At 43.4% G+C, this 72,089-nt stretch overlaps 2 pseudogenes; both read right to left on the bottom strand.

Moving 5' to 3' along the window:
- Positions 1-35,840: 35,840 nt before the first annotated feature.
- LOC126485363 (5S ribosomal RNA) lies at positions 35,841-35,958 on the bottom strand (annotated as a pseudogene).
- A 1,623-nt stretch (positions 35,959-37,581) lies between these two features.
- Positions 37,582-37,699, bottom strand: LOC126485274 (5S ribosomal RNA; annotated as a pseudogene).
- Between the last annotated feature and the right edge of the window lie 34,390 nt (positions 37,700-72,089).

The raw sequence follows: 72,089 nt of genomic DNA, 5'->3' as shown, positions 1-72,089 counted from the left end.
GGGTCTGATTCTAATAAGTATACCCAAATATAAAACAATAATATTCGCGAAGTTGTACTGTGACTGCTAAAATGTTAATATTGAAAGGTTGGAAGAAAGGAAGGAAAATAGGGTTTTACGTCCCGTCAACATCGAGATCATTAAAGACGGAGCACAAGCTCAGATGGTGCCAAGGATAGGAAATCGGCCGCGCCCTTTCAAAGGATGCGTACTGACATTCGCCTGGAGCGGTTTAGCGAAATCTCGGAGAACTTGAATCTGGAAGGCTGGGCGCGGGTTCGAACCGTCGTCCTCCAGATTGTGAGTCCATTGTGCTAATTAATAGGTAGATAGCGCTGTAAAAGGGTACGTATTTTCATTTGCGGTTGGAATTGAAAGCATATCTGTCATAAAAATCTGCAGGCAAGTCTTCAGAATGAAGCTTGAAAATAACTACGATTCGTCTCGCTGTAACAGCTATATAACACCACATTAATCTAAATGTGAAGGTTGAAGTGGTACAAAATCAGTCACGGCTTTTGCACCAACAACTTGTGTCTGTGTAACTCAGCCTAAAATATTTCCAATCCCCTCTGTTCATCTGTTCGAAGAGGCACCCGGCTGCTTGGCTGGTGAGGCACGGGGAAGTGTCCCCAAAGGGAGAGTGATTTTGTTCCGTCTGCTTCTGAAAAGTAAGACTTAGGTTTCCACATCTTCGATATTTACGTGATTTTGATTGGTTGGACTATAGATATTCTGTTCCACGACCAGTAAAAAGATACCTTACAAGAAGCTGGTCCACCCCTTACTGACTTCAGGTGGTTAGCCAGGGTAGACTCTACATCTACATCTACATCTACATTTATACTCCGCAAGGCACCCAACGGTGTGTGGCGGAGGGCACTTTACGTGCCACTGTCATTACCTCCCTTTTCTGTTCCAGTCGCGTATGGTTCGCGGGAAGAACGACTGCCGGAAAGCCTCCGTGCGTCCTCGAATCTCTCTAATTTTACATTCGTGATCTCCTCGGGAGGTATAAATAGGGGGAAGCAATATATTCGATACCCCATCCGTAAGCGCACCCTCTCGATACCTGGACAGCAAGCTACACCGCGATGCAGAGCGCCTCTCTTGCAGAGTCTGCCACTTGAGTTTGCTAAACATCTCCGTAACGCTATCACGCTTACCAAATACCCCTGTGACGAAACGCGCCACTCTTCTTTGGACCTTCTCTATCTCCTCCGTCAACCAGACCTGGTACGGATCCCCACTGATGAGCAATACTCAAGTATAGGTCGAACGAGTGTTTTGTAAGCCACCTCCTTTGTTGATGGACTACATTTTCTAAGGACTCTCCCAATGAATCTCAACCTGGTACCCGCCTTACCAACAGTTAATTTTATATGATCATTCCACTTCAAATCGTTCCGCACGCATACTCCCAGATATTTTACAGAAGTAACTGCTACCAGTGTTTGTTCCTCTCTCATATAATCATACAATGAAGGATCCTTCTTTCTATGTATTCGCAATACATTACATTTGTCTATGTTAAGGGTCAGTTGCCACTCCCTGCACCAAGTGCCTATCCGCTGAGATCTTCCTGCATTTCGCTGCAATTTTCTAATGCTGCAACTTCTCTGCGTACTACAGCATCATCCGCGAAAAGCCACATGGAACTTCCGACACTATCTACTAGGTCATTTATATATATTGTGAAAAGCAATGGTCCCATAACACTCCCCTGTGGCACGCCAGAGGTTACCTTAACGTCTGTAGACGTCTCTCCATTGAAAACAACATGCTGTGTTCTGTTTGCTAAAAACTCTTCAATCCAGCCACACAGCTGGTCTGATACTTTGTTTATCAGGCGACAGTGCGGAACTGTATCGAACGCCTTCCGGAAGTCAAGGAAAATTGCATCTACCTGGGAGCCTGTATCTAATATTTTCTGGGTCTCATGAACAAATAAAGCGAGTTGGGTCTCACACGATCGCTGTTTCCGGAATCCATGTTGATTCCTACAGAGTAGATTCTGGGTTTCCAGAAACGACATGATATGCGAGCAAAAAACATGTTCTAAAATTCTACAACACATCGACGTCAGAGATATAGGTCTATAGTTTTGCGCTTCTGCTCGACGACCCTTCTTGAAGACTGGGACTACCTGTGCTCTTTTCCAATCATTTGGAACCTTCCGTTCCTCTAGAGACTTGCGGTACATGGCTGTGAGAAGGGGGGCAAGCTCTTTCGCGTACTCTGTGTAGAATCGAATGGGTATCCCGTCAGGTCCTGTGGACTTTCCTCTGTTGAGTAATTCCAGTTGCTTTTCTATTCCTTGGACACTTAACTGTCAAGAAAAAGATTCTATACGTTGTGCCGTTTATAATTAGCACTGAAGTTAGCCAATGAGGCAACTGCGCGAAAATTCAAACGGTCCGCCAGACCCGGTGTCACCGAACGCGCTCTTCCTTTAGTTTCCTAACACGGAACAAGAGAGCGATGCAAAAATTTGACGTGGGACGGTAGAAGGGATCGAACCAGAGCCAAAGACTGAGCAATCTAGTGCGCTATCATCTACGCGACGAGAACTGCCGACGCTCCATAACTTATCTCGCGGGCCACATAAATCTGCGCGCTCAACGGCCTGATTGGTTAATTTAGTCATAATTAACTCGGACATGGCGCAACGTATCGTCTTCTTAACAATTATTTCTCAGTACAACCTACCCTACAACGCCCTTACAAGCTTTTCAGGCTGTTTCTGACCATCCAGTATATTTGTACATTTATGGCGTGTGTTGATGTAAAATAATCCAACTTTTCAATCGAAATGTAGGACGATTTCATGTCTCGGCACGCTTGGTCTTACGGAATAATTTTAGTGGAGGTGATTAGGTAGGTACATAGGGCAGCAAACCTTTTTTTCCCTGACACATTTCTGCGCGACCAAGGTACTCGGAACCATTTCCACGCGATCTTCCGCTCTCTGCTTGTGGGTGGTTTGACGTGGCTCTTTTTCAGCAGCAGCCGGATCACCAGTATTGATAACGCGAGCACGTCAGTACTCTGTGTAGCGGTACACGAGGAAAACCCCTGACAGAAGCGACGCCTTCGGCTGTGTACGGTACCGGAAATCGCCACCATCGTGACTAACCGAGGTGTCGAAAGGTGAGAGCAGTGGCTAAAGAGTATCTTTACAGAGCCAATAGACGGCAGAGTAACAGCAAATCTTTTACATAGCCGCAACGAAATACACTTACCTTGTTTTTAACTTAACAATATGACAGAACGGATGCCAAGGGCGGCAATGAATCTTGATGGGCTGCGAACTACCCTCAACGGAAAATTGCTCTTTCTTTTACAACCAAGCGAGATCGTGTAGGGACTGCACTCCTATTCGGGAATTCAAATCTTAGTGTTGTGACCCTGCTTTTGGTTCTTCGTGATGTCGTCAATGACTTGCAAGTGCATGCTGGAATTGTGCTTTGATCAAGATGCATTTCTTTCCCGTCATTAAAAAATCTCGTTTGTTTCGGTAAAACTTACACTTTAAGTATAGAAGAAATCAGTAATAGGGAAGGCGAATGGAAGGCATAATTTCTTTCGAGGTTCCAGGAAATAGGAGTGTGCGGAAAGAAATCTGTGTTCCACACGCTGGTGCGATGAATTCTAGACTCCGACATTTGAACTACTCACCAAACAACCACGGCATCAGACATCAAATGTATTCACAGAAGCGTTGCTACGATCGTAACAGCTCTGTATAACCTATTCGAAAGCGTAACATATATGCTAACGGTATTTCAGAATAAAAACTACATTTGTACGAGATCCTGTTGGATATGCTCTCTCAGGTTTGATCAGCGTGAATGATTATGGTGTGTTCTCGGATATACTCCCGATTCAACATCTCGGCTGAACACTAGGTAGCACACCATTAATCGGATCGGAGACATTTAGACAGCCGGTATTCTAGGAAGAGTGACCAATAGTACTGCTCACTGCATTATACATCTCGCGTAGGGTTGATCAAAATAAGATAAGCGAGAATGTTGTTGTTGTTGTTATTGTTGTTGTGGTCTTCAGACATGAGACTGGTTTCATGCAGCTCTCCATGCTACTCTATCCTGTGCAAGCTTCTTCATCTCCCAGTACCTACTGCAGCCTACAACCTTCTGAATCTGCTTAGTGTATTCATCTCTTGGTCTCCCTCTACGATTTTTACCCTCCACGCTGCCCTCCAGTACTAAATTGGTGATCCTTTGATGCCTCAGAACATGTCCTACCAACCGATCCCTTCTTCTAGTCAGGTTGTGCCACAAACTCCTCTTCTCCCCAATTCTATTCAATACCTCCTCATTAGTTTGTGATCTACCCATCTAATCTTCAGCATTCTTCTGTAGCACCACATTTCGAAAGCTTCTATTCTCTTCTTGTCTAAACTATATATCGTCCACGTTTCACTTCTATACATGGCTACACTGCATACAAATGCTTTCAGAATCGACTTCCTAACACTTAAACCAATACTCGATGTTAACAAATTTCTTTTCTTCAGAAACGCTTTCCTTGCCATTGCCAGTCTACATTTTATATTCTCTCTACTTCGACCATCATCAGTTATTTTGCTCCCCAAATAGCAAAACTCCTTTACTACTTTAAGCGTCTCATTTCCTAATCTAATTCCCTCAGCATCAACCGACTTAATTCGACTGCATTCCATTATCCTTGTTTTGCTTTTGTTGATGTTCATCTTATACCCTCCTTTCAAGACACTGTCCATTCCGTTCAACTGCTCTTCCAAGTCCTTTGCTGTTTCTGACAGAATTACAATGTCATTGGCGAACCTCAAAGTTTTTATTTCTTCTCCATGGATTTTAATACCTACTCCGAACTTTTCTTTTGTTTCCTTTACTGCTTGCTCAATATACAGATTGAATAACATCAGGGAGAAGCTACTACCCTGTCTCACACCCTTCCCAACCAAGCGAGATTAGGGAGCGTAATGAGGCATGCGGGTTGTCATTTTTCCCCAGCTCCGTACCAGATAGAATAGGACTGAAAACCGTTAATACTAAGTAGTCTATCCCACACACTGTAAAGTGGATGCACAGAGCGTCTAGAAAAAAGGTTCCAATATTTACGGAGGATGGTGCATGCAACAAGGGAAGAAAAAACTTGCTATAAACATTGGTCGTAACTCATATCTTTGGAGTTACGGTCTACCACCACTACTGCCAATGATCACAATGTCTGTGAACTAGTCTTCACAACATGTGGTCCATGTGAACAGGGTACTAAACGTCTTTGCAGGTGGTGTACAGCGTCGTGGATATGTGGCAATCTAAAGGTTGCATGCCTGTAGGCTGCTTCCAGCTGCTTGTGCGCAGCAGGATATCATATCTGTCACCTGCTGTATTGAATACTAGGCCTCCAACCAGTACAAATTACAGCAATGTTCTACCATAAGAACGCTACGGATACACCGGATGAAAATAACATGCTTGACCAATACACTACACACTGTAGTACGCAGTGTTCTTGTGCTGGTGATTGCTTCATACCAATGCAGACACACTGTGCAGCATAAACGTCTAGTAGGTAGCCTGTTTCTTCGTTTGTTTAGTGCCAAACTGCTTGATTTGCAAGATATGCTCCTCGTATGCCTGTAGACAATGTAAGTAGGCTGTTTAGATTTTCATGTTGGTAATGCCACGTAGCGCTCTGTATGAAAATCACTGACTGTACTGTGTGCAGTCTGTGGCTGTTTTGCATTGTTGGAATATTTGCTATTGTAGTGATGGGCAGTTGGATGTGAACAGCGCGTAGCGTTGCGCGGCTGGAGGTGAGCCGCCAGCAGTGGTGGATGTGGGGAGAGAGATGGCAGAATTTTGAAAGCGGACGATCTGGATGTGTGTCCATCAGAAAGAGTAAATTTGTAATACTGGATATCATTAACTGATATATATAATGACTTTTCAGCATTATTAAGGTAAATACATTGTTTTTTCTCTATCAAAATCTTTCATTTGCTAACTATGCCTATCAGTAGTTAGTGCCTTCAGTAGCTAGAATCTTTTATTTAGATGGCAGTATTGGCGCTCGCTGTATTGCAGTATTTCGAGTAACGAAGATTTTTGTGAGGTAAGTGATTCATGAAAGGTATAGGTTATTGTTAGTCAGGGTCATTCTTTTACATAGTGATTATTGAAAGTCAGATTGTGTTGCGCTAAAAATGTTGAGTTTCAGTTTAGTGTTGATCAGAATAAGTAGAGAGGGAAATGTCTTAGTACGTTCAGTTCTGCTCAGCTGTTTGAAAATCAAATAACATAGAGGTTTACCAGTACAGTAATTCATTAATTTTTCTAAGGGGATTTTTCAACAATAACTCCCAAGATACGAGGTTTACGACCAATGTTGATAGGAACTTCTGCCTTTCCTTGATGCATACTACAACCTCTGTAAATATTGGAACCACCAGACAGGTTGTAACGGATGCAAGAGCAGATATTTCTATTGGTGACTGAGAACGATGTACTGAACAACATTCCATTAGCATTTACTTCATTTGCAGATTAATAATTATAGCTATTAGGAGTAGTCCGTTTTTAGGTTGGCTATTACCTCCAAGTACATGTGGCAAGAGCTAGCCATTAACGCTTATTTTTCCCAGAGCAGCAGTTGAAGTGCTGAAGAGTGGACACGTGGACGTAAAACGGGTAGTCTACATTGACATATTTAGTTCACTTAGTGGTGCAACTACTACCGTGCAGAAAAGATCATGTAGTAAAGTTTGTGACATGTTTGTGGGAAGAATATATGAAGAATCATTCCCAACTCGCGCGCTGTTGTAGATATTCGTTCTTTTCAGCCAAAAATCCCAGCAGATTGGAAGCGGAGCAGAGGAAATACCAATTGGTAATGTATAAGAGGGGATTTCCAGTTCCAGCATTCTCCTGATGACCAAAGGAAACCTCCTGAAAGCTAGGGGATTCTAAATATTGGAAATACTTTATTTCCGGGGCAGTGTTGTCCATAGTTCCAGACAAAATTTAAAATTTTGTGTTCGTGTTTGTGTATACGTTTGTTTACGTACAAATGAAAATGTACATTGGAAAAAAGTGAGTAATTATTTTAAAAATAATCGCCATAACTGCGAACACATTTGTCCGACTGTGAGACAAGATGGTCAGTGCCTTCATGGACAATTGTTTGCGATTCCTTGCAGAACCATGATTGTACCCAGACATACATCTCTACATCCAAAGCAAATGGAGGACCATGAATTTCTTTCTTCAGAGTACCCGGTTTCCCTTTTCTAGGAACAGTAACTGTACTTATATGTTCCTACTTAGAGTACATTACTGAACCTTGATACAAATTATTTGCTTCGATTTGTGAAACTACTTATTAGTAGCACTTTGCGGTATGTGAACCTATCTGAAAATCACAGGAGATAATTTTCCCCGAACTTCAGTATTAGAAACAATAAAAATTGAATGTTAAAAAAATGGCTCTGAACACTATGGGACTTAACTTCTGAGGTCATCAGTCCCCTAGAACTTAGAACTACTTAAACCTAACTAACCTAAGGACATCGCAAACACCCATGCCCGAGGCAGGATTCGAACCTGCGACCGTAGCGGTCGCGCGGTTCCAAACTGTAGCGCTTAGAACCGCTGGGCCACTCCGGCCGGCAAATAGAATGTGAGATGACGTGTAAGTTCCAAGTAATTGAACTACAGCCAATCTGGGGAAATTTTCCGAGAGAACGACTAAGACCCGTATCATTTCTTGACTTACAAAGGGTCCTTCAGAGTTATTAAAAAAAATTTAATTCCTCGAAGACTGTATACATTTGGTAATCCCACAGCTCAGGATTATTATCTCAGTAAGCGACAAACAACGGTTGCCAGGAAATGCCAATAGACGTGGGTATTTCTCAAGCAACTGGGCAATTCCTTGAGATATTTAGAGCAGTGCTGTTATCTCAAGAAGTAACGAACAACCGTTGTTGGCAACAGCCCACGACCGAATCTTATCTCTCTCTCATGAAACATAAAAATGCATTTTCTGATAGTCACAGTCCCATCCTCAGATGAGTGAATTTGGGTAATCCCATGTACCGTGGAATATCGCCTCGGCGCAAGCTACGTACACTAGACTGTGAGAAAATTCACAGCGAAGAAGAGCTATATGAAAAAAATAGGTCTTTTTTCAGTGATTGTAACCACTTCTTAACAAAGAAATAAACAGCTGACAAGATGCCTAAGAAATCTACGGATGCCTTGAAGTGGTACCTCGCGCTAAGATAAACATCTGAAAAACAACGGTTGCTTGCAACATATCACCAACTGCCATCACTGACGTGTTTCTCCGAAAGAGATTATAATCACTTTCTTCTGATCGTAACACATGCCTACTGAGAGATAACCAGGCGTGCTCTGAAAAGGTCACCCCACCCTAGGACGTGCCGAAGCGAATTCCTAGCTGCGGCGTGGAGAAACGCATTGACGCGCGAGCAGAGACTCTTTGGCAGGAATGCGACCAGAAATAGCTTGTCTCCGTCACAGCTTATCACCGGTTATCGACATTTCCGGCTCCACCGCCCGAGCAAACTCGCCATGTCCACAGGCGAGAAGGCCTTTTATCTGCGTCCGCAGCTTCCTGGAAGCAGTCCGTGAATCATGTGCGCAGGATGTGCAGTACACAGTTCTGACAAATAATATAAACACCTAATAAACGTGGCCACATTAGATCTCCAGTATTTCCAAAATCCTCAAATGTATCGAAGCTTACAAATCCAGAACAACTTTCAGGAACATTATCTACGATTGCTCCCAATCAAATTTTTATCCTCCAATCCAGGGCGCAGTGGCTTGGGAATATACAATTTCGGATGCTGTGGAGAAAAAGGAAGATGTTATTTCATCCTTACGTCCATTACACCAGTATTGGCCATTTCCAGCAAAATGGGTCAGGGAAACATCATTGTGGTACACTGTGCCACAGAATGAACAATGTCACCTGAAATCATCAGTCACATTTACTTCCAGTGTACTGAAGTGTTACCTTCCTCTGCTGTCTCCGAAATAGTGAATGTTTTCAGAGAGACCGTACAACTGAAGTGAATTAAATTAAATGGCAAACAACAACCGCCACGACAGAGCAACACTTCATTTGATGTGATAAGTGATCCTGTTATAGCACGGGATTCGTGCTTCGAAAAGAAAGCACATATGTTCAGTGCAGAGTGCTATTTGAGAATGCTAGAACTTTTCTCACCATCGATTAAAAATAGTACTGCGGGACCTGTGTCTATTTGGTAGCAAAGGTTGACGATATTTCTTAGGAGACCAGTGACCGAATCATTCTAGCGTAGTTTGTGCAAATATTACTGCAAGATACCTTAAATGACCGGTAATGTATCTCAGGACCGCTTTGGATTTTTTTATCAAAGGCAAATTAATGACCGAGCATGGCTGGTCCCGGCGAAGGTTCGAGTCCTCCCTGGGGCATGGGTGTGTGTGTGTTTGTCCTTAGGATAATTTAGGTTAAGTAGTGTGTAAGCTTAGGGACTGATGACCTTAGCAGTTAAGCCCCATAAGATTTCACACACATTTGAACATGACCGAACACGGTGTGTTTTCAGTCATTACGTCTCCCAATAGTTCGTTGCCGACTTCGCTGTTTCAGCCGCTGAACATTCTGAAAAATAGTTAATGAAACATATGCTTGTCAAAATTCATGGTAAGCAAAGTATTCTATAAATTGTCACAGTAGACTTGCTCTCTCTCTCTCTCTCTCTCTCTCTCTCTCTCTTCTCTCTCTCTCTCTCTCTCTCTCTCTCTCTCACACACACACACACACACACACACACACACACACAAATTATAATATTAATTAAAGCAAGAAGAAAAATATACGTACACAGACAGACACGTACGGAATAACTCAACTCTGCAGTGCAAATGACGGAACACAAGATTGCAGTGCAATTACATTTCATTGTTTTAGCAAACGAGAATCGCATGTCTCTGAGCGTTTAGAAGGTTTTGATTTGAAATTCATATTGTTGGTATCTTTCATAGGATATACACTTTTTATAATATGGATTTAAACGAACTTTGTGTATACTTAAGGCCAGATTCTCATTAAAACGACCAAAAATAGGCGAAGTTTGAGACAGTGAAAAGACATACAAAGGCTCTGTTAGGGGATTATGACTGATCATACTTTGAACACCCATAGTAATGGTTTGAACAAGGGCTGGCACAAAAATCAGTATTGGGTCCATTACTTTTCTAATTATTTGTTAATGATGTGTCGACTGTTACCTCCCATTGCAGATATCATTTATACGCTGATGACTTCAGTTACACCTAAGCCCTAGCGCAACAGATAGCCGCACAGCTATCCAGACTTACTTACTTTATCAGAATGGGCGCAGAACACAGGTTTTAAACTTAATCCATCTAAAACGAAGCAATCATAGTCGCTCACAAAAGACGTATTACTCGTCAGTTCAGAGAAATTCTTCCATCCTTAATCTTAAACAGCAAGGAAATTACCTTTTCTTTTCTGCAAAGAATACGGGTATAAGTCTGGACCATCACCTAGACTGGACGCGGTACATAACTGCAGTCTGTAAGAAGGTGTCAGCATGACTTCATTCATTACAGAAAAAGAGTCCTCTCGAGTTTTTTCTTTTTAAAAAAAAAATTTTAAATCATTAATACTCTCAGTCCTTGATTATGGTGATCCTAGTCTCCAAAGACTGTCGTATAAGAGCTCACATCGGCTAGAAATGGCGATGAATGCTTGCGTCCGATACATTTGTTATGTACGCTATTTGGACCATATCACTCCTGCCTACGAACAATTGTCATGGCTACGTGCCGATAATCATAGAGAGTACCATACCCTGTGTTTTCTGTGTCGTCTTCTCAATTATTGCACTTCTTTCTATTTTTCTTGAACCCATTACACTACTCTCTGAACAATACGGCAGAAATACTCATTCTCAACAAAGTAAAATCCTGTCCGTACCACTACACAATACTACAATGCTCTCTGAATCATTTTCTGTATCTAGAAACGGACTTTGGAACAGTCTTCTTCAAAATATTAAAGAATCTGAAATCTTTCAGGCTTCAAAGACAGCTAATGGCTCACCTTCTATCACAGTGGCTATCATTTCTTGCAGCTCACTCTCGTCAACGCTCCCTCCCCCACCACTTTGCCTCCCCTTGTCTACAAAGTTTTCTATTGAAATTCTCTTCTTTCCTAGAAACTGCTGTCACTTTCGTTTCAATCCTCTCCTCTTTCATTATGCGTTCCACTTCTCTAATGGTAAACAAGGATTCAAAAGTGCTAAACCAATCAATATGATTCTTAATGTCCTTAATTTATTGTTATTATTATTATTATTATTATTATTATTATTATTATTATTGAAAAATTTTACTTTTGTTAATAATACAAATTATTATTATCGAGTTTTTTACAAAATAACTAATTAATACCATTTTTAATTCCTCCATTATTTTATTATCATTAATGGTGTTAGTATTATTGTTATTATTGTTGCAAATTACTAATTTTATTATAACTTGCAAATTATTAATATTATTGCGAGTGTTATGTAGTATTTTTTCTATGTGCTATCTCTGGTCAGATGTGAGAGGGGGTCTCAAGATCTTAATCTGATCAGGCTAAACAAGTAATAAATAGATAAACGAACAAGTAAATAACGCCTTGGAAGACTGCTCTTTGATACTGATGAAGCAGTGCAGGAGGAGGTGAGGTTGTGGCTCTCTTTGAGAGAAACGGGTTCGTTGCCAGGGCGACTATATTGAGAAATAAGTATGCGGACATAAAGAATAAAGGAGTAGAATGTTAGTAAAGTTCGTCTTATTTAAGAATTTTTAAGATTTTCCACATAAAAAATTCGGAGGCATTACTTTTCAGCAGGTCCTCACACTTATTCCCGCATACATTTGCCCCTGCAGGATGCACAGTGCCGAGACCCCGCTCAACGAGCTGTTAGTGATTATAGAATGAAACTAACTTTGTAGCAGATGTTGAGCTTTTGTGGTCCTGTGAGACAAGTAATAATGACTGACTAGTCTAGGACACTAGATTCGTCTCATGTAGTTGACGTCTCCATAAAATGTTCCGCCAGTCATCGAGATACAAGTTTTTCGTCTCTTCCCTAAACAGCTTGAGGGAAGTGCCATAAGTTCTTGCAAAAAAGATCTGATCCGAATTCCTTCCCTACCTGATCCCAAACTGAGCTTGTCTTTCGCATCTAATGACCCCACTGTCGGGAACAAGTTAAACTCCACTCTCCCTTCATTCAGAGTAATGTTCTGGTCGCAGCAGGCGTATACATAAGCACTTACACCGTGTTATCAGTGCTAAACCTCTGTTCCAACACTGAGCTCCAATTGCTTAGCTACTTAATCACCAAATGACGTCATGCGGCAGGGAAAACGACAGGAAGAGCTCAGAAACAAATACATCATAAGCTGATAAACAATCTTCAATAGTCGTTCCAGTGAAATACTACTGTACGTCAACTCTCTTTCTTAATGAATTCAATGTGCTGCATGTCACGTACAGTCTTTTTTTACTTCTACGTTTCCTGAAAAATATACAGAATTAGCAGGAGTACCTGGTACCGACCTGATTAAAGGACCCCAGAAGTTGTGCGCGTTGCAAGAAAGTAGCGTATCGTCACTTACCCATCGCAGAAGGAACAGTTGTTCACTAAATTCTGCCTCAATAAAATACGCAAAAAATTTAAATAAATCAAAAGAAATACTCATCGAAGTACTCACGTAATCTAATTTCACGGCGCCATTTGTAGAATACGTGTTCCAATATTGACATACCTTGTCCTGAAGTAAAAATGGCTCTGAGCACTATGGGACTTAACATCTATGGTCATCAGTCCCCTAGAACTTAGAACTACTTAAACCTAACTAACCTAAGGACAGCACACAACACCCAGCCATCACGAGGCAGAAAAAATCCCTGACCCCGCCGGGAATCGAACCCGGGAACCCGGGCGTGGGAAGCGAGAACGCTACCGCACGACCACGAGATGCGGGCCCTGAAGTAAAAACTTTGTTTTACACAGTTTACAATGCAGTTCGGAAAATATTTGCCATTATGGTACAAATGATTTTGAACAGTTATATTATTACATTTTCTACATCAAGAGATTTTTTTCTAAACTAATGTCGCTCCATCCCAAACCAATATTCAGGTTGTAGGCCCCAGTGCCGAAACGTTGGAAAGACTTTTTTTATCCTGCTATTTTTCCCCCCTCTTCGAAGTGGCGTTTATCATGTTCAGAAAGGTGTAGCATGGTCAGTGTTATTTTTTTTGTTTATTTCCAAACTGTCCCATTTCTCTGCAGCCAACAAAATCACTGCTCTGTGCCACGTGCTCTGTCTAGTGTAGAGTTCTGACACTTCATTGTCACTACGTAGGAATTGGTTAGACTTCTAGCCGGTTTGACGTTTAGTTTTGTGCGGTTTTTTGATTGCGGGTAATATGGTCACGTTTGAAGAAGAAATACAAGACACATCAAGCAGACATACTAGAAAGAGGCCACTTAATCCGTCAGAATGGAAGAGATGTAAATTGTGGATACTGGTGGTGACGGTAGTCAGCGAGCACTGGTTAGTGAACACTACGGACGCGTTGCCAAACAGGGAAATTGCTGGGAGAAGATCAGCAACGCTTTCATGGACTGCTTTACGATCAACAACCTAATTGTGAACATTAACAGTTTCATTATCAGTGGTGAAGGCGATTTAACTTTCGACTATGGACAACGTTTGTTCTGGAAACCATTACGAACGGCCCCTAAAAACAGGAGGTTTTTTATAATTATTTATTTTACTTTTCTTGTATGAGTGTTGCTTTTTGACCAGCGCTCCAGGGTCCATATGACTTTTCATTATAATTTTACCCACCCTCCAGTGTCGTTCAGGTTTCTCTGCGTCAACTAAATTCAAGAGCGACAGAGTACTGCCCCTAGAAATGGTTCAAAAGGCTCTAAACACTATGAGACTTTACATCTGAAGTCATCAGTCCCCTAGACTTAGAACTACTTAAACCTAACTAACCTAAGGACATCACACACATCCATACCCGAGGCAGGATTCGAACCTGCGACCGTAGCAGCAGCGCGGTCCCGGACTGAAACGCCTAGAACCGCTCTGCCACAGCGGCCGGCTACTACCCCTAGAAGAGAGGCCTTTTTATGATTGGGGCGCTTATGACCTCAATGGTTTGTGGCGGGGCAGAAAAATATAAAAGACACGCGATGATTAGTAGTGAAAACTTTCGGTGAAATGCTTTGTGTCTTCAAGCTGTGGGGGTAATAACAAATACGTTGAGCTATCTTTGGCAGTTAACATATGGACTTTGGAAGGATGGATGATGTGAATCAGCTTTTCAGTAAATTAGAAATACCTGATGGATGTTACGGTAAATCGTTTCTGTTTTCAGTCCAAGTAAATGCTGTTCCATCTAAATTTACTCTTTGTACGAAATTTTTCACTTTCGTGCGTCATTTTCAGCCTATTTTTCTTAAGCCCAATAAATTACGAAGTGCTTGATGTGATGAAAACTGTTTTCTTTTTTACTGTAAACGACAGCCGGCCGCGGTGGCCGAGCGCTTCTAGGCGCCTCAATCCGGAACCGCGCGACTGCTACGGTCGCAGGTTCGAATCGTGCCTCGGGCATGGATGTGTGTGACGTCCTTAGGTTAGTTAGGTTTAAGTAGTTCTAAGTTCTATGGGACTGATGACCTCAGATGTTAAGTCCCATAGCGCTCACAGCCATTTGAACCATTTTTTTGTAAACGACAATAGTTTGCTTGTTTTTAATTACAATGCACAGAGAAATAAATATAGGGCCACGTTCCAGAAAGCAGGCTACACTAATGTAAATTAAAAATATTATTTCGATTTTGTTTTTCCTACCAATGTTCATATCTTTGAGGTGTGACACTTCGAAAATATACTCGATTTCTGACGTGACAGTGACAGTGTTCTCGGAAAGGGCGGAAATGGCTACGTGTCTCTTGGAGCTGAAACGGAAGCACCTGACTCAGTCAACACCAGCGTTCAAAGTACGACACACAAATCCTGTCCGCATTAAGCAGATGGTATTACGCCCATCCTGTGGACACTCATCAGTCATTCAGGCGGCACTCTTAATGGGCGGGAAGTGACGCTAATTACAGCTCTAACAGCGACCGGTCTGCTCGATCTGGAACGGCACAGCAGGGAAGCACGTCATCGATCCACGCAATCGGAAGACGCGAACTACAGCAGTTATTATATCCGTTTTAGCCCACTATAGCACCACCAGAGTAACCAGTAGCTTGAATTATAAAACATTTTCACATCCTCCATGTGATCTATTACTAGATCCTCCAAAAGAGATCGGAGATTCGGCGCAGACGCTAGTGCTGTGTTGCAGCCTACTTCTGTGAGACAGACGCTTCACCGCAGCTGTGTGGATGCTTGCCAGCGTCACAATACAGTGTTGTTTTATTCCAAGGCTGACTGTGGTGAAAGGATGAGACTGATATTAGGATGAACAGTGTCTGATTTTACTAACTGAAAATTACCAATTCTTTTCAGTTTTCTCGTGCCGTGGTAAATTAATCTGCTAGTTTTAATATTGAAACTTCCTCGCATGTTCGAGTCTCGGTCCGGGACACTCTTTTAATCTGCCAGGATGTTTCATATCAGCGCACACTCCGCTGCAGAGTGAAAATTTCTTTCCAGTTTTAATATTCTTATGCTAGACAGAAAACAGATGCAAACACAAGGATAATGCTAGTTGAACAACGTCGTCGATACGTTGCGGCCAGTCAGGGTGTGGTTCCTGGAAGACTTTCCAAGCTTGTTTAGGCGAAAGCCCGTCTAAGTTTCCCCTTGCTGTGTGACGTACATGGTGCATGAGAGATACAGCACGAATTGTTCGTCATTTTGATTTTGTAGCTCTTGACGTAGCCGTGTTTGCATACAAAGTTACTGGCTATCAGATGCACATGTAATGTATACAACTATTTTTTTAAATAAACATGTTCAACACCTTTGCGTCATCGTCAGTGTGTACTATTTATTTAGCCCTGTACAAAGTAAACATGTTTTAAGTGATAATTATTCTAACGAAATTGCCTTTATTTTTGTACATTGTTGAGTAATGTAATGAGCATAATCCAACAATGTAGCAAAATTAAGGCAACGATAACAACAGACAAAAACAGTTTTTACGTCTAATTTCGTTAGAATAATTATTACTTAAAACAAGTTTACGTCATACAGAAATGAATAAAGAGTACCCGCTGACGACGGCGCAGAGGTTTTGAATCGTGTTTTCTTGAAGTTTACCCGTCGGATCGAATATACCATCTTTGTGCGTGCATTCGGTGTAATATTAATTCCTGTTCTGATGTTTCGGCTGTCAGTCTTACTGCCACAAAAGATGTGTCACCTGCACGATTTTTAACTCACTTAACACGATAAATATTGTGCAGTAACCGCGCATGCGGTGAAGAAACCTGGTGGACATAACACTGTTGGTAACAAGAGCGTCAATCACGGATTAAACAGTATGCGTCTAAGAGTAAATAAAGCAAGCGCACAATCAGCAAATCCACACTGGTTACAAAGTATGTGGTTTATCATTAGTGAAAGCATATGTTGGAATCCCAGGCTGTGAAGACTCGGAGCACTACTTTCTTTGTGAGCGCAAACATCAAATGATGGGTTTCCGAGATTTGTTGAGTGGAAAACCTTTGACTCGGATGAGCAGTTTGTCTGCTAATTGTATTTTCACAGCTTCCTTGACTACTGAATCCCAGCAGGATGAGGCTCTTTGGGTTTATATAACAAACAGTTTTTTGCACTACAAGTGGACCTGAAATCCAGTAAAAGAAATGCGTAATAGGGATTATACAAGAATCCTTCCCCACTATGAAAATGATCTACTGTTGCAGTAGACAAAGAAGCAAGCAAAATAGCCGAATAGGGGTCTCCAAATTCCTTAATCCTGTGGTCGAGCACGAGAAACGACCTTCTACCTGAAGATCAATTTCTTGCTGCCGTTCTGATTCTAGTTACCACGATACTAACTCATCCATACTTGAGAGGTGCACTGTTACTCTTAGCGAGGAGAATGTCCCACTGTGAGCCAAGGAAGAAAACATATAGTTTTATGTGGATGACCCTACCCTCCATGGTTTCCCAGCGAACAATGCCGTATCACTTTAATCTGTTTTATTTAAGAGCCTCACACAGAAAACTCAGTTCAGCATAATTAAAGCATCCAGGGAACATAACAGGCAGTTCCGAGCTTGCACCATCCTTCGTCTAAAGTTCTCCCAAACGGTGTCATAAAGTGCTGGTGTGCTTTCGGGTGCCCTGCGGAGTTGTTACTTCCATTTCATGCACAATATTTCGACGACCAACCCAGGCATCTTCTTCACGTGCTGCGAATTTTGCTGTTACGGGTACTCACTGCCTGGACTCCAACCATACGAACAAGCACCTGGAGATGACGGCTGGGTCGGTAGTTGAAACACACTGAGGCGACAAAAGTGATGGGATAGCGATATGCGCATGTCCAGATGGCGGTAGTATCGCCTACACAAGGTATAAAAGAGCAGTGCATTGGTGGAGCTGTTATTTGTACTCAGGAGATTCATGTGAAAAGGTTTCAGAGGTTATTATGGCTTCGCAACAAGAATTAATAGACTTTGGAAGCGGAATGGTAGTTGGAGCTAGACGCATGGGACAAAATGGTTCAAATGGCTCTGAGCACTATGGGACTTAACATCTTAGGTCATCAGTCCCCTAGAACTTAGAACTAGTTAAACCTAACTAACCTAAGGACATCACACACATCCATGCCCGAGGCAGGATTCGAACCTGCGACCGTAGCAGTTGCGCGGTTCCGGACTGCGCGCCTAGAACCGCGAGACCACCGCGGTCGGCCGCATGGGACATTCCATTTGGATAATCATAATAGAATTCAACTTATCTTAAAAGAAAGATTAAGGAAAGGCAAACCTACATTTCTAGCATTTGTAGACTTAGAGAAAGCTTTTGACAATGTTAACTGGAATACTCTCAAATTTTGAAGGTGGCAAGGGTAAAATACAGGGAGCGAAAGGCTATTTACAATTTGTACACAAACCAGATGCAAGTTATAAGGGTCGAGGGGCACGAAAGGGAAGCAGTGGTTGGGAAGGGAGTGAGACAGGGTTGTAGCCTCTCCCCGATGCTATTCAATCTGAATATTGAGCAAGCAGTAAAGGAAACAAAAAAGAAAAGTTCGGAGTCGGTATTAAAATCCAGCGAGAAGAAATAAAAAGTTTGAGGTTCGCCGATGACATTGTAATTCTGTCACAGACAGCAAAGGACTTGGAAGAGCTGTTGAACGGAATGGACAGTGTCTTGAAAGGAGGGTATAAGATGAACATCAGCAAAAGCAAAACGAGGATAATGGAATGTAGTCGAATAAAATCGGGTGATGCAGACGGAATTAGATTAGGAAATGAGACACTTAAAGTAGTTAAGGAGTTTTGCTATTTGGGGAGCAAAATAACTGATGATGGTCGAAGTAGAGAGGACATAAAATGTAGACTGGCAACGGCAAGGAAAGCGTTTCTGAAGAAGAGAAATCTGTTAACATCGAGTATTGACTAAAGTGTCAGGAAGTCGTTTCTGAAAGTATTTGTATGCAGAATGAGATTTTCACTTTTCAGCGGAGTGTGCGCTGATATGAAACTTCCTGGCAGATTAAAACTGTGTGCCGGACCGAGACTCGAACTCGGGACCTTGCCTTTCGCGGGCAAGTGCTCTACCAGCTGAGCTACCCTGCTTGGATAGCTCAGTTGGTAGAGCACTTGCCCGCGAAAGGCAAGGTCCCGAGTTCAAGTCTCGGTCCAGCACACAGTTTTAATCTGCCAGGAAGTTTCAGTATTCGTATGAAATGTAGCCATGTATGGAAGTGAAACATGGACGTTAAATAGTTTAGACAAGAAGAGAATAGAAGCTTTCGAAAGGTGGAGCTACAGAAGAATGCTGAAGATTAGATGGGTAGGTCACATAACTAATAAGGAGGTGGTGGTGGTAGTCAGTGTTTAACGTCCCGTCGACAACGAGGTCATTAGAGACGGAGCGCAAGCTCGGGTTAGGGAAGGATTGGGAAGGAAATCGGCGGTGCCCTTTCAAAGGAACCATCTCGGCATTCGCCTGAAACGATTTAGGGAAATCACGGAAAACCTAAATCAGGATGACCGGAGACGGGATTGAACCGTCGTCCTCCCGAATGCGAGTCCAGTGTGCTAACCACTGCGCCACCTCGCTCGGTAAAGGAGGTATTGAATAGAATTGGGGAGAAGAGGAGTTTGTGGCACAACTTGACTAGAAGAAGGGATCGGTTGGTAGGACATGTTCTGAGGCATCAAGGGATCACCAATTTAGTACTGGAGGGCAGGGTAGAGGGTAAAAATCGTAGAGGGAGACCAAGAGATGAATACACTAAGCAGAGTCAGAAGGATGTAGGCTGCAGTAGGTACTGGGAGATGAAGAAGCTTGCACAGGATAGAGCTGCATGGAGAGCTGCATCAAACCAGTCTCAGGACTGAAGACCACAACAACAACAACAACAATAGGGTATTGCGCCCAATATGGAAAAAATACGTCAGCAGAACGGCTTGAGGATCACTATTAATCAGTTGTGCCGAGGAAACTTGAGATATCAAGGGTATTATGAACTCTCCGACGAACCCAGGCATCATTCATATATTGGCATTGGGCGACTTTGCGGACAAATTCAAGCAAGAAGCTACCGCATGCAAATCTGTTTTGAATGTTCATGTAATGCTACTGACTCTGGAGCACCCGTCTGGGTACCAGACTTGACGTCTTGCAGAAAGACATACCGCATAGCCCGACGTGTTTTAAATAGGAGCGGAGACACGACGATGTTCCCCGTTAAGCAAGATGGCCATCAGCTGCCCGTGAATTCTTTTCTGACACCAATATCAGCCACTATCGATGAAACCGTAGGAGGTTTAAAAAGAGATATATGTGCATTCATAGCGTGTAGGCTTTCACGGCCGGCGTCTTCAGTAATTAAAACTTCTGGGCTAAGAGGAGTCGTAGACTTACCTCAGATGATGTTGCCCGCAGCTGGCAACGAAACGTCAGGGAGAAGTATTTCTATTATTGGACCACGGCCTCTTAGCCCGGAAGTTTTAATTACTGAGATATATGTGCAATTTTCATCACTTCTTTCTTGTAAATAATTTCTGTTCACCAAAGAGTAGGTCAGAAAGCTTCATTGGACTATTCTTCCTCGTACATCCTAGAGCCCAGATCATCCACTTTCTGACTTCCATCTGTTTGCTCCAATGAAGGAAGCACTCCACGTAGATGATTGGAAGATTACTGATGCAGCAAGACGTTGGCCTTGCGATGCCATGGAGAAGGAGAGGTTCGTTTGCATTGTTGTAACGATGAACACATTCAAGCCGTTTCTTCAGTTTCCTGAGGGTGTGAGCTTTGCTGGGTCCTCTGCTTCAGCTGAACCGATCATTGATTGTAAATGGTTATGTTCGGCTACTTCGAGAACTATGCAATTCGGGTTTGATCGTTACACAACAAGAAAGGACATAAAACGAAATAACCCTTTCAGAGCCCCAGGTGACCGTCGCCACGGCTCAGGATTCGACTCTGAACTTTTTCTTCGGATGAGAGGTGGTGTGCGCCACTCAGTGGATCGCTGTTTTGTTTCCGGTTCGAAATGATGAACCCGTGTTTCATCGCCTGTGACGATGCTCGACAAAGAACTGTTACGATCAGCCTCGTAAAGTACAAGTAATTCCGCACAGACGGTCCTTCGGTGCACTTTGTGGTCTTTCGTTGAGCGGCGAGGAACCCATCAGGCACACACCTTTGAGTACCCAAACTGGTGGACGAGAGCATTACACTGTCAACAGAGACGTCCAGATGAGCAGCGAGGTGTTTGCTCGTGATCCGTCGATCAACTCGAATAATAGAGTCCGCACGTTCCGACATTGCACATGTCACAGCTGTGTGCGGCCGGCTCTCCAAACTCTACCGAAATTTCCATCTTCCTGTTGTAATATCAACGACGCTATGTTCTAGCCACGAGATGTTAAAATGAACTAAGTGCACAAACCTCAACAAGTATTATCGAAACTACGTATAAAAAGACTGTATCGTGTAAAAATGACGATAATTATTTCATTATTTCTGTAATAATTTAATTTCTGTGTGAATTAAAACTATTATCAGAGAATTACATTCATAGACAACGACAATTGCAATTTTTTTGTTATCTGTGATAATAGTGGTTCAGTTGTTCTTCCTGTGCTAACGGATGAACTGTTCAGACGTGAGACGTGTGAGGTCTGTAAAGAGAAAACCTGTAACTATATATTGTTAATGATTATTTGATAAATAGTGTCGCTATTGTCTAGACGTGAATTTCTATTTATTTCAATTGTAATCCAATCTAATTAATGTTTTTAAGTGTTAATTTTCAGCTCCTCAATTAGGAGCTCAGCCATTAGCGCTAGTAACTTACAGCGGAGTTTACTAGTAGCTGGTATAAAAAATATGTCGGTGTTTATCATTGAAAATGATTTTAAATGCTAAAGAATAGAGATAAAAGCTTAAAGAGTTTTATCTAAATATATTACCTTGTTAACATAAATCGAGAATAACAATAGACAAATTGACTATCGCCTGTCTACCGCCACTTAGCAACAATATCTCCGCGGCAGTTTTGAATCGAGAATTTTAACAAACATAAATGTTGTTAGAAATAAATGAATGGAAATAAATGTGCACTGGTGGTCTCGAATCTACTTTAAAAGACAGAATTCAAGTTGTATTGAATCTTTAAAAATAGTGTTCACAGCACGTTACGTAGTATCAATTTCTTATTTGCTGATCTATGAAGCCTAATTATTTCTGACGATTTACATGAAAAATTTTAATAGGAGGCATATGTCAGTGTTGTGCGCGGGTAGTATTTTGTGACTAAATGTTCCTTTTGCTAGAGAAAAGTGCTTCCATGTTAAGCAACAGTTGTGTAAAATCTGATAAATGATATGCAATTTAGTGCCACTCACACGACTTTACAGACAACATTCATTTCTACGCAACGCCAAGTGGAAACTTCTTTAGCAGAGTGACAAATATTAGCCGGGATAATCATTTTTGAGATCAAACGAATTGTTACGCTGACAACAGGTAACTGGTTTTATATTTTTTTGATCTACCTGAAATATCATTTATACACTCTTGGAAATGGAAAAAAGAACACATTGACACTGGTGTGTCAGACCCACCATACTTGCTCCGGACACTGCAAGAGGGCTGTACAAGCAATGATCACGCGCACGGCACAGCGGACACACCAGGAACCGCGGTGTTGGCCGTCGAATGGCGCTAGCTGCGCAGCATTTGTGCACCGCCGCCGTCAGTGTCAGCCAGTTTGCCGTGGCATACGGAGCTCCATCGCAGTCTTTAACACTGGTAGCATGCCGCGACAGCGTGGACGTGAACCGTATGTGCAGTTGACGGACTTTGAGCGAGGGCGTATAGTGGGCATGCGGGAGGCCGGGTGGACGTACCGCCGAATTGCTCAACACGTGGTGCGTGAGGTCTCCACAGTACATCGATGTTGTCGCCAGTGGTCGGCGGAAGGTGGACGTGCCCGTCGACCTGGGACCGGACCGCAGCGACGCACGGATGCACGCCAAGACCGTAGGATCCTACGCAGTGCCGTAGGGGACGGCACCGCCACTTCCCAGCAAATTAGTGACACTGTTGCTCCTGGGGTATCGGCGAGGACCATTCTCAACCGTCTCCATGAAGCTGGGCTACGGTCCCGCACACCGTTAGGCCGTCTTCCGCTCACGCCCCAACATCGTGCAGCCCGCCTCCAGTGGTGTCGCGAAAGGTGTGAATGGAGGGACGAATGGAGACGTGTCGTCTTCAGCGATGAGAGTCGCTTCTGCCTTGGTGCCAATGATGGTCGTATGCGTGTTTGGCGCCGTGCAGGTGAGCGCCACAATCAGGACTGCATACGACCGAGGCACACAGGGCCAACACCCGGCATAATGGTGTGGGGAGCGATCTCCTACACTGGCCGTACACCACTGGTGATCGTCGAGGGGACACTGAATAGTGCACGGTACATCCAAACCGTCATCGAACCCATCGTTCTACCATTCCTAGACCGGCAAGGGAACTTGCTGTTCCAACAGGACAATGCACGTCCGCATGTATCCCGTGCCACCCAACGTGCTCTAGAAGGTGTAAGTCAACTACCCTGGCCAGCAAGATCTCCGGATCTGTCCCCCATTGAGCATGTTTGGGACTGGATGAAGCGTCGTCTCACGCGGTCTGCACGTCCAGCACGAACGCTGGTCCAACTGAGGCGCCAGGTGGAAATGGCATGGCAAGCCGTTCCACAGGACTACATCCAGCATCTCTACGATCGTCCCCATGGGAGAATAGTAGCCTGCATTGCTGCGAAAGGTGGATATACACTGTACTAGTGCCGACATTGTGCATGCTCTGTTGCCTGTGTCTATGTGCCTGTGGTTCTGTCAGTGTGATCATGTGATGTATCTGACCCCAGGAATGTGTCAATAAAGTTTACCCTTCCTGGGACAATGAATTCACGGTGTTCTTATTTCAATTTCCAGGAGTGTATGTAATTAAAGTCACAAAATACTATAAACCGGTTCCGCCACACTGTCCATCTTCCAACTTCGCAAAAACAGCAGTTGGAGGGACTAACTGTATGCGGTTGCCAACATGATGGGAGAGAAATGTCAAAAATTTTCAAGAATGCGGGGAGAAGGCAGCAACCTTCCCCCTCTCGGCGTACACGAAGCTACTTTAATCTTCACGAAGTTGGTTCTGAACCATGCTATCTACGATTGGTGGGTTCAGTTGCGCCCTGTGCTAGGCAAACCGAGAGAAACTCATTGGGTGAATCAGAGTTTTGGAGCGAGAAACAGAGGCCTTAGCCAACGCTCCCTGTAGCGGCAGTGGAGTGGTCCTCAACACCCAGCCACATTAAGTCTGATTTACCAGACTCGGTGGCAGGATAGATGCCAACCGCTGCCCCCATGGTGCCGCTCAGAAACACATAAAAGGTGGTAGTATTGGGAGAAGCGTACGGAATAGGTTCCTAGGTATGTGGGCGGCTAAAAGACTTCTTAAGTAATAGAACCTAGTACGTATCCCTTGAGGGCGAGTGTTCACCAGAGACGAGGGTATCGTCAGCATTGCCTCGAGGAAGTGTGGTAGGACAGCTGTTATTTTCTGTATACATGAATGATCTGGCAGACAGGGTCAACAGCTGCCTACGGCTGTTTCTGCTGATGATGCCGTGGTGCTTGGGAAGGTGTAGTCGTTGAGTGACTGTAGGAGGATACAAGATGACTTAGATCAAATTTGTAGGTGGTGTGATGATTGGCAACTAGCTCTAAATGTAGAAAAATTGAAGTTATTGTGGATAAGTGGGAAACACAAATCCATAATGTTGGAATAAAGAATTATTAGTGTGCTGCCTGACTCAGTCACGTCTATTAAATACCTAGGAGTAACGTTTCAAAACAATATGAAGTGGAATGCGCATATAACAACTGTAATGGGGAAGGCGAATAGTCAATTTTGGTATATTTGGAGAATTTTGGGAAGGCGTGGTCACCTGTGAAGGAGACTGCATATAGGACACTATTTCGACCCATTGTTGAGTACTGTTCGAATGTTTGGGATACGAAGCAGATCGGATTAAAAAAAGACATCGCAGCAATTCAGAAGTGGGATGCTAGATTTTTTACTGGTAGGTTCGGACAACACGCAGGTATTACGGAGATATTTCGGGAGCGCAAATGGGAATTGCCGCGCGGAGTGGCCGTGCGGTTTGAGGCGCCACGTCGCGAATTGCGCGGTCCCACCCGACGGAGGTTCGAGTCCTCCCTCAGGCATGGGCGTGTGTGTTGTTCTTAGTGTAAGTTAGTTTAAGCAGTGTATAAGTCTAGGGACCGGTGACCTCAGCAGTTTGGTCCCTTAGGAATTCTCAAACATTTGAACATCAAATGGGAATCAGTGGAGGGAAGGCCACGCGTTCTTTTCGAGGACCAGTATTGAGAAAATTTAGAGAACTAGCAATTGAGGCTGACTGCAGAATGATTCGACTGCCACCAAAGTACATTTCGCCCAAATACCACGAAGATAAGAGAAATTAGGGTACGTACGGCAGCATATAGACAGTCGTTTCCCTCTCCCTATTCGTAAGTGGAACAGAAAAGGAAATGACTAGTAGCGGTACAAGGTATCCTCCGCCAAACATCATCATCATATGGTGGCCTGAGGCGTATGTATGTAGATATCGATTCGGTGTTCGGACTGACGTCAAATCTAGGTCACCTACAAAGGAAGGGGAGGGGGTGGGGGTGGAGAGAGAGGCGTAGTTGGCACAGTGAGATTTACCGATGGGTTTCTCTGTCGCTAGAATAGGATCCAGCAGGATGCAGAGTTTCTCTTCCAACACCAACAACGAAAAATGGGGAAATATGCTGTCCCTGTAAAAGTACTGTCACAAACAGTAACAGCAACGATCTGGGTCAACTTTGACGTCGTAAATTACAAAATAGGAAGCCATTCTTTGTTCTCACCGTTGTATTTTACGTAGAACCACGATTGTGAATACGTAACTGTAGAGTCTGGCTATGCAAGCATGGAAATTTTTGTTTCAGTCATCTACGTCTACTTCAGGGCTACCAGTCTTCCTGATTTATATCTTTTTTCATTAGTGGAGGATCTTCCCCTTCCTGTCTTACCTTTCTGAACTACCTGTGTTTTGCGTTCCTACCTGTGCTCGTAGAGGGAGACCAAGAGATGAATACACTAAGCAGATTCAGAAGGATGTAGGTTGCAGTAGGTACTGGGAGATGAAAAAGCTTGCACAGGATAGAGTAGCATGGAGAGCTGCATCAAACCAGTCTCAGGACTGAAGACCACAACAACAAAACAAACACCTGTGCTCCAAAGAACCATGTAAGCTTCGTACAATGTAAACCAGTCCAAATTAGCAAATTTTACTTTTTTCATTTACTCGATGACTAGTTTCGGACAGAGAGCCACCACTTTTTACCATGTTACGACGATTTTAAAATGCGTCTCGGCCCGAAACCAGACATCGAGTGAATAAAAAAAGTTAAATTTGCAACTTTTGACTGGTTTTTCATTGTACTGATTAACAGAAGTTGCTGAACCACAGATTTGTTCTTGACAACAGAAAAATGGTTCAAATGGCTCTGAGCACTATGGAACTTAACATCTGAGGTCATCAGTTCCCTAGACTTAGAACTACTTAAATCTAACTAATCTTAGGACATCACAAACATCCATGCCCGAGGCAGGATTCGAACCTGCGACCGTAGCAACAGCGCGGTTCCGGACTGAAGCGCCTAGAACCGCTCGGCCACAGCGGCCGGCTCTTGACAACAGGTACGGTTAGCCTGTAAATATTCTCCATTTGCCGCCTGGAACGTTCTCAACAAGTTGTCTGGCCACAAGTCTAGCTTCGAGGGCAGGCCCTCAGGCAACAAGCTGGAAAATATCCTGCGTTTAACAAGGATTCTAATTTCTAGAACTCCTTGCCATTTTCGAGACCATTTAACTTTTCATGCTTCTTTATCCTGCGAGAGTATGAGGAGAAATTTGGAATTTTATGTGTGTAAAAGTATAAACAATTTACTTAAAATATTTTTGGTGGGAGGAGGTCATAAACCCCCTGAGCTTCCGACCGCACACCCCTCCCCTGTGTCTCCCCGTATACTCGCACCTTCGCACCTAGTACGTCCGAAGATAGTTGTACCCACTTGGAACTCTGACACATCGGCTTTGGACATTACACTACACAGTACGCAGTACAAAACACAATGGATGCACTCTCTGAACACTAGTTCCCCCCTCCCCCCCCTCCCCCCCCCCCCCCCCCCCCCACAGACATCTGCAACACCTTCTTCTACGTCACTTACAGACGCCTGAAATGGTTATGCTTAAAACTTGGGAGTCCGCTGGAATCAAGTTCCGCTGGACCATCACCCCACCCCTGGCAATAGCGGAAGCGGACTGCGTGAATGAACAGCAGCCTCCGAGCGAGTGGGTAAGGCGGCTCCACCGTATTATTACGCAACGGCCTGACCCGCCTCAGTCGATAAACAAACCGGTTGCGGTGGCAGCGGCCTTTCCTCCAGTGAATGAACGGAAGGCGGGACCGGCCTGTGAGCCAACTGGAACACACAGCGCCGGGCCTCCCCACTTTCACTGGAGGCGCCACAGACACATCCGGTTCGCAGCCGCGTTTCATGCCTCTAGAGTTCATTTTCGTTTTGCTACAACCTGTTGATAAAAGTACATTGAAAACTGTGAAGCAGATGTAAAAGAATATCTGATGCTAGAGTTGCAAAATGACTGTGTGGACGTTGTGGCCTATATTTTAGATCTATGTGACGATGCTATGCTGAGTGTATTTATATGTTTTGACGATGCCATTATGGCTCTATCACATTAGGACATGGCATAGAACAGATCTGAAGATGGTCATTACTGACTGAAACCGGTCATCGTCAAAGTAATTTATATTGTGATCAAAGACTGGAATAAAAAAACATTTTTTTCAGTCTTGACGTCCCAGAATGCTCTAACTGGAGCGATTGTCTCTTAGTTTCGATGTCATTTTTGTAAACACATTCTTGTTACGACACGTTTCAGTAGCTCTACATCGTTGTTGACTTCATCTATCGACTCCTGAGCAATTTGCGTTAGCGCTGTTTACGTTCGAAATTCAATAGTTTTTGTGTCATACATTTCGTACCCAAAATATGAAACAAATGTCGTGGCATGAGCGAACTGATATGCTAATATAATTAGCGACATCTCTGATTGTGATTCGACGATCGGTCACAATCATTTATTTCACTTTTCCCATGGTTTCGTCAGTTGGAGATGTGGCGGGGCGTCTTGGGCGTTCGTTATCGCCAACGTCTTCACGGCCTTGTACGAAACACTTATATCACTCGTAACCTCTTATTTTAATAACCGCAGACTCGCCGACTGCAATATTCAGAGTTTCTAAGAATTTGTTGCAGTTTACTCCGTACTTACAAGAAATTTCCTATAAATTTTCTGACCTATTTTATACAAAAAATTATAATCGCCGCTACTACCAAAACACATGTAACACATGTAACCTACAGGTGATGGACAAAAATATGGAAACATCAAAGTGGCATCACATTACCATGGTTAATACGATGTAGGAAAACCGTTGGCATTCGAAACAGCTTCCAGTAGTCTCGGAACGGATACATACATGCACTATATGGTTTTCAAGGATATCTTACACAGTTCTTCGCAGAGTACTCCTGTTGTTCATAAAAAAAAAAAAATAAATAAAATAAAAAAACAGAACATCATGATAGACAAGAGGCAGAGCGTTCATACTCACAGGGCATGTACATTAGTATGTACTGCAGAAATGACTAGCGTTTAACCATGTAGACCGGCAGGTTCAAGGTCACATCGATATCGCGGCGCAAAACCACCTGTCGGCAATATGTGCCTGCCGCTCTCGTTGTCGCTGTAAACCGAAGGTAATGGATCGGTGTGACTTGAGAAGGATGCCTCGCAGACTTGTGCACGAAGCGTATCGTCAAATCAGTTTGAAAGACGGCGCGTTATTGACATGAGAGAGAGTGATGCATCCATCCGGGAAACTGCTGCTCGTGTGGAACGAAGTGTTTCGGCAGTAGAACTGGTATGTGCGGAATGGATCACGGAATGCCGTAGAAGACGACGAGATGGCTCAAGTCGCAACACCCAGACCACCCCTCATCCGAATGGCATTGCAGGACAGATCTGCGTACTCCTCTGCTCTGGCGCAACAGTGGAACAGTGTAACACATCGTACACTATCAGGGGCGACAGTCCGTCGCCGTTTATTACGGCATGGCTTACGTGAGAGTCGTCCACTTCTGCGCCTACCTTTGACGAATGTGCAGAAACATGCTAGACGGGAATGGTGTGTGGAACGACGTCACTGGGAACAAGAATGGCATCGAATACTGTTTTTGGATGAATCCAGGTTCTGATTGTTTGAAAATGATGGCCGCATTTTGGTTCGCCGCAGACAGAGGGAGCAGCATAATATTGACTGCATTCACACAAGACATGCAGCGCCAACTGAAGGCCTTATGTTGTGGGGTACTGTTGGGTACAACCACAAATCACAGTGGTGCGTGTCCAGGGCCCTGTGACCGGTGTGACTATGTGAATGACATCCTGTGATACTATCTGCACAACACGCCAGACGCCAGTTTTCAGCACGGCAACGCACGACCACATGTTGCTGCAAGAACACATACCTTCTTGGTGTCACAGGATGTCAGCATTTTGTCCTGGCCCGCCACATCACCAGACTTGTCGCCAATCGAAAATGTGCGGGATGTTGTGAAACGACGGATGCACCGCTGTGACCCAGTGCCAACCACCACAGATGAACCTTGGAACCATCTGAATGGAGCGTGGATGGTTATACTACAGAACGCCATTCCCGCTTTATGCCCATCAATGTCATCACGCATGGAGCAAGTTATCAGGGCCCATGGCGGACCCTGTGCCTACTGGGCAACAGGACACATGCTGAACCGAGGTGACAGAAATGCTACTCGTTTCTGCAGAATATGCTAATCTACATGTCCTGTGAATATGAACGTCCTATCTCTAGTCGTTCAAGGTGCAGTGAACATGGGTGCAGTTCATGAAACGATGATGGAAATGGATAACGAAGGCATAACAATATTATAATTAATCGAAACCCTCAGCTGCCGACGGGTGTTGTTGATATACCTCGATGGGGACAGCTGAAAATGTGTACTCCGACCGGGACTCGAACCCGGGATCTCCTGCTTAAATGGTAGACACTCTACCCATCTGAGCCACCGAGGACACAGATGAATTGTGCGACTGCAGGTACTTATGCCTTGCACGCTATTACGTATGTAATGGGGTAAGTCCCTGCAGTCGCACTATTCATCTGTGTCCTCGGTGGCTCAGATGGATAGAGCGTCTGCCATTTAAGCAGGAGATCCCGGGTTCGAGTCCCAGTCGCGGCACACATTTTCAGCTCTCCCCATCGAGGTATATTAACAACACCCGTCGGCAGCTGAGGGTTTCAGTTAATTATCGTTTATTCTAGAGAAGCTGCACGGTCATCATGGGTATCTGTTCTTTCGAAAACAATTACTAATTTCATATATATAGCATAATACGCTACTGGCCATTAAAATTGCTACACCCCGAAGATGACGTGTTACAGACGCAAAATTTTACCGACAGGAAGAAGATACTGTGATACGCAAATGATTAGCTTTTCAGAGCATTCACACAAGGTTGGCGCCGGTGGCGACACCTACAACGTGCTGACATGAGGAAAGTTTCCAACCGATTTTTATACACAAACTGCAGTTGACCGGCGTTGCCCGGTGAAACGTTGTTGTGATGCCTCATGTAAGGAGGAGAAATGCGTACCACCACGTTTCCGACTTTGATAAAGGTCGGATTGTAGCCTATCGCGATTGTGGTTTATCGTATCGCGACATTGTTGCTCGTGTTGGTCGAGATCCAATGACTGTTAGCAGAATATGGAATCGGTGGGTTCATGAGGGTAATACGGAACGCCGTGCTGGATCCCAATGGCCTTGTATCACTAGCAGTCGAGATGACAGGCATCTTATACGCATGGCTGTAACGGATCGTGCAGCCACGTCTCGATCCCTGAGTCAACAGATGGGGACGTTTGCAAGACAACAGCCATCTGCACGAAAAGTTCGAGGACGTTTGCAGCAGCATGGACTATCAGCTCGGAGACCACGGCTGCGGTTACCCTTTACGCTGAATCACAGACAGGAGCGCCTGCGATGGTGTACTCAACGACGAACCTGGCTGTACGAATGGCAAAACGTCATTTTTTTCGGATGAACCCATGTTCTGTTTACGGCATCATGATGGGCGCATCCGTGTTTGGCGACATCGCGGTGAACGCACATTGGAAGCGTGTATTCGTCATCGCCATACTGGGGTATCACCCGGCGTGATGGTTTGGGGTGCCATTGGTTACACGTCTCGGTCACCTCTTGTTCGCATTGACGGCACTTTGAACAGTGGAAGTTACATTTCAGATGTGTTACGACCCGTGCCCTACCCTTCATTCGATCCCTGCGAAACCCTACGTTTCAGCAGGCTAATGCACGAGCGCATGTTGCAGGTCCTGTACGGGCCTTTCTGGATACAGAAAATGTTCGATTGTTGCCCTGGCCAGCACATTCTCCAGATATCTCACCAATTGAAAACGTCTGATGAATGGTGGCCGAGCAACTGGCTCGTCACAATACGCCAGTCACTACTCTTGATGAACTGTGGTATCGTGTTGAAGCTGCATGGGCAGCTGTACCCGCACACGCCATCCAAGCTCTGTTTGACTCAATGCCCAGGCGTATCACGGCCGTTGTTAGTTCCAGAGATGATTGTTCTGGGTACTGATTTCTCAGGATCTATGCACCCAAATTGCGTGAAAATGTAATCACATGTCAGTTCTAGTATAATATATTTGTCCAATGAATACCCGTTTATCATCTGCATTTCTTCTTGGCGTAGCAGTTTTAATGGCCAGTAGTGTATTATTGTTTTCTGATGCCTGTGGTGACCAGGAGAGGTGCGACAGTTGATCCTGGTGCTCTCAAAACCGGTCCTCGACGATGTGAACGTGAGCTCAGTCGTCTTGGAACACAGCCTCATCATTGTGGAACAAAGGTTGTACCATGGGATGGACTTGGTCAGCCAAAATGGTCATATAACCCTTGTCAGTAGCCGGCCGGCGTGGCCGAGCGGCTTTAGGCGCTTCAGTCTGGAACCGCGGGACCGCGACGGTCGCAGGTTCGAATCCTGCCTCGGGCATGGATGTGTGTGATGTCCTTAAAGTTAGTTAGGTTTAAGTAGTTCTAAGTTCTAGGGGACTGATGACCTCAGATGTTAAGTCCCATAGTTCTCAGAGTCATTTTGAACCTTGTCAGTAATGCGACCTTGCAGAGTAACAATGGGGCTCATGGTATACCACGATACGGCCGCCCAAGATATCACCGAATGCCCGCCATGTTTTATTCTTGGCTGCGAGAAGTCTGCATCGTAAGGCTTGAGCCGGTGTACACTTGACGTTAAGTGGGCCACAAGTTGTAAAAAGAGTGAAACAAGACTCATCCGAAAAAATGGCTCTGAGCACCATGGGACTTAACATCTGTGGTCATCAGTCCCCTAGAACTTAGAACTACTTAAACCTAACTAACCTAAGGACATCACACACATCCATGCCCGAGGCAGTATTCTAACCTGCGACCGTAACGGTCACGCGGTTCCAGACTGAAGCGCCTAGAACCGCAAGGCCACTCCGGCCGGCGACTCATACGACGAAATTACTTTCCTCCATTGCTCCATCCAGGTTTTATAGCATCGGTACAACGTTTCTCTGTTAAGGGGTTTGCCTTATTGACGAGTGGTTTTGGAATTCCGGCTTGACCTGTAATTCCCTGCTTATGGAGCTTCCTTAGGGTGTTTTTAGTGCTGGCAGTGTTCGCGAATATCACTTTCAGTTCTGCAGTGACTTTTGTTGCTGTCAATCTCTTACTTTTCATCACGATCACTCAGCACTCACTTTCGTCCGAGTTGCGACTTGGCGGATGACGTTTCTCCGCTTTCCCTGTATGCGGTATAAATCTTCGATGTGGAGCCTCTCGAAACATCAACCAGTTCAGCTACCTTTGTTACGGAAGCACACACCGTACGAGCACCGACAATTTAGAATGTACTTAGTTGCGACATAACGCACTCACAACTACGCAGAACGCTGTTCGGACTGCGAGGATATTGCGCAGGTGCCTTTCGTGGTCAAACACAACTCAATGTGCAGACTGCCTTCTCACCTAGTACACGCATCCACGTTCAAGCATACATTTCTCGCGGCGTCCTCACTTCTCGTCCAACTACTGTATGTGGCAGCTGATAACACAATAAATGTCTAATACAGTGACATGCCCGCCCGACTAGCCGCGCGGTCTAAACGCGCTGCTTCCCGAGCGGGAAGGCGTGCCGGTCCCTGCCTCTGCGAATGCGGGCTTGTTCCCCTTATTCCACCTCAGTTACACTGTGTCGGCGATTGCTGCACAAACACCGCGTGTACCACAATTATTCTACCACGCAAACATTTGGGGTTACACTCGTCTGGTATGAGACGTTCCACTGGCGGCCGAACCGCACTATATCCCTGGGTTCGGTATGAGGCGGCGGTGGGGTGGGTGGACTACTGTAGCCTGTTGTGGGGTTGTGAGCCACTGAGGACTATAGTGGGACGAATCCTCACCGTCGTTTCTAGGTCCCCAGTTTAATACATACATACATACGGTAACATTGTACAGATACTTTGCAGACATGTTTACCAGGACAACAGCAAAAATCGCAAGGATCAAATTTGTTGTGGCGTAACAAGGTTGCTACGCCACACTGGGAAGGGAGCCGAAAGAAAGGCACGCGTACACACACGCCGACTGGCGTCAAGTCTGGAACAGGATAACTATTGAATGGTAGCAAGAAAAGTACGTAGCTGCTTTATACTTAACTTTTATTCTTTGATGAATACAGCGTTCTTCTTGAGACAGTTATACGATAACTCTCAAGCTAGGTAAGGCTAATGGCGCCTTGCTAGGTCGTAGCCATGGACTTAGCAGAAGGCTATTCTAACTGTCTCTCGGCAAATGAGAGGAAGGCTTCGTCCGTATTGTCGCTAGCAATGTCGTCCGTACAACTGGGGCGAGTGCTCTATCGTATCTCGAGACCTGCCTTGTGGTGGCGCTAGGTCTGCGATCACACAGTGGCGACACGCGGGTCCGACATGTACTAAATGGGCCGCGGCCGATTTAAGCCACCACCTAGCAAGTGTGGTGTCTGGCGGTGACACCACAAAATTAATATGACATACAAAAGTAAAACTCTGGTTTTACTTTTTGAACACACTTTGTATATCCATTTCCATGTGTCACATTTAACTTCCAGAAGTTAAGGTAGTATGGGAAATAAGTTTCAAACAGGAGCCCTCAGGTAGAAACAGCAAACGAAGTTTGCGGACCAGTGTTCAGAATTCTATTGATTAGTCAATTACTAGCAATTCTAAGTGAACACTTAGAATTCGTATTGTGTAAATTATGACTTAAATTCTGCCACAGAGAATATGATACACAAACGGTGAAAATACGATAAAACACAGAACAAAGTAAAAGGTGATTTTGGTAGGAGCAGGAATTTTGAACCGCGCGCACGGAACACGATGCTTTACGCTGATATGTACGCAAAACTTAACATACCTTGCGTATCTGTGTTTTTCCAGAAAATGAAACCTCAAGTGGATCAACTACTCAGTCCACACGCTTTGTGCGGTAAGAGTGTCCTTATTTTAGCCAAAGAGCAAATATTCTGTACAATATTGATGGATTGTGTGAGGAAAGGAAAGGAAACTCCTGCGTTTGTCGATAACTGAACTTATAACGTATGATAAAGAAGAGGATTATTTGCCTCAGAATTATGTGCGGCGTAGAAAAACTGCCAGCAGCATGTTTTTGACGCCGAGTCAATTAACAAATGGTTCAAATGGCTCTGAGCACTATGGGACTTAACATCTGAGGTCATCAGTCCCCTAGACCCCTAAACCTAACTAACCTAAGGACATAACACACATCCATGGCCGAGGCAGGATTCGAACCTGTGACCGTAGCAGCCGCGCGGTTCCGGACTGAAGCGCCTAGAACCGCTCGGCCACACCGGCCGGGGTCAATTAACAGTATACCTTTCTCTGTATTGAAACGCACTTGTAGTTTTATAGCATACTTTGTCGCCATTTTGCGCGCGAATTTCACTTGCCTTGCAGCAATTGCCTCACTGGAACGCAGCGTACGAGGCCTTGGACTCGACCAGAACCAGTTGGCTTGTCCCGCCTGACGTAAATCGCCGGCGCACTACGCACTGAGCTCAGTCGGGGAACACTTTCACTGTTCTGTCACTGTAGGGGGGACGACGCAGTACGCCGGGCGCATTACGTACTACGCGGCGCAGAATTCCTGCTCCTAGGAAAACACGGATCTACAGGATTCACACACAGATAATGCACACGATTTCTCTCCCTCAGGTTAACTTGACGACCGTGGGGGCAGGAAGGGCATACGGACAGGAAGCTAAATAATAAAATAAAATCTGCCAAATCCTGAAAGAGTGGATCCCTTAATAGACGCGATAAACGCTATGGAAGGAAAGAAGAACCATGAAAACGTTTTCTGTGTTTTAGTGTTATTATTACGAAAAATGTACTCATCGTGACACGTTAAAAGTGGGAGCGACAACAGGTTATACTGCAAATGAGGGGAAGGGATGGGAGGGAGGGGAGGGACGGAGAGAATCAAACCATTCAGTCTTCAGGCCACAAACGGCCCATCGGGACCATCCGACCGCCGCGTCATTCTCAGCTGAGGATGCGGATAGGAGGGGCGTGGGGTCAGCACACCGCTCTTCCGTTATGATGGTTTTCCGTGACCGGAGCCGCTACTATTCGGTCGAGTAGCTCCTCAATTGGCATCACGAGGCTGAGTGCACCCCGAAAAATGGCAACAGCGCATGGCGGCCCGGATGGTCACCCATCCAAGTACCGGCCATGCCCGACAGCGCTGAACTTTGGTGATCTGATGGGAACCAGTGTATCCACTGTGGCAAGGCCGTTGCTGGAGGGAGAGAGACAGAGGGAAATTGTGATTGTGTCTCCTGCCCCCCCCCCCCCCAACACACACACACACACACAAAAGAAGAGAACAGCACCCTGGATCCACCAACTCTGTATTTCAGTTTTTACGAGTACATCTACACCTACATCATATTCCGCAAGCCACCTCTTGGCGTGTAGCGGATGGTTCAGTAAGAAATGCAACACATTTTTTCTAGTCCAGTTTCGTTGAAAAAATGCGGAATTTGTTGTGAATATCGTGCTTCAGCCCCTGTAGTTTCATGAAGTTCCGAAAGGTGACAACGAGAACGCCATCTGTAATGGAGCTGTGTTCCAAGCAGAGAGCTTCCATTCAATTTCTTTCGTCGGAAAACCAGAGGATCGCAGATATTGATAGGCGTTAGCTGAAAGTCTACGGAGACCTACAGTAAAAAAAAAAAAATGCATTGTGAGTCGTCGGGAGAGGTGTGTGCATCATCGCTACAAGGTCCCGCAAACCTGTCCGATGTTCTGCGTGCTGGCTGGCTGCACACAACTGCGACTCGTGCAGTGTTGTTTAGAACGTGCGGGCACTCTCATCCCAGGTGATCGACGGATCACAATAAAACACCTCGTCGCTCAAATGGGCGTCTCTGTTGGTAGTGCTGACATATCCTTCCACCCAGTTGGGGATACTCAAAGGTGTGTGGCCGCTGGATTCCTCGCCGCTTAACAGAAGACTATAAAGAGCAACGAAGGACCATCTGAGCGAAATTGCTTGCGTGTTACGAGGTTGGTCGTCACAGTTCTTTGTCGCACATCGTCACAGGCAATGAAACATGGTTTCATCACTTCTAACCGCAAACAAAACAGCAATCAATGGAATGTGACGCCATCTCTCCTCTGAAGAAAAGGTTCGAAGCCGCACTCTCAGCCGGCAAAGTCGTGGCGACGGTCTTCTGGGACAATGAAGGGGTTACTCTGTCTGTTGTCCTTCCTCATGGTGCAGCGATCAACTCCTAAGTGTATTGTTACCCTCAGGAAGTTGGAAAAACAACTTCAGAGTCTTGGTCGCCACAAAAAATGCAAAAGATCTTCTCCATACAGCGCAAGATCTCTCACAAGTCTGCATATCCGAGAGGAGCTCACAGAACTTCGCGATCCAAGAGTCTGAATCTCGCACTTTCCGACTTCCACCTGTGGCCCAATGGAAAACAGTACGTGGATGGTGCGGAGGTTACTGATGCAGCAAGACGTTGGCTCCGACGTCCACCAGTAGAGTGGTACCATGCAGCGTATAGGCCCACCCAGTAAGGTGGCGTAAAGCTGTCCATTGAATGGAGATTATGTAGGAAAATAGGGTTTTGTAGCCTAAAGAATGGGAAACAGTATGGTGCACTGGAATCCTGAATAAAACCAATCTGCTAAAAACTAAACTAAACTACTCCCGAACATGTCATGAAGGCCCAACGGTACTAACCGGCCGCCGTGTCATCCTCAGGCCATAAGCGTCACTGGATGCCGATACGGAGCGATATTTGATCAGCATACCGCACTGCCGCCCGTATGTCAGTTTCCGACACCGGAGCCGCTACTTCTCAGTCAAGTAGCTCCTCAGTTTGCCTCAAGGGCTGAGTGCACCCCGCTTGCCAACAGCGCTGGACAGACCGGATGGTCACCCATCCAAGTGCTAGCCCAGTCCGACAGCGCTTAACTTCGGTGATCTGACGGGAACCGGTGGTACCACTGCGGCAAGGCCGTTGGCAAAACCAATCTTCTACCAAAACAAAAATATTTTGCAATACATATTGGACACCGCTCGTATTTCCAATGCGTATTTCGGAACGAAAACTGCTTCGCAAAAGTTCTCAATATGCGCAAGATGCCATTTGTGTTGACTGTAGCAGAGGACACATGGCAGCCCCTAGTGACTTGCGCCTCTGTTCCATTTTATTTTAATTCTGACTATCTGACGCTGTCAGGTATGACCGCAGCTGTCGTATTCTTTGGTACGTTATGCTGTAACATTTATTTTTAATTTTGTCCGAAGAAGGTGTCCCTTGTGACACCGAAACCTAGGTTACAAATTAATTGTGTTCGCGACTGAGGGCTGTGTTTTTCAAAATTTTGTATTTGTCACGATCTTGTGAAGCAGTAAAGAAATATTAGTGTTTAACATCCCGCCGACATCGAGGTCATTAAAGACGAAGCACAAGCTCGGATTGTTGCAAGAATGGAGAAGGAAGTCGGCCGTGCCCTTTAATCATCTTGGCATGTACCTGAATCGATTTAGCGAAATCACGGAAAACCTGAATCTGGATGGCCGGTCGCTGATTCCAACCATCACCCTCCCGAATGCGAGCCCAGTGTCCAACAACTACGCCACCTCGCTCGGTGGGTGGTGAAGCAGTCGCACCTGATGGTTACTACTTTGTTATACAACCGTAAAAACATATTAACGATAGCAAAGACAAACTGCAACGCTACAAAATACATGTACACTGCGAGAACCTCCTCCACAGGTGGTCCATAGCGAAATTCCTCTACACTGTTCGATCTTCATTCCACATATATCGTGAACAAACGTGACTATGAAAACGTAGGAAACTGACATGTTGTGGCAACAAAGAAATTCGCTTAAAGTATGCCACCGCTCCGTCACACAAACTTGCTGCTTGTGAAAGCAGCATGGTGAACAGACCGGTCAAATTACAGTCACCTCCAGCAGATTTAGAAAAAGGAATAAACGTTATCAGACAAATTGCCCAAAATAATGAATACGCTTCACATACATTAGATTGCGCTTAAGAAAAATAGTAAAAAAGAATGACGCAATTCATACAGCCTCACAAACCTCTGGCAATAACAAGAATATATACCATAGTCTGGAATTTATTGGTAACCATTCATAGAAAGTAGCTAACATTATCAACCGTTTCTATATAAATTATTTTGTAGAAAGATAAATTTTCAGCCCAGATACTAAATACATAAATTAGGGCAGTCAAACTAATTTCAGCAGAGTGAACAAAATGGACTGTCATAACTGCAACAATTTCTGTATGGGTCGAAGTGGCCGCAGCTTTAGAGTGAGCTTTAATGAACATGTTGCGGCTTTTCGCCTTCAACAAACAAATGGATCCTCAGATACCGTCCATTCGCTTCAAACTGGAGGCACTTTTGGCAATTTTCAAAACGACGTAAAGATCCTACACCAGTGGGTACAATACAGAAGCGATAAAGTGTTCTGTCTAAAATGTCTAGAAATTTTCAGACAAAAAATTCGCATAACCGCAACAGATGCTTAATTAAAAGACAGAGGCTGAATACATTGGAATTCTTAATTTGAGTCAAAGAATACAACGCGCTGTAAGGTCGTACTTCAATTCGTCTTCTGCTTTTTCTTCTAAAATCGAATCATCACATTTTCTATGATTGAAGTACTTACATGAGAACCACCCAACACATCGTTTAGTTGTTATTTTAACAATTACGTGTAGCTTTAAAAATATTATGTTCTTTGATGGCAATCTTGTTTCTCCAGTTTATACCTCTATAGACTATATCCACTTTAACCGAAAGTTGTAGTACCCATACATCAGTTTTTTGACAATGTTTGCTTATTGAATACCAGACACCTTTTCGAGACGTCCCCATGGATTGCCACTAACGCACATTCTCTCAATTTTTAGATGTGATATTCCACTTAATTTCGCTTTTCCACCATGGCTCATATTTCCGTTCCCTTTATGCATCAACATAACCTTCTTCAGATTCCACTGCTTCACCAGACCATGATGAAGAGCCTCGAGTTAAACTTCGAATCCCTAATGATGGGAATGTCGCACCGGAAAACGAATAGGAAATAAAAACTTAAATTCAGACAGCCATCTAACTTTTATTCTAAAATATACAGTATCCATTTCACTGTCTTTCTCTGTGCCAAGTTACCGACTCGATAAAAAAATTCTGCATCACACGACGTACATGTGCATATCAGAGTCTATCTTCACAGCTACGTGTCTCATTCGAGAAAGGTGTCACTAATAAAACTCAGTAAGTCACACAGCACGCCGAATATTCAACTGAAACGATGGTAATATCAGACAGTGGGCGTAACTTGGCTGTGTGACTGAAGTATTGTCTCAAGAGCCCCCAAGATAAGAAGGTATTAATGATGCCAAAAAGAAAAGGAATTATTGTAATGGAAAGAAAAACTGAAAAAAATAAAACGCGGCGAGTCAGGTGAAGTCTTTCCTTGTATTAAAATAATCGAAATTTGTCTTGTAAATCATTCAGAGTGTACACTGCACTACTGAACTGTTTGTAATCGTGTTTCCAATTTACTGCTATGTTAGTGACAATTTGTGAACAGCGACCAGAAGAGGCACGGAAATGGAGGCACCCCAGCGCATCACTACGAGACCAACACACCAGAAGAAAAAAGATGACCACAGCATTCACGTAATGACTATGTAACATCTCTACGGCATTACTTTAAAGTTGTTTTTGTAATGCCATTTAGGCTGAAGATGAGGTTTACCTCGAAACGTGTGGCTAAATAAATAAGTAATGCAATAGCTGATGAAGTGTGTGACTGGTAGCGGTAATTTAAAAAAAAAAAAACCTTTACATATGACATAGACATGTTGCTCATGTGAGGAGCCTGTAATGAAATCGTCGTCGATGGAACTACAGTACTTCATGTGTCAATTCGGGAGGTACACAATGCCGTTAAAGGTCAGGTACAAATGATACGGTCTATAGCACGTTAAGTGTGCGCTAAACGTGAATAAATTAAGAGTACCGTTTAAGACGTATGTTTCAAATTCGCTCTGTCCAATAATGTCTCGATGGGACAAAAGTGTCCATTGTTTAGACTAATTCCTGAGTGAGCATAAGTCACATGGGCCGTGGCAGTTGGCCCCGAATTTAAAGAGAACCGAATATTCTACATCAGTGTCACGTCACTGACAGACTTGCTTGTACATCGTTTGCGACCTACTGATGAAGCCGATACTCTCCGATGTTACTTCATTTTTGCTGAACATGCAGTAAAAACTCAGCATCACGCATGACGTTTTTAATTTGGTACTTCTTTACTACTATCTCCATCCGCAACACACTTTGCAGACTGTATCTAAATATATGACTGAACGCACCAGAAAAATTATATCAGTGTATAACACAGAAGCCAGAAACGTTGAGATGATTCAAAAACTTCCTTTTGCTTAAAATGGAGGGCAAATTATTCAAACTCTTTCATCCAGTATTTTATAATAGAGAACGCTTAGCGACTTCCAACAGATTTTAAGCATAATTTCAAATCTTTTCTAAACTTTCTGCCGCTTACATCCTTACCGATAGCGTCAAATAACTTATTTGTGAAGTAATGTCGTTTGAAGGTGTTTTATACGTGGGAGTTCGATTCTTGAAAGACTCCGGGGTTTACTGGTATTCAGATAATAGACTAGCGAGCCAACAGCACCGGGAACTTAACAACTGACGCCGAGATAAACTTTTAGTTCGATTGTGTAAGCTAAAATTTACAACTGGCCCCTGTCTTCATTCTTTCCGGATATTTGGTGACGCACTTCTAGGACCTGTAGAGGGGAGTTAGTACATAATATTTTCAATGGGAACCCATGCCCGGAAACGTACGGTTTCTGTTCTACGATGGTTTCAGTTCAGATGTTTAACTCATCCACTTATGCTTGAGGAAATGAATTAGGAGTGACGCAGTACACTTACTAGATAACATTTCGAAAGGAAATATAACCAAACATCCATTTACCACACAAGCACATTCGTTTGTATCAACACACTAACTGGCCCTGCATACTTGATCTTACAAAACGTACTGGACCCGTTCTTGGAAGCTGTGCCACTAAATGTCCGTCTTGTAGCAAGACAGAAGTGACGTCAGGTGACCGTCTGACGTAGTACACGTCATCCTGCCTACCTCTTGCATACCAGGACAAGCAACTCTGAGATTTTTCTCTTTCCGTCAGCAGACATGGACGCATTACACACCTGAATTAAAACCGTCATAGAACGGAAACATTACATTTTCGGACATGGGTTCCTCTTCAGAATGTTATGTACTCACTCTCCTCTATAAGTGTGACGAGAATTTGAGAACACCCTAAAAGAATGAAGAGGGGAACCAGCTGTAAATTTCAGCTTATCTCGTCGTCAGTTTTAGGTTCCCCGTTCGTTTGGTTGCCACCACGGCTCTACCTGGCGCTTTTAGCTCGCTAATCTATTATGTGAATACCAGTAAACCCAAGATCCTTTTACGAATAAGTTAATGTGTTAAATATTTGACGCTGTCGGTAAGCATGTAAGCGAGAGAAGGCTTAGAAAAGATGTGAAATTGTGCTTAAAATCTGTTGGAAGTTGCTAAGCGTTCTCTATTACAAAATACTGGATGAAACAGTTTGAGTATTGAAAATATTACGTACTAACTCCCCTCTACAAGTCCTGGAAGTTTGTAGCGGAAATTTACGAACATCCTGTATGTAAGGCACAGTCTTGTGAAATCGAATGAATCTGGTTGGGATACCCCGTACCGTTTATTAGATCACTAACTGGCTTACGGTTCCTTAGGTCACCGTCAGATGACAAACCAGCTTTCTGCTTCTTAGACGACCGTCAGGTGAAGTGTGTTGCGTCTTGTTCCAAATAGTAACGTTTGAAGAACATCAGGAAAGTGTTTCTTTTTTTAAAGTTATTCACAAATTTCTGCATTTTAGAACTTCTGTGCTCGGTAACCTTTCTATTTTCTTTTTTTCAAGTACTCCTCTAAAACCGACGTGATGCACTTCATTAGACCCTTACTCGAGAGAAGTGATATTGAAATCCCTCTAAAAGTCCCCTTAGAAAAATTAATGAATTACTGTGCTGGTAAACCCCTTACGTTATTTGGCTTTCAAACAGCTGAGCAAAACTGAACGTACTCAGACATTTCTCTCTTTACTTATTCTGATCATCACTAAACTGACACACAATATTTTTAGCACAACGCCGGCCGGTGTGGCCGTGCGGTTCTAGGCGCTGCAGTCTGGAACCGCGTGACCGCTACGGTCGCAGGTTCGAATCCTGCCTCGGGCATGGATGTGTGTGATGTCCTTAGGTTAGTTAGGTTTAAGTAGTTCTAAGTTCTAGGGGACTGATGACCACAGCAGTTAAGTACCATAGTGCTCAGAGCCATTTTTTTAGCACAACGCAGTCTGACTTTCAATAATCCCTACACAAGCATGGCCTTGACTAACAATAACCTATCCTTTCATGAGTTACTTACCTCACAAAAATGTTCGTTACTCGAACTACTGCAACACATCGAGCACCACTACTGCCAGCTGAATAAAAGATTCTAACTACTGAAGGTACTAACTACTGAGAGTCATAGTTAGCAAATGAATGATTTGGATAGAGAACAAACAATGTATTTACCTTAATAGTCTTCAAAAGTCATAATACATATATATCAGTTCATGACATCCAGTCTTACAAAAGAATGGTTCAAATGGCCCTGAGCACTATGGGACTTAACATCTGAGGTCATCAGCCCCTAGGGCTTAGAACTACTTAAACCTAACTAACCTAAGCACATCACACACATCCATGCCCGAGGCAGGATTCGAACCTGCGACCGTAGCAGTCACACGGTTCCGGACTGAAGCGCCTAGAACCGCAAGGCCACCGCGGCCGGGAGTCTTACAAATTTACTCTCTCTGGTGGACACACGTCCAGATCATCCGCTCTCAAAACTCCGCCATGTCATTCCCCACATCCACCACCGCTGGCGACTCACCTCCAACTGCGCAACGCTACGCGCTGTTCACATCCAACTGCCCAACACCACAATAGCGAATGTTACTGCCCAACACTACAATAGCGAATATTACAACAATGCCAACCAGCCACCGAGTGCACACAGCACAGCCAGTGATTTTCATACAGAGCGCTACGTGACGTTACCAACATAAAAAAACTAAACAGCCTACTTACACCTTGTCCAGAGATAAAGATTCAGGTTTTCTGTAATGTCCATGGATCTTAAATGCTTCCTTCAAGGTGCCCAAGACGACATCCTCCCCCGATCTTTGTCCAGATGAGTTTAGTGTTTCGCCGACGAGATGTTCAGTTCTAACGTATCAGGCATTTTTTGCACTAAAGACTGCAAACATCGTACGTTAGGCGGTAGACTTCTCTGTGCTAGCCCGTTTTGACTTGTACATTGGTGAATAACTCCGCTAGTAAAAACTAGATCAGACCTAATAAAATAATTTCACAGCCGACAGGATTCTGAAAGCCAAGAAAACGGAGAAAAAAAAGTAACGGGACAAGGGAAGTACTGCTCCAGATGAATTTTTCCGCGACGCTAATTGATGCAAGCATGTTAACGCACGCCTAGCGAAGGTCGAGTGCGACGCTGTTATTTCACTGGAGCTCGATGAATAGGGAAACGTGAGACGCTTACGTAAACGAAGTCCTCGCGAGGTCACTGAGAGGCGCATAGCAACCGACAGACAGGCAGCCGCCGGTGGTAGGGGGAGGGCCCGCAGCTTGTACCGGGAAGCTGCGAACCGCTTCGGCTGAAGCCCGAGGCTGGCGGTGAATGGAACGGCGAGGAGGAAAGCGAGGTGTCGGGCAGTCCCCCGGCTGCGTCTGCAGGCGAGGTCGGGGTCGCGCGCCGGCTGCTGCGAGGGGAGTGGTTTCTTTCCTGCAGGAGGTCGCCGGCTGTTCGGGGAAGACCGAAGACCGGCTTTCCGGCGAGCGGAGGCAAGCTGCGGCAGGCACGGCGACCTGCCGAGTGCGTCACGCCACTGGGAACGAGCCGTCTGGAAACCTGTAGCTGGAATGTCTGTACTTCTCGACCTGAGACAAAAATCCCACTCTTGTGCTCATCTATCTCGTTGCCACCTGTACTGCAGTCGTATTCACGCCAGCCAACCGTCTAACCGAGCAGTCGGTACAGTTGTGCCAATCCGTCATCTCAATGATTCGACCTTTCTAATAGTCCGAAAGATGGCTATAAACAGCTCGTGCACCTCCTCCAGGCATGCTGTATAGCGATGTCCACCTGAAAAGTTTGTTCAACGTAACACGCAGTCACTCAAAATATTACGAAAATGCCCGCATGAATATGAAATTTTAATTAAGATAGCTCTCAGGAATGGAAATACTGGAGCACCAGTATTGCTCATAAACAGTAGGGCAAAACACGTCCTGGGACACTGTAAGTAGCCTGTTTAGGTTTTTATATTGGTAACGCCACGTAGCGCTCTGTATGAAAATCACTGGCTGTGCTGTGTGCAGTCTGTGGCTGGTTGGCATTATTGTAATATTTGCTATTGTAGTGTTGGGCAGTTGGATGTGAACAGCGCATAGCGTTGGGCAGTTGGAGGTGAGCCCAGTGGCAGATGTGGAGAGAGAGATGGCAGAGTTTTGAGAGCGGATGATCTGGACGTGTGTCCATCAGAGACAGTAAATTTGTAAGCCTGCGGGCAAGTGATCCACCGACTGAGCTACCCAAGCACGACTCACGCCTCGTCCTCACAGCTTTAATTCCGCCAGTATCTCGTCTCGTACCTTCCAAACTTCACTGAAGCTCTCCTGCGAAACTTGCAGAACTAGCAGTCCTGTAAGAAAGGATATTGCGGAGACATGGCTTAGCCACAGCCTGAGGGATGTTTCTAGAATGAAATTTTTACTCTACAGCGGAGTGTGCGCTGATATGAAACTTCCTGGCAGATTAAAACTGTGTGCCGGACCGAGACTCGAACTCGGAACCTTTGCCTTTCGCGGGTAAGTGCTCTACCGACTGAGCTACCCAAGCACGACTCACACCCCGTCCTTCTGTGAAAAAAAATGGTTCAAATGGCTCTGAGCACTATGGGACTTAACATCTAAGGTCATCAGTCCCCTAGAACTTAGAACTACTTAAACCTAACTAACCTAAAGACATCACACACATCCATGCCCGAGGCAGGATTCGAACCTGCGACCATAGCAGTCGCGCGGTTCACTTCTGTGAAGTTTGGAAGGTAGGAGACGAGGTAATGGCGGAATTAAAGCTGTGTGTAAGTATAGGTTAATGTTACTCAGGGCCATTCTTTTGCTGGGATTCTTGAAAGTCAGATTGCGTTGCGCTAAAAATATTGTCTGTCGGTTTAGTGATGATCAGAATAAGCAAAGAGACAAATGCCTGAGTACGTTCAGTTGCCGGCCTTTTCAGTGGCCGAGCGGTTCTAGGCACTTCAGTCTGGAACCGCGCGACTGCTACGGTCGCAGGTTCGAATCCTGCCTCGGGCATGGATGTGTGTGGTGTCCTTAGGTTAGTTAGGTTTAAGTAGTTCTAAGTTCTTGGGGACTGATGACCTCAGATGTTAAGTCCCATAGTGCGTAGAGCCATTAGAACCATTACGATCAGTTTTGCTCAGCTGTTTGAAAATCAAATAACGTAAGGGGTGTATCAGCACAATCATTCATAAATTTTTCTAAGGGGAGGTTCCAACACTTTTGATTTCAAATTGATATGCTAAGTAATTAAGTTGATCAATTAAACCATCCCTCCCCCTCAGCCTACTGTTCTGCTAAATGTTTTATGACCCCCTGAGGGTTGATTTATGGCCCTCTGGGGATAATCAATCCTTCTCAAAAACCGCTCTCCCTATCCTCCTCCACCTCCTCCTCTTCCTTCCCTACCCCTCTGGGAAGGGGGACACCTGTTCAGTTCTGAGCCAATTTTGCCTTCCTGGGAAATCCCCCAGCCCCCCTCCCCTCCTCTCCCCAACTTCACCCCTCCCCTCCGCCACCAGGAAATTTATAGCAAGAAGACTCAGCCTGTGCTGGAGGGGAAGGATGTCACAAGACAAAATTCAAATCAGTGTCAATAATATTGTGATGCATATTCTTTATTTAATCAGTTTGTGGGAGACAAGGCTCTTCCCTGGTGGGAAATGATCCAGATACCTCCACTCTTATGATGTCACCTCATTTTCTGTTGGTGAATACTGGTGCAGTTAAGTCAAAATCCTTACTGCACTCATACCACAATACATGGCTTCCCCAGAAATACTGAGGCACTTTTGATTGATTGCTTGCATCTCTTCACATTTGCTTGATTCTGTGAAATATTGCAATTTTCAGGACAAACACTTGTCATATACCTGAGGTCCTGTATGGACTGACACGTGATTACACAAGCACCCTCCTCCTCCATCACCACAACCCATATCCACCGAAGAAAAGCTTCCTATCATGTCTCCACATCAACCACAGGGCAGATGTGACAGGAGCTGCAGCTGCACTGGCCACATCGCATATTCCCGCGCACACAGGTCGGGAACGAGGCCCACACACGGGGCTGGTTCATGTGGTGTGCAGACTGGAAGTCGCGATAATTACCAAACAAAACATCAGATGATGGCAACCATTTGCACGTTGTGCTGACAGAGTTGGTATGAAGCACTAGTTTCCTGCTGCCAAGAAAAATCAGACATTACGTCCTGCTCTGATTACTGTGGTACAGATTGGTGGTGGGAATAATATAACACAAAAAAACATTGGTAATAAACACCTAAACATTCCAGTAGGATCGCAAAAAAAACACCTAACATGTACACCGCAAAAAACACTATAAAACATGCAGCTGCTAACATTTCCAAGCAGTTGCTTGGCACTGGAAAAATACCTTTCTTACTGCTCTTCACTGGGGTCGTTGTGACAGCATGTCTGCTTCCTATGATATCCGAGATACCTGCGCCCACACTTGCAGACAGCTAGTGAATGATCCGAGCACTCCAAGCGACATCAGTGGGAACTACTGACCGGTGATACATCACAAAGAGTCACATGGGCCATTCCCACCGGTATAGACACAAAATCAAATCAAGTAGTCTAATTACATTTCAAAAACAGTGTCCATATGTCAGGGGCCTTGTATGCAGGGATGTTTGAGAACAGAAGCACCCTCCTCCACGCATTGCCCGTAACCCACGCGATCACAAAGTCAGCCAGATGCGTAATGAGCAGTAGTTCGCTGTTCATTGGCCCAGAGGGTGCCTCGAGATTCAACATCTGGACAGTCCAAGGACCGCAAAGCAGAAGTCAGCGTTCTTTGATATTTGATACCTGGGAAACCACCTCAGCACTCTCTCAAGTGGCTACTAAGCTGCGGCTTACTGTTGGCCACTGACTGCAGACACTGCGAGACAAGCAGGTGTGGCTGGGACGTATAGTTGTAACTTCAATTCCACCCGCAACATAGACTCCCCCGGTTTAAAAAATCTACTTTACCCAATCCGGGTCAAGGAAATTGTTGCCCATACATGTCGAATGTCTCACCAGAAATGTAGATTATTGTCGTTTGTATGAGTTATTTTCAAAGACAGAAGAGATCTGAACATACACGCATTTCCACATCGCTGAAGTATTGTTACTTGTGAAAATCCTGTACAACACTATGGCATAGGCTATGTTTTTTCTAAGTATTCTCTCATCAGGTAAAGTAATATCTTACCAGCTTAATATCTGCTATACCCAGCATCACAGGACTAGAATATTAAACTCAATTTTGGGTCTTGACAGAGTGCTAGGAGCATGCTCTACCTTTGTGTCAAGATGCCTCCTCACTTTTGAACTCTTTTAACCACATGCTTCGCCACCTACAGCGTCTCCTTAGCAACACACAGGAGCTGTAAATATCAGATTTATACTATGTATCACTTTATAAATTCGGTAATATCACTCATTTTACTACGAAGATAATCTCTCCATGTGTAGGTGAGAGGTTGAAATTTCGTTAAAAGATCTCTCCGCAACGAAAAAATGCCTGACTACTGCTCCAACTCGCGAATATCTGTGCTACTCTCGCCCCTGTTTCCACCCGCCTGGTGACACGTACCTGATGTCAAATTTATTGACTAATTAATTAAATTGATCATGACAGTCACTTTCTATGGTCTGTAATTTTTCCTGCAGTCGGATTTCCGCCATATACCTTGCGATGGCTTGCAAAGTAAGCATATAGATGTAAATCCAGTCTACCTATTAAGACGTCATTCCATCCATTTATAGGCACACCAAACTCGCTAAAGAATTTTGTCTCTTATTTATCGAGAAAACAAAAGATTGTACTTAGAAGAAGTCGTATAAAGTTCACCTCTCAACTCCCCTCTCGTTGGAGAATCGCTTACCTGCCATGTTCTCACGAATCTTTCAGCTTTCGATATATAGCATTTGAATCCACCAGATTTCGATGAGCAAGAAATGTCTCCCACAAAGTCACAGACCCCTGTTAATTCTCTCAAAATCCCATCACGTTCAGACAGCACTCTTCCAGTAACTAGAAGACTCTCTAGTCATCCACCTGTCACTGGCTAGGTAGAGAGCTACCACAACGAGAAGAATAGCACATGGATGTACAGGAGGAAATTCACAACCGTGCGGAATACATGCAGAATGCACGAAAAAAGTCAGAAACATAACACTCACAATTCATCGATATTGTGTGACTATAAGTATCCCCCTCTATATGACCTCATCTGCTTTATCATATTCTTATCATTAATACACTAGAAATACGACAGTGTAATGGCGTCAGAGCCTTTGTTGACAGCATAGTCTCTGTCTCTCTCTCTCTCCCATCGTTATTTTCATAACATCCGAAGGTATAAAGTTACAAACTATAAAAATTTTGCTAATGTCAAAGAACACGATAAGCTTTTACCATGTCTCACTCTTCTGAAACAAATACTGTATGCGTGTTGGCATTGAGCATATTTGGTGATCCCCTTGAATATACACATCTTGGTCCATTGGAGCAGATGGCCAGTGACCGAAGTTGCTTCCACAGGCCTGTGTAAAGTTTTCTCGCTTGTACTGTACGAAGACCATACACAACAGACTGTCAAAACATTGAGAGGTTTCCTGTGTTCTTTCATAAGCAGTTTGATACAATGTCTTTTTTTTCTATAACACATCCACGCAGTGTATGACTATATCTTTGTACACCACCATACAATTTGTTTTCCTGTCGTGAATTTGAGGTCTATGTCATATGCTAAACCGATATTAACACGTTTCCATCCATTGGCTTTCACAGAAAGCTGGACATCGTATGGTGGAAACTATGCTGCTCCACACAACACACAGGATGGTTGAAATAAAATGCAGAGGCGGTCTTTCTTATTGTCAAAAATGGAAGGCATCGCCAACATATGGAAACTGGAAGAGTTTGCAGCACTGTGGAGCATCTCCAGACAACTGTTCAAAAGTGATGACGTCAATATTTAAACTCATGTTCCATAGTGACAGAGTAGCAGATGTCTTGGTGTCCCATTTTTGATGAGACCAAGAGTTTTGATTCCTCATATTGGTGAAGTATACTGCGCCCAGATGTATGATCACTGGCACCATGACCCACAAATCTACGGACACTGCATCTTTCACTTTTATAGCTTATAGTTCATAGCCACAGGCGGAACAAGGGGGTACTTAGCAGCACGTAAACCCATAGAGAGCAGATGGTATGCACCATCAGTTGTCAGACACATTGGTGGAGGAATGGAATGATTTTCATACACTCAGGCGAGCATGTAAGTACCCTCATTCATCAACATTTTAGTTGTGTTTACCTAAGATTTACATATTTTCCATCTATTTTCGTAATATTACCTGGTTTTTTGTAATTTAAATCCATTTTGCCCAATTACTAGAGTACCAAATCGTCACTCTCCATGACCTCTCACCTCAACAGAAAGTCTCATCAAGTCGATTTCCTGATGCTATCAGCCAATGACATTCCAGCATGGTTCTCAGTTTCTATAACATCGCTAAACCACACACACCCTCCATTACTTTGCGAGTGCCATATATATATAAAGTGTTTCGGCTATGGAATGTAGTTTTTGCAACTCCTCTCTGCTGATAGTTATTTCCTACACTAAGAAACAGTATCTGTGCTATGTGATGTAAGCAGTGTAACAGCATTCACGATATGTTCACATGTATGTAAATGGAAAAGGACACAGTGTTGCAGTAGACAATGACCTCAAAGTACTGCATACTTTAGAAAATAGCTGGATAATGGACATCATGGAAGAAATGGAAATATTTACGCATGCCCATAAGTCGAAAAACGAGATCCTAAATAAAAGATTCACGCTTCTTAACTAATTTCCATTCAGTACTGTTAAAATAGTAATTACATGATATTCAGGTTACATGTTAGTATGGATCCCAAAAATATCTTTGTAATTTTGAAAATAAAAAGTTTTTATACTCTTCTTTGTATCACAAAATTGCCACAGTCGCTCATTTTGTAATATATCAGGCCAACTACCAGTAGCGATACGGCAGAAAGATATGTAGAAGACATTGCTACTGACAACACCAGGAGCGACAAACCGACAATCAAATCTAAACCTACCTTATTTCACCGCCATCTTGTTTTCCTCACTGCTGATTTGTTTGTGTTACCGTGGTTTAAAGTTACAATTGTGAAGAAGTCCAACAGAGCCATAGAAATCATCGATACCTCAGCACATCACAAGAAGACTGCCACCCACAAGAACAAAGCGTTTTATAAAAATTTTCATACGAACAGCAGAGAAATATACAAAGTGACATCGCCTCTTACTAGGTTATCCTTTTCTCTCCACATTATGATCACAGCAGTCACGTAAAGAAACTTTAATGTGTGCATACGCATGTGTTAAATATGTTCGTAATGTTACTATAGCCTGATGATGAGGCATCACTTCGAAACGTGTCGCTAAATAAATAATTTAGCAGTCAACAAATTTGGTGACTGATAGCGATATTTGAAAGCCTTTTCATATTTTTGAAACAGTCGCGGTCGGTTAATAATCAACATAGCTTCAAATCATTATTCAGTCATGTTTAAGGATACATATGAATGTGTCCAAAAAGTAACGTGAATTATTTTAATGTCGCGGGCTTTACACATTCGATTTTCAATTTTGTTTTTATGTTTTTGGTATACACGTTCTTGATGTACGTTTGCGTTTTTAGCTATTTTGAATTGTTAGTTTACTGTTGATAGCCGAAAAAATTATGCGTTTTTTCAAGTGTTGGGCGAATTTTTACTTTCGAATAAGCTGTATTAAAGAATTTGCATTAAATTTGGCTTGAAAAATGGAATAAAGTGGAGCACCGAATTCGAAATATTGACTGAGCCTTTTTGCGAATCTATTTTGAATATCACAAGAGCTTACGAGTGGTATAGACATTTGAAAGAGGGCCTTGGCGTGGAAGACGACGACCGCCCTGGAAGGCCACAGCACATCAGTTATTGACAGCAATACGCAAACAGTAAGGAAAATGGTTCTCGAAAATCACGGAATCACCATCAGAGAGTTTGCTGATGACGTCGGCATACTCTTTGGCTCATGCCAAGACCTGTTGTGGATGTTTTGGGCATGAAACGTGTAGCAGCAAAATTTGTTCCGAAATTGCTGAATTTCTACAGAAAACCGAGTTGCCTTGACATCGCTCAGGAATTGCTGAATGAAGTCGACAACGATCCAGAACTTATGAAGAAGACTGTAACAGGTGACAAAATATGGGTATAGGGTATACCAATTATCCCAATGCTAACTGCCTGAAGAACTAAGACCGAAAATGTTTCGACAATTTCGAACACATGTGAAGGTTCTTCTCGCTGTTTTCTTCGATTACAGTGGAACAGGGCGTCATAGGTTCCTGTCTTATGGCCGTACAGTCAATAAGGAGTACTGCCTATAAGTTATGCGCCGTTTGCATGAAGCAGTCCGAAGAAAACGACCAGAATTGTGGCAAAACCACTGGTGGAAATTGGATCACGATAACGCTCCCGGTCACATCTCTATGTTTGTTTGTGATTTTTTGGCAAAAAGCAAAACCGTTATGTTTCCTAAGCTTCTGTGTTCGCCGGACAGGGTTCCTGTAACTTATTTCTATTCCCGAGGTTCAAAGAACCATGAAAGAACGTTGCCACCATTCATGAGATAAAAACAGAATCGCTGAAGGAGCAGAGCACCATAACGAAAAGTGACTTCCAGAAGATTGGAAAAAGCGCCGTCACAAGTGTATTATACCTACGGGGGATTACCTTGAAGGGGACAAACTTCATGTTCCCAGAATGGGATTTTCACTCTGCAGCGGAGTGTGCGCTGATGTGAAACTTCCTGGCAGATTAAAACTGTGTGCGAGGCCGAGACTCGAACTCGGGACCACTGCCTTTCGCGGGCAAGTGCTCTACCAACTGAGCTACCCAAGCACGACTCAAGTCCCGTCCTCACAGGGGGTACTCAGCAAGATGTAAACCCACAGAGAACAGATGGTATGCACCATCAGTTGTCAGTCGCATTGATGGTGGAATGGAATGATTTTCATACACACAGGCGAGCATGTAAGTACCCTCAGCAGTTGGTAGAGCACTTGTCCGCGAAAGGCAAGGTCCCGAGTTCGAGTCTCGGCCTCGTACACAGTTTTAATCTGCCAGGAAGTTTCACATCAGCACACACTCCGCTGCAGAGTGAAAATCTCATTCTGGAAACATCCCCCAGGCTGTTGCTAAGCCATGTCTACGCAATATCCTTTCTTTCAGGTGTGCTAGTTCTGCAAGGTTCGCAGGAGAGTTTCTGTAAAGTTTGAAAGGTAGGGGACGAGGTACTGGCAGAAGTAAAGCTGTGAGGACGGGGCGTGAGTCGTGCTTGGGTAGCTCAGTTGGTAGAGCACTTGCCCGCGAAAGGCAAAGGTCTCGAGTTCGAGTCTCGGCCTCGCACACAGTCTTAATCTTCCAGGAAGTTTCAAACTTCATGTTGATGAATAAATAAAGATTTTTTGAGAAAAACAAAAATTCCCATTACTTTTCGATCACACTTCGTAATTGGATGTAGAATAAACTGAACTTGGCCCGTACAGGTGAAGGAAGGCCTAACGGGACCGATCGACCGCCGTGTCATCCTTTGCCTGTAGAAGTCACTGGATGCGAATATGGAGGGCATGTAGTCAGCACACAGCACTGCCGCCCTTTGTTAGTATACGAGACAGGAGTCGCAACTCCTCAATCAAGTAATTCCTCAATTGGACTCAGAAGGGCTGAGTGCACCCCGCTTGCCAACAACACTCGCCAGACCATACGGTCACCCAACCAAGTGCTAGCCAAGCCCGACAGCGCTTAACTAACGGGAACCGATGTTACCATTGCTGGAAAGCACGTTCGTACGTAGTCCGAAGCTGAAAAGACCTGCCATAGCGTTCTTCTCTTGTCGAATGGCGTTACGGTTGGTGTGTAGTGTGACGAATGGACAGCGCGTGGTCTAGCCGCCGCACCGCAGCAGTACCAGGCGTGACCTAGCGCTTCAGTTGGGACATTACGCGCGGCGAGGGGCTCCCCTCTGCGTGTTGACCAAGGTCGTGCTGCGTCGCCCTCTCCCCAGTCAGCAGTCGCAGCCAGCTGCGAGCTGTGCGTCGCTATTACGTGGCGTGGCGTGGCACGAGCCGGCAGCCTGGCGAGACCGCCACAGCTGCTGCGCGAGAGCCCTGAGTCGTTCCGTGCGGGCTTCACAATGGGTACCGCCCTTTTAACACGAACTACTTTCTGTCGCGGTCGACTACTCGTGGCAAGAGAGTCTACTGCACCGCCCCTGCAACCAAAATCTGTACTCAAACTGCTTTCTCACAGGTGGTTCCGTGTGTCTGCACGCCGGCACCAAAATTGGGAGTGCTGTCCCTGTGTATCTTTGACTGTGTTATTAGAGTTGCGATCAATTACTTTGGACGTGAATGGAATGTTACAAAGCGGAACAGGACGTCACCGCCAATGGTGGTGTGTTCACACTGAACGAAACATCAACATACGTGGGTCGTTTAATAAGTAATGCAACACATTTAAAAAAATAAACAAATAAATCAAGTTTGTGAATCCAATATATCACATTATTCCCCACTATTTCCGCTACAAAATCCTACTTTTCGACATAATCGCCGTTCAGTACGACGGTCTCACACCACCTTACTCAGAGGGCCTGTATGCCTGCATGATACCACTCTAGTAGTCGATGTCGCAGTCAGCGTCTCGCTACATCAACAACCTCCCCGTCATCCACATACCGCTCCCCGAGTAGCGCATCCTTCATTGGGTCTAACAGATGGAATCCGGAAGGTGCTTGATCTGGGCTGTAGGGTGGATGAGGAAGAACAGCTCCTCTAGGGTGCGTAGACTTCTGTGAGACGTTACCCTGTAAGGGAGAAGGAGAAGTTCGTTTGAATTTTTGTGGCGACGAACACGCTGAAGTCGTTTCTTCGTTTTCTTGAGGACGGCCGGGTGGCACGCGAGAGATCGGACAGGTCTGCGTGATGTTGTTGCGATGATGACAGACGACTCGCCCAACGGATCACCGTGCTTTTATTCACTGCCAGGTCTCCGCATATTACCTGAGATGCTATGGTTATCCTCCGAAAGAAAGCCAATGACAGCTCTCTGCTTTCAACGCACTTATGTTACAGACGCCATTCTGAAGACGACGTATATCGCCGCCTCGTTTCGGAACTTCGCGAAACTACAGGGGCTGACGTGGGAACATTCCACGTTGTCCCACAATTAATTCCGCATTTTTTCAACCGAAATTGACCGAGAAAAAAAAGGTTGCACTACTTATTGAACGCCACTCGTAATACCATGTCGCTCAGCCCACAGATCGATGAATGCAAGGTTACAAAAGGTCTGAATATAGTAACAGCGGTAAGGAACAAGCAGTTGTAGCAGACTTTATTAATGGCCAAGGCAATATTCGTAATGTATATTCTTAGCACAGGTCGCATGGTAAATTCTCCGCACTACTGAGAACTTAAAGAATGGGAACTGCGGTGTTGAATCATTTCAGCATATTAGTTTGCTCGAGATAAAATATACAAACATAACAAACAATATTTAGAAGGCACTGTGTACTACCTTTCTACTTTATCCTCCATGTCTTGTTTTCTTTCCCACAGTTGTCATCTTCTACAGATATTAGGCTTTACCTGTTACGTGTTCCTACAGAGATTTTTCCATGTCCTTCCATCTCCTTTGGGTCTCCCTATATGTCTTCGTCCTATTTATTTCTATTGGTATAGTATTTTTAATAGACGTGCACCTCTTCTATAAGCTTCTGTATCCTTCTAATGGTTCAAATGGCTCTGAGAACTATGGGACTTAACATCTATGGTCATCAGTCCCCTAGAACTTAGAACTACTTAAACCTAACTAACCTAAGGACAGCACACAACACCCAGCCATCACGAGGCAGAGAAAATCCCTGACCCCTGTATCCTTCTATTTTATTCATTTGGAGATATTAATCTCAACCCTGTTCTTATTGCTTTATTTCGCTTTCGATTTTGTCTTGGGTACCTTGCTACATATCTGCGAAATCTCATTCCAGCACTATTGTTTCTCATCCACATCTAAAACTATTTTTCTCTTTAAAGAGGGTTGAAATCTCCACATTGAAACCTTCTCTGGAGAGATTAATACTTTTTTGGCTTAACGTAACTGAATTTACAGTTTTTTGTATTAATTATTATTTAGAAACAACAAGTACGTCGAGTGGGTGAAGGTACACTGTAACTGTAAATGACTTCTGTGATTATTCTGTACGGTAAACAATTAAGACCTTTCTCAGATTTAAAAGATCATCGTCGAAAAGTGTTTGGGTAAAAGAAGATAAAAGGAAAACAACGTGTTTTGAAGGGGGCAAAGTTTCTCTAAATAGTACATTTAGACCGTATACGTAAAATAAACGGTAACAGGAAATTCCAGTCTCAGTAAGATGAAGATTTAAAATAATTCATTAGATTAGTGATTATGTAAAAAGTTTAGTCGTGAGAGGCACCCACATGCCTTGCTCATACTGTGGCATCAAGCAGTCAGGCCTCCAAGATGAGTGGTCTGCCAAGCGAGTGGATTCATTATTATTTATCGAGTAATATGAACTCTCGTACTCTCAATTAAGTTACAAATTATCCTCCTGTATGAGTAATACGCAACGGAAACACACAAATTCCATAACCTACAACAATAACACATGAGAAATTCCGCCCAGTGGGCATGGCTTAACATTGGTGATTCTCTACCTTATGGTCTCGTAATTATTTAACGCTACAGTGCACTTTCTGGACAGGATGGTGGATCTTTTATTATTTCTCACACTTCGACTCTCACAATCATCATCACGAAACTTTCCTCCAGACCGAGCAGTACAAAAGGAACACGCATAACCCACTAATCTTTTGAAACTACCTCGCTAGTCTCCCATGCAAACCACACATACCCAAATTACATGACATACACCACACTAAAATATGAAATACTACACAGGGAATAGTCACAACATTATCACTTTCAGCTTTCCCACTTCAATTAATATTTATCCCAGTTTCACACGACACTGCCCCACTTCGCAATTCTACTTTCCTACTGTGTACTCTGAAGATATATGCACGTCTTCCTGTGCAATGCAAGCCAAGTGGCGTTGCTGGATAGACGGCCGACTCACCTTGCTTCTCTCTCAGAGTTTGAATCTAGCGTCACACGGAATCATATCACGCAAAGTAATATTAAGAACGTATTCATCACACACGCGAGTCCTCAACTGATACCATGGACGAGTACTTCTCTTTATCCTTTGTCTCATACACAGTTTGAGACTCACACAGTACTCACCACGTGGAAGTACTCGTCTCTAATTTCAAGTCCTGCACACGCCATTTCTTAAATAGTTCAACTTATGGTATACACGCTATTTCTTAAATATTTCAACTTATTGTACACACGCTAGTAATTCAGCTTAACTTAAGCACACGGAAGTATTTCAACTTATTGCTACACGTGGTTTCATTGTGACCGTTGGTCACTTCCGAAGATTACTACAATCCCATTACTATTACCTGCCTGACATTTAATTCTCCCCACAAAAGTTCCTGAAATAGAGAAATTATTATTTCAAACTACTCTTAAATATTCCACATGCTTACCATGTCTCCACTCTTTTGTCTTTACGGAGCACAACTAAGACAGGTCTTAACAGCACAAGATCCAGCGGCAGAGTGCTGAAACATGGCCATTCTCCAGGTCATCTCGCACCTCTGTCGAGGTGGGGGAAGACCATGCTACCGTGTTGGTCAGCCACATTTCAGGCACTCAAAGCTCCGGTAAGTTTCATCTCTTTGGTTCCACCAAAGGTGGCCAAAGGATCGTCTCAAAGATGATCATATATTCACATTCACTATCTGCGGTTAGCAGACGACCATACATTCATTCATTTCACAGATCTCACCAAACTGGATGTAGGGATTTATTTTGTGGGAGTGCACATGTGATCAATTAAATAAATAAATTCTCATTCTTTCCCACACTGGTATCCGGCTTTGCTGTATTAATTGAAACTGAGTTATTATTAGAAAAAATATGTTGTTCAGACAAGAATAATGAAGTATGTTGTACCTATTTTCAATGTCGGGCAGTACTGTACCCTTTCAGTCGGTGCTTAAAGTTTTCTGTGAACACTTACATTTTCAGTATTGCCAAATGGTCAGCATCTTCTTACACAAACAGCGCTCATCGTATACTCTCGAACCATAATACCAGTGCAACTATACGCAGGTGGAGTTGTGTGCAGTGTAAAAGAGAAGTTTCTTCGTGTTACACTAAATACACTCACTCCCCGAGAATCAGTATACTAGTGCTGCACACAACGAAAATATGATGATCGATTTTTGTGATAGAAGAGGTGATTAATTGATAGCCATGTAATACTAGTATGCGTTTGCAGAGAGTCGCAAGCATCAACAGAACTTTCACTTAACAAACCAAATGAGCAGTTTTAAGCAGGCAAAAAATGGTTCAAATGACTCTGAGCACTATGGGACTTAACTTCTGAGGTCATCAGTCCCCTATAACTTTGAACTACTTAAACCTAACTAACCTAAGGACATCACACACATCCATGCCCAAGGTAGGATTCGAACCTGCGACCGTAGCGGTCGCGCGGTTCCAGACTGTAGCGCCTAGAACCTCTCGGCCGCCCCGGCCGGCGCAGGGAAATCAAACCAATTTGTGCAGTAGATACGAATTTTCTCCTCTGAACGTTTTTCGAACTCGAAGAGCATGTGCTGGTCCGATAATGTGCCTCAGATGACTCCGTTCATGATCTTTCTCAATTTAGCCATCTACAGTTCTGGCTGTCTCACGTCATTTGTCACTGCATCCATCGTTTCCGGAATCTTATAAGTGAACGTATTCCCTCGGGACTTCCAGCATCACATCTGTAGCTCTACGAACCACTTATTTTGCCCAGTGCCGCATATTTCATTAAATTGTTGCTTTTTCCTTCTTCCTCAGCCACCTGTATCTCGCAGTGGAATTTTTCTCTCAAACATATCCTGGAATACCTACAGATAATTACAATTGTAGCGTAAATTCGGGCCACCAATGATCCGTTTTAGAAGCGACAAGTGACACTCAAGTGGGGCCAGTATGCTGTTGATACTGATCAGAGACTGATACGAAGACACTGAATTCTATTGTCATTGTAAGCCTGACTGCTCAGCGCCATTGGGTAGACCGTAACTGCAATCGATCTCCAGTTACTCAATGATTTTTTTCAGGAGGAAAAAAAATAATAAAAGGTCTCGCTAGGAGCCTGCGATGAACTCGCCTTGAATTTTGGCAGTGTCGAGGAAAGGACGCACCGAATAAAAACGCAATTCATGCCCCTCTTGAATTCGGCAGCTCGCAAGCGCTAGCTCGCGATGCCCCTCTTGAATTCGGCAGCTCGCAAGCGCTAGCTCGCGACCTTCGATTGTCTCACAGTCGACCTTGGAATCGAGAGCACCTTGCATAACAGCGCTATTCCTGTCCGACGTGGGCTCGTCCTTGCCTGGAATTGACCGCGCTGTGCTAATAATAAAGGCGAACATCAGGCGTCCAGTGCCGCATTCCAGAAGTCCGCCGCCGTCTGGAAATCCATCATCGACCAACACGACTTTCAGCTGGCGTGTAAATTAATCGATATCGGTAGTAATCGATATGTGCGAGGCTTGTCACAGACGAGCTGATTCAGATATCTTTTACTTAATACGCTGACGTATTGCAAATGGTTTTTCCCAGATGAGACACCTCACATTATAAAACGCGTTGACGCCTGCCTCACATTCAATCATTTTAGACATTACTGATTGTCCGTAGAGGAAATGGAACAGGAAGTGCTCCGATATTTTATTTTAACCTCGTACCGCGTGTAAACGTTCTCGTAATAAATGCTACGCCTAGAAATAAATGATGGATCCTAAATACCTTGCAAAATAAATTAGAGTGATGATTCAGTTTCTCATTAAGGAGAGTCGAAAATGCAAATAAAAAAGAGAAACAGAGAAAAATCCGCCATGACAACCAGCTGTGTGGCATATATGAATGAAGTTTTAGTAGATGTCACTTAAATTCTACTCAGTGTATGAACATGTTATGGTGCAAAATAGAATTTTTCTTCTATTACTATAAGTGGCCTTGTAGTCGGGACTGCGAGACTTTTGTTGCAATGACTGTCGGAAGTTTTTGTAATATACGTCTCGAAAAAAATTCTTCGTGTAACATCCCTGCATCTGAAATTGTAGAAAATTGTGATATATAAATCAAAAACCATGACAGAAGTGGGGGTCTTTCATAAAAACAGATACACACGCAGGAAAAGTGAAGGTTCTCCACTTGGAGCAAAGATGGATTTGATATAAGTGATTCTATTTATTTTTTTATACCACGTTGGTACACGATGCGTTACAGTCAGTTCCACAAGAAAGTATACGCCGTTATCTATACGAAATAAAAGACATTGTCATAAATAAATGTTTACGTGAAAATACATGTTATTACTAATTGCACAATTACCTAATAGTTAATCCAGTCGCCACCATTATTTATTATAGCTTCGCACCTTAGCCGTCTCTCCGGAAAATCATCCACGTTTCCAACCCTTATATATCGTTTGACCCACTTCGCAATGAATGTCTTTAAAACACAACATTCAACTCTCACACAGTTTATCTATACACTGTGCAAAAGTGCACTGATTACAGATTCGATTCCACTACCAGAGATTTCGCTGCGGGCGTAACATTTAAAATTATGGCGTACACTTTATTGTGGAAACGACTGTAACTACCGACGCGATACGCGGAACGGTTTTGTTGAATGACATTTAAAATAGAGGTGTTTCTCGTGTGTCATGAGTGTATTTATTTCAAACTGATGGACCACAATACCGTGAGGTCATAATATTACTTGCACTGAATTATTAACTGTCAATGGATACTCATCCAAAGTTACTGATGTTTAATCAATTTTCAACAGTTAAGAAGCGGGCGGCTGAACTGCAACATTTCATTCTTTACATACAAATTAGTTTTTATGGGCGGTCTTTGCCTAACTTCCGGTTCGCGAGATCGTGGTCGATGCATAAAACTACTTCCTAACGTTTCGTCGCCGACTGTAGGAGACATCTTCGGAGGTAAAATGATAGTTGTTGTTAGGGAATATTTTTGTATGATCACTGTGGTCTCTTAGTGAGTTTTAAAGGAAGTGTCATTCTTTTGTCAAAGATTATCCAAGTGAAGGATGTCGCAAGACTACAACCACAACCACAAATGTAAACAACAAAAAGTTTCTCAATGTGGTATTGACTGTTTCGTGATCAAAGGTATGAGAAATGCCTGCAAAACGCATTGTGTGTAATCTCTGTTTTTCTCAGCGTTTGTTCCACTTCAGAACAGGGTACCCTTATTTGCACATTTCATCTTTCGCTATCTTTGACGTCTTGAGCAGTAATTCCCGGCGTAGGTGTATCATTCCCAGTTGTGGCAAGCCAACGCGTTGATAGCACATAAATGACGATTTTTGAAGTAATGCGCTTCGCGCAAGTGGTTCATACGTACTGTAGTATTTCTGGCTTTAGCAGCCATCATACACAGCTCCAAGATTCTTTCCTCAGAGCAGTTGAGATCACAGCATGAAGCAGATGATGTAACAGGTAGGGCGTAGTACCACTAGCAGATCGTATGACTGGTATCCCTTTCGTGGGAAAGACAGCCTGTAGTCCATCACTGTGATTGACTGCTGTCTTCGGAGCCAGCTTGCGAAAAGCCCATCATTAATGTTATAAAAACTATGCATTAAATTTCCTTGACATTCAAATATAGGCATCTCTAAATAGCAGGTTACCGCCCACTCGCTTCAAAAGTCATAACAATAAGCAAATCTCAGAACAGAAGTTATACTCAAAGGCAGACGGAGCACTTCGGTTACCTTCGGGGTCCCACCTAAACCGCATGCCAAAGTTAGGAAGTTTGCGCTGCCTGATCACTTGGGAATGAACAGTCATGAGGCACAGATGCGTTGTCTGATGCGCTAGAACAGTCAAATCAGTATCCAGTGTTTACAGAGAAACTTATGAAATTATTAATGGCGTGTGAATTGTTAAACAGACGGTGGATAAAATTGTAATTCGCATTTCGTCCGTTAAATATAACCTAATACTCAGTTATAAATACATTGCTTCACTCGATAGTATGAGTTTTCGTCCCTTTTATACTCGAGCTTAATTTTTGTTGTTACAAACATTGCCAGTGTAACTATATTGATGTGTATGCTGTGTACATTTTTTTTAGAACGTTGTAACCTCAGTTGTCATGTATTAGTATCACGTAAACACTGTAACATTCTGGGGATGATTGTATTTCTCATAGTCAGACCTTTATTTTGCATTCCTGATATTTCAGCCAAGTTGCCTTGCTATGACTGAGCAGTATGGGACTCAACATCGGAGGTCATCAGTCCCCTAGACTTATAACTACTTAAACCTAACTAACCTAAGGACATCACACTCATCCATGCACGAGGCAGGATTCGAACCTGCGACTGTAGGCAGCAGCGCGGTTCCGGACTGAAGCACCTAGTACCGCTCGGTCAAAATGGCGGGCTGCCTTGTGTACTTCCCTTAATGTGGCCTCGTACATAAATTTTATATGTACTATGTTTATGTCCCTTGTGAGATAAGCGTATTATAGGCTTGTGCCTCGCACATGTCAACAATGTATCTACTTTATCGAATTTTATAAAGAATAGGCCGAACCACCTCGGCTATAAAAACAATTTTTCATTTATCATAAATTATTGGCCGACTTACACATCGCTATATTCATCTCCGACGATGATGCTGATATTTGGTTTCTAGGGCGCTCAACTACGTAGTTATCAGCGCTCGTTCAAATCTACAATCTTGTCCAGTCTCGCCACTTTCCCGAATTATGAGGAAACAATGAGGACAACACAAACATCCAGTCCCCGGTAGGAGAAAATCCCCGATCCGGCCGCGAATCTCTTTCATCTCCTTCATAGTGGCCGACTTGCCTGTTGCCTAATAATTACGCTTTATTCTCTATAAACTTCATTAGCAGGATCATCCGTTGCCTATCAACACACAATAATTTATTTCGGCGTACACCACTTAACCTTGTCAACTGATTTCATGAAAACATAGTATATGTCTATCAAGTTTGACGCAACAGTCACATTTCTTTCCTTGAGAAGACATACAAGCTGTTACTTTGTTTCGCCACCTAAGCTTTCATCCTGTCGTAATTCGTCGTGTGCACTTACCTGGTTAAGTGCAGTCATCTTCTTCTGCTGCTGCTGCTTGTTTATATTATTACACAACTTATTTTATTTCCTGTATTTCATTACAAAACCCTCATTTTATTTCCTATCTCTGCTATTTTTGTCGCTTAAAACGTGTAAAAAAACGATCATAGTCCGTACTAGTATCAATATTAAAAAATATACCACTGTACAATTTGTGGTAAGTGCTTGGTATTTCACTTAAATACTGCAGGATGTTACAAAAAGGTACGGCCAAACTTTCAGGAAACATTCCTCACACACAAATAAAGAAAAGATGTTATGTGGACACGTGTCCGGAAACGCTTACTTTCCATGTTAGAGCTCATTTTATTACTTCTCCTCAAATCGCATTAATCATGGAACACACAGCAACAGAACGTACCAGCGTGACTTCAAACATTTTGTTACAAGAAATGTCCAAAATGTCCTCCGTTAGCGAGGATACATGCATCCACCCTCCGTCGCATGGAATCCCTGATGCGCTGATGCAGCCCTGGAGAATGGCGTATTGTATCACAGCCGTCCACAACACGAGCACGAAGAATCTCTACATTTGGTACCAGGGTTGCATAGACAAGAGCTTTCAAATGCCCCCATAAATGAAAGTCAAGAGGGTTGAGGTCAGGGGAGCGTGGAGGCCATGGAATTGGTCCGCCTCTACCATTCCATCGGTCACCGAATCTGTTGTTGAGAAGCGTACGAACACTTCGACTGAAATGTGCAGGAGCTCCATCGTGCATGAATCACATGTGTCGTACTTGTAAAGGCAGATGCTCTAGCAGCACAATTTGATCACGTAGGAATGACGAATCGAAAATGAGCTCTAACATGGAAATTAAGCGTTTCCGGTCACATGTCCACATAACATCTTTTCTTTATTTGTGTCTGAGGAATGTTTCCTGAAAGTTTGGCCGTACCTTTTTGTAACACCCTGTATATGATTGCTTCTTAATACAACGTTATAGTGTGTTCTTTTACGTTTGTATAAATGATTTCATGTTTTCCGTGTACTATGACCTACCTATGTACATTGTCAAATGTCTGTTTTCACCCGTGCTTTGCTGATGTTTGTCCTGCTCGTTTACTCGTGATTACTGACCGTCATTTGTGTGACTATTGTCACGTCTAGTGTAATGCACTCGTCCTAGTTCCGATAGCGAAGAATATTAAAGATGACAGGTCTAGTCCAGAATGATCGAAGGGGAAGAACTAACAGCATGAAAGGGAACTGAAGTCCTGCCGTTACTTAACTCTGCACTTGGTAATCGTCAGTTACTTGGCAGTGCAAAGAACACCATGGCCACCTGAGCTTATAATTTCATTCATGATTCCTGTCTCTTTCAGTAGCATGTTCACTATTCCGATTTTTGTGACATTCTCTGTTTTCTACATAATAACCACCTCTATTTATAGGCCCCTGAAATGCGCCTCGCCTTCGTCGGAACGGGTTGCGGCTGTGTGGTTTTGGTCTGTTTTCCTCTCAACCACGAGGCGCGTCGTTGTTGGCCACAACACCACTGCTTCGGCTTGGTTCGTTGTCATTACGGCGGTCTGTCCGCCACACACTGACTCCAACTGCTCAAGGACGTGTATTAGATTATTGATGTCATCTTTGTTTACAGTGAGAAGCTTCTCCTGTACTGACTCAAGAAATTTAAGTACGAGTATAGTTACCAGAATAAAGTCTAAATCTTAATACGTCCGTTAAGTACAGTTTCTTTTTCCAGTAGCGTTAGAGAAATTCGTTATCGCTACCACAGCCACTACTACCAAAGCCTGCACCATCAAATATTTCGTTTGTTACGCTGTTTCATGTACTATTAGACCAGCATTGATTCGAGAAAGCTTGTACAAACTCATTGTGTGTTTTATATGTGTTTACGACTTCTGTTCTCCATGATAGTACGTCTTCTTCAAATCTACTACGCACCCACTTTATTTTATGTTCCTCTGGCCAGCATTCAGGGACAATGCCCTCAAACTGTCGAATGAAAGCAACGGACGTAGGTTACCTTAATAGAGAAATGGAATTTACATACACTAAGTGTCGAATCACTACCATAAACACAACCTTTTTTTCTTTCTTGTTCACACCATGTTTCTAATTTTTTTTAAATTTCACCTTCTATTTTACTTTTCTCGTTAATAACTTTGTCAATTTCAGGAATCTTTTCTACCTTTCGCTCAGTTTCTCTCAATTTACCCTGAATCGCATTTGTGTTGTCTTTACAAGAGGATTCTACATTAGAAACCTTACTGCTAGGTACAACATGATTACACTTATTTTTTTCTAAATCACTCAGCTGCTCCTTTATGTATATCGTAACATGTTTTACTAGCTTAATTTGCTTATTTCTCATTTAACTAATGTCAGTATTTATTAGTTGTGTAACAGTATGCTGGGCTTTCATGCGACCAGTTAATTTTTCGACATTTTGTTTCATTTCAAGCTTACAGTCATCTAACTTTTTACCTCATCCCGCCGGCCGGGGTGGCCAGGAGGTTCTAGGCGCTTCAGTCTGGAACCGCGCGACGGCTACGGTCGCAGGTTCGAATCCTGCCTCGGGCATGGATGTGTGTGATGTCTTTAGGTTAGTTAGGTTTAACTAGTTCTAAGTTCTAGGGGACTAATGACCTCAGAAGTTGAGTCCCATAGTTCTCAGAGCCATTTGAAGCATTTTTTTGATAACCTCAGAAGTTAAGTCCCATAGTGCTCAGAGCCATTTGAACAATTGTCTCTGGCGTCATGATTCCAACCGACCACTTCATTGCGATCAGGCACGACATACTCTACATTTTCATTACCATCATTTGCCATTCAGCCTACATTTTCGTACTCGTCACATTCTCAGTGAAGTTAGGTGTAAGTAGTTCTGAGTTCCCAGAGATGCCATTTACGATTGAATTTCCTTTTTCAGATCCATTCTTAAGGTTTGAATGTACTTTTCCACTGGAGTTACTAATGACTAAATTTACTCCTTTATTATGTCGTATCTGATTTCACTTTCAGTTAGTTATATTTGATCAACAGCACCATCACTATTACTGTGAGACTACACGCCCTCTGCCGCGCGGGATTAGCCGAGCGGTCTTTGGCGCTACAGCCATGGACTGTGCGGCTGGTCCCGGCGGAGGTTCGAGTCCTCCCTCGGGCACGGGTGTGTGTGTTTGTCCTTAGGATAATTTAGGTTAAGTAGTGTGTAAGCTTAGGGAGTGATGACCTTAGCAGTTAAGTCCCATAAGATTTCACACACATTACATTACACGCCCTCTCTATTTCTAAGGGCATATCTCATTTCCCTTTCCCCAAACAGTTTACACACATGAATACAATTAGCATTTATTACACAATTTTCTTAGTATATTAACTCCTGCAGCAAACAGTTTAATTGCTCTCAGTTTACGCAGTGCCTTCACAGTAACAACTACAGGCCTTGGTCTGCGATACGCAAGCGTAACACTCACGCTAATTTTCCTTCCTCGGCGTGCTGCCGCTGACTATCGCCAACTGTAGGCTGCACCGCTGGCTGCAACTCAGCTAAAAGGCTGTGCGGAAGTCGAGACTCCAGTCTCGTCCCGTTCTGCAAATGTCGCTTGCTGCCGAGGCACCGGGCCTCGTTTGTCGCTCTGTGCTGCTCCCCATGTCGCACTGTCTTGTAATAAGAAGATCCTTGAAGCTATACAGTTACGTAATCCCAAGGACCACGCAAACGATTTATATTTTACCATACTTTGTTAGGCATTAGCACTTCCTAACTCTGCCTTTTCACGGCATCAGTTATCACAGTTCAACGAAAGTTTAATTACAGTTTAAATACAAAAATTCTGCCGGAGCAACATCCGCAATTGAGCATTATAGCAGAGGTTGAAAATACCGCTTTAGTTGTAAGGCTCTTTTTATTTAAAACTGTAATGTTGTAACTTTAATTTTGCTAGCTGCTGTGTAATGTTGTAACTTTATTTTGGTATGCTGATATCGGTGCTAATTGACAATGAAAGTGGGTTAAAAGCCGTGATCTGTCTGGGGACGTTAACCGTGGATTACTGGGCAACTGTTTCATCAGATATTTAGTCTAGGTTTACCAAGCAGACTAACATTAATGATAATCTTTTAATAGTCATACAAAACCGGTAATATATATATATAAAAAGAGAATTTAAATAAAAAGAAAGAAATCAGTTTATATTTGGAAATTTATTTTAAGATTGTTCATTGAAATCTCAGCATATTATACGTGAGTTATAACTCAGCTGGTGCCTTATTTACGATTGAAAAATGTGAGATTGTAATCTTACGGAACACATAAAATATGGACCCAAGATTGGGAGACTGCATACGACACTGCATTCATAAAATAACTCACGAAGAACATTGAAACATAAGCAAGAAGAAATTAACCACAACCAACAGATTCAGTTTTTACCCAAAGAAATTACGTTCATACCACAATCCTGTCCGTCATGTAATTACCACACACTGGTATACTAAATTCATATTAACTCTTTGTGAAGTCTTCGCAAAAAGAATAGCTGAGGGCTACTTTGATGATTACACCACATGCTCCACGTGGTCAACTTGGTTTACACAAAGCGTACAACTCCACAATAATTTTGATAATTAAAATACATTAGATCGAAAAGCAATTGACAAAAGCAAAACCTTGAACTGGTTACTAACGTCTTACTATTAACCTGATGGGTCAAACAGTTATATAAGCACGTGGTAGTGGTCTCGCAAAGTACACCCCACGTGGGCTGAACATAAAGAAAAGTTGCTATATTGAAAATATAGTCAAGACGAGACGTTATAATCACACAAGCATTCGCATTTAAGATTGATGAACTTAGTTAGAGTTACTGATCAACACGTGGTTCCACTTTACTCACAAAGTAGTAACAAAGCAACAACCGGAAAATAATATGAACTTCACACGAGAATTACACTACGCTGCAATTTAAGATAACCTTAGATATTTTAGAGTTAAAACCGAAATAAAGATGATTAAATTTTCAGTTAGGCTGAACTTAACAAATCCATTGTCCTATGGACTTAGCAGACACGCGCTTAGCCGGAGATCTTACCACTTCAGACGCTCGCCACCGCCAGACTGCAACTCCCTACTGCCGAGCGTGTTTCCTGAGGGTGGCTCACAAAGACAAACGGAAGGGGCCAGAGGGGCAGCTTCCTATACCAACATGACAACGGACGGACAGAACCATACTAAGGATAGAAACCTCTCTGCTTTAAGAAAGCGTAGCTACCTGTTCCGACGTTGGTCCTACTGTTCTCTAGCAGACAGCCTTGTCTGCTACCCTCAAGCATGCAACTACAAACACATTTGATCATTCATCCTCTCACACAGAAGGGAAGGGGGATGACAGCATCTTATCATATACAGTATATAAAAGAAAGCGGATGTAGGTTCCGTATGAAACTGTGTGACATGAATTACATATAAGAATTACATATAAACTGTGCTTTAAAGTGTAGTAGTGTGACAGATCGTTCTTGTTTACGTGTAAACGTAACACGTTCCACTACTCAGTCTCCTCCCAGATAGTCAGAAACGCCACAGTAAATTTAGAAGAGGAATTTACTCCATAAATGACAACAGATTTAAGAAATTAAACATGAAAGGAATCCAACAGAGACCTTTCATAACCCCAACGCTCCGGGAAAAGACTGTGCAGGGAATTTTCTGGCCATGCTAGGACATTCCCAAGCAGGCTTCTCACACCCTACTTAAACCAAAAGTGTAAAGAAAAAGCAAAAGGTCACCAGCTACTTGCTAAAACACAATAATTTCAACAAATCTTTAAAATCTACTAATTTCAAACAGAAAAAAAAGAACACAATCTGTGACACCTATTTAAAAGATAGTGTAGACCTAATTCGGTCAGCAAGTAAAAACTATGGTTCCTGTGTCATTAATAGGAAAACAATTTCTGGTTGTTACCCTTATGGAGTTCACCAGTATTTGCTCATTGCAAGAGCCAACTGATCACAGGCAAATTTATGACTGTTTATTAACAAGCAAAATTTATGAAAATAGCAAAGGTGCCACAGCAATTAAAAAAGAACATGAAATAACATCAGTATTATAAAGCAGAACATTACAATGCACAATCCGCAAAAGCAAAAATTGATAAGAAAAAAAACATGTTTTACAAAGTGGTTATCGCAAAAAAAATTCTATATCTTATAAAACTAATAATTTGTAGAATTAACATAACTATGTGGCATTAATTTAATCACTCTACTATATTTCAGTTAGTTAGCAAACAATGAGCACTGTGTCATTATGCTGAAACTTCAATAATTATGTGATTGTTACCCTTAAGGGGTTCCTCACTAAAAATATGCCCCATGCAAAGGCTAATCGATCACAGTCCAATGAGAATGAATAGCAATCTGACTGATAAACGAAGCAATGCCACATGAATGAATTTACCAAACAAAATAACACAAATCTAATACATCACACAAGAGCAAACATTGATCAATAAAACAGTACAATAGTCAATATCTAATAAAAAACACCAATAAATAAAACACCTGCAAAATACAAGAGTCAAAGTCTAAAATAAACAATAAATAGAACACCTGCAAAATACGAGAGTCAAAGTCTAAAAAAAAATTAATAAATAGAACACCTGCAAAATACAAGAGTCAAAGTCTAAAAAAAATTAATAAATAGAACACCTGCAAAATACAAGAGTCAGTCTAGTAAACACCAATAAATCGAATCCCTGCAAAACACACGAGTCAAAGTTTCTATGACAGAAACACACGTATATGCATTGAACTAAGAACCGTATAATCACTGTTCACTGATACACTCACTAGTTCCACTGTTCCGAGGCACAGTATAAGGGGTGGGGGAGGGGGTTCGTCGCCGCAGCTGTCACTAGGGATTTTTGTCCATCTGTTGCGTGCAATCCCGCCGTCTCTGCCCTCTCATGAAGTTTCTCTTGGTGGTCTGTGTCACGTACATCTCGATTTGGTTCCATGTTTGTGTTGTCAAATTCGTGCGGTATCCTCGATTGACACGCCAGGTTGATATTCCTGGGCAAGGATGACACTTAATGGCTCTTCTTGTGTGCCACCCTTAGCGACCAGAGAACATCGAACCATGATTTACTGTCGCTTGACAGTGGGCATCCGTCAGGAGATGTTGATAGGCGTCGTTGAAGTCTGCCAGTTTCTCTGGACAGTATGTGTCAAAAGGCTCTACGCCCTTTTTTGTTGTTTCTCCGCGGCCTTCTCGTCACGGTCGCGTGCGTGTGGTGCGTTGCCAGCAGATGGATTTCCGCGCGGTGGACCGCTCGCCCATCTCAGGTCATCGCCTCGAGGAAGGGTCGCCCGGGGCGGCCGCCCATTAGCTCCAGGTGGAAGGGAAAGTGTTTGCCGCGTACCCTTCTTTTGTTGTCGGCCGCGCTCCCGAAGTGGCCCGGTTGACAGTGTGTCCTGCTGGGAAACCCGCCAGTTTACAACTAGTCCGGCTGCTCCCGCTGTCTCCTAAGAGTTTAGCCGGTTCGCTTTCACGTTCTCAACTGCATTCACAGAAATTTTTTTATCGTAGTTATGTGATTACACAATGTCATACATAATACCACTTAGTATTGTCTTTCACTATTTTTAAGAACAAACGTGAGACTTAATTTTTTTTTTTTATAAAAATAATTAGATGAATCGACAATATAAAATAAAATTTAAATGACTTGACAATGTAAAAAAAATAAAAGTGAAATGACTTTACAATGTAAAAAAAAAAAAAGAACTAAATGAACTGACAATATAATATTTAAATCCACATCACTAATGTGGTTCACTTACGTTTTAATAAATCCAATGCTACTTATTAATTCACTAAAATGAATAGGATTATGCCTTGTGCAAGTATAGGTCAGGAGAGCATAGGGTTCACATGTTATTTACACACACATACATGCACACCTGTTGTCTATTCTACAAACTAACTACCCATAAACATGCATTACTCAATATTCTACTTCTATCCACTACTAGTTAAGCCAATAAGCTACTTCAATGCTATTTCAACACCGTGTATATACCACTACAACATTGTTCTAATTCGTCTTCTTCTTGACGCTCGCGGCATACGTCTTGTCACATGATAAATATGGAGAAACTTTCCTTAAACATACACAGTAAAAAGAACAATGGTTATTTACACACCAAAACATTTATACCAGTTCGCACACCTGAAAAGAGACTCGCAATTATACATTTATCATACTCATATATTCACACATAAAACAGTAAGAAAATTTCATCTAAAATTACGTTATCACAAGAATTAATCACACAGATGGCTCTGAGAACGGTAAAAATGTCTGCACTATACCGGTTATACTACATTTTCTTACCCATTTTGCTGCGATTACGTTCCTTCTTTAAGTTACC

This window comes from Schistocerca serialis, chromosome 6 (assembly GCF_023864345.2).
Source record: "Schistocerca serialis cubense isolate TAMUIC-IGC-003099 chromosome 6, iqSchSeri2.2, whole genome shotgun sequence".
Taxonomy (NCBI): Eukaryota; Metazoa; Arthropoda; class Insecta; order Orthoptera; family Acrididae; genus Schistocerca; species Schistocerca serialis.
This window is presented reverse-complemented; position numbering and strand designations above follow the sequence as displayed.